Source organism: Coregonus clupeaformis, chromosome 24 (assembly GCF_020615455.1).
Source record: "Coregonus clupeaformis isolate EN_2021a chromosome 24, ASM2061545v1, whole genome shotgun sequence".
Taxonomy (NCBI): Eukaryota; Metazoa; Chordata; class Actinopteri; order Salmoniformes; family Salmonidae; genus Coregonus; species Coregonus clupeaformis.
Genome location: NC_059215.1, coordinates 53,124,775 through 53,182,336, shown reverse-complemented (window position 1 = coordinate 53,182,336; position 57,562 = coordinate 53,124,775). Strand labels below are relative to the sequence as shown.

General features: G+C 43.9%; 3 protein-coding genes, 1 non-coding gene and 1 pseudogene across 6 annotated transcripts in view; 4 read left to right on the top strand and 1 right to left on the bottom strand.

The window, feature by feature from the left end:
- Positions 1 to 3,588: 3,588 nt before the first annotated feature.
- On the bottom strand, positions 3,589 to 20,011 carry LOC121537834 (zinc finger protein 853-like; the record flags this gene model as incomplete). Its single annotated transcript, XM_041845437.2, has 4 exons — positions 3,589 to 4,393; positions 4,778 to 5,496; positions 6,992 to 7,031; positions 19,973 to 20,011. Coding segments are annotated over 4 exons (903 nt in total), but the record flags the coding sequence as incomplete, so codon positions are not given.
- Positions 20,012 to 20,621: 610 nt separating this feature from the next.
- On the top strand, positions 20,622 to 21,751 carry LOC121537835 (annotated as a pseudogene).
- Positions 21,752 to 22,606: 855 nt separating this feature from the next.
- On the top strand, positions 22,607 to 23,009 carry LOC121538683. The gene has a single exon (XR_005995232.1). It is a non-coding gene; the product is annotated as a small Cajal body-specific RNA 2 (non-coding RNA).
- LOC121537384 (endosome/lysosome-associated apoptosis and autophagy regulator 1-like) lies at positions 22,654 to 41,190 on the top strand. 2 transcript variants are annotated; one of them, XM_041845025.1, is made up of 4 exons: positions 22,654 to 24,110; positions 24,267 to 24,375; positions 39,784 to 39,946; positions 41,058 to 41,190. In XM_041845025.1, the coding sequence occupies exons 2-4, from the start codon at positions 24,314 to 24,316 to the stop codon at positions 41,166 to 41,168; spliced, it is 336 nt and encodes a 111-aa protein (XP_041700959.1). In that variant the 5' UTR covers positions 22,654 to 24,110; positions 24,267 to 24,313; the 3' UTR covers positions 41,169 to 41,190. The 2 variants fall into 2 exon arrangements, with proteins under 2 accessions (XP_041700959.1, XP_041700960.1); XM_041845026.1 differs by having other exon boundaries at positions 22,654 to 24,394.
- A 7,767-nt stretch (positions 41,191 to 48,957) lies between these two features.
- LOC121537833 (mitogen-activated protein kinase 14A) overlaps positions 48,958 to 57,562 on the top strand; it is an 18,234-nt gene continuing 9,629 nt past the window's right edge. For both annotated transcript variants that reach the window (XM_041845436.1, XM_041845435.1), the window contains exons 1-3: positions 48,958 to 49,341; positions 52,734 to 52,863; positions 53,997 to 54,055. In XM_041845436.1, coding sequence (XP_041701370.1) covers positions 49,223 to 49,341; positions 52,734 to 52,863; positions 53,997 to 54,055 — 308 coding nt within the window. In that variant the 5' untranslated portion in view covers positions 48,958 to 49,222. The remainder of the gene's footprint in view (positions 49,342 to 52,733; positions 52,864 to 53,996; positions 54,056 to 57,562) is intronic.

Genomic DNA, 57,562 nt, shown 5'->3' with positions numbered 1-57,562 from the left:
TATGATTGTTGAAAACAGAGGAAGGGACTGAGGAAAAAATCAACAAATCACTTCATTGGGTCAAGAACACACCTTCCTCTTGGAGTGTGCCATCCCCGCAGCCTCTGCAATGGATTAGTTCACTGAGATGGGCGCGAATAAGACAGGTGTCTCGTTTGACATAATATACAGTCGTTGTCCTGTTTTTGCTTTGTCATTATGGGGTATTGTGTGTAGATTGATGAGGACATAAAAAAAAAAAAAGTAGAATAAGGCTGTAACGTAACAAAATGTGGAAAAAGTCAAGGGGTCTAAACACTTTCTGAAATCACTGTGTATATATATATATATTCCTGTAGTATTACTGTTACCTTACGCTCCACCCTACAGTACAGACCCTGGCTTCATTGCTGTTGTCATAACAAGCTAATTACTCCAAAGATCTGTGATGATCAGTGATTACAGCAAACAGCGACAGATATCTAAGGATGGCTTCTCATGATCACTGCTTTCTGTTACACCCATCCTAACTAAACATCTACCAGGAAATGGTTTGTTTATAGGAGGAGATGATGATGCGGATTCACTGTCTGTCTCCCAGACTTCCCCTGTTACCCACCACCTAGTCCCGTGAGCCTTTGAGAGTGTGTGTGCGCTTTTGGGAATTGTGATCTTTTGGAATGTAGCCCACCACCACCACCACCACCACCACAACACCACCACCACCACCACCACAACAACACCACCACCACCACAACAACACCACCACCACCACCACCACAACAACACCACCACAACAACACCACCACCACAACAACACCACCACAACAACAACAACACCACCACCACCACCACAACAACACCACCACCACAACACCACCACCACCACAACACCACCACCACCACCCCACCACCACCACAACACCACCACCACAACAACACCACCACCACCACCACAACACCACCACCACCACCACCACCATCGTCATTACCACTGAGGTCAGGTCTAGGGTGCTGGAATTACCAACGGGGCTAGCTACCCTAGGAAACAGTGAGGTGTGTGTGTGTGCATGTGTGTGTTCAGCGTTCTGTGTGTGTGTGTGTGTGAGTTCAACTGAAACCAAACCAAGGCCTATGTGAAGCCTGTAATTAAGATTCTCTAGTGAATGCTGATACTATGGAAGAACACTAAATGACTTTACAGCATGCCTGATTTCAGAGACTGGTCAATAGCTAAATGGATTCATTCTGTTCTGTCTGTATAGATACAACATGGTCTGCTGGAGTGGAGGAGAGGGAAAGGGATTCAATGTGGGGGACTAGTGAGTGAGTAAGTCAGTGAGTGAGTGAGTGAGTGAGTGAGTGAGTGAGTGAGTGAGTGAGTGAGTGAGTGAGTGAGTGAGTGAGTGAGTGAGTGAGTGAGTGAGTGAGTGAGTGAGTGAGTGAGTGAGTGAGTGAGTGAGTGAGTGAGTGGGTGAGTGAGTGAGTGAAAGAGTGAATGAGAGAATGAGTGATTTCGGAGCAGTTTTATACACACACTCTCTTTCTTTGATCATCTTCTAGACCAACAGTACTGTAAAGTCAAAACATGTATCCATCAACATAGTGGTAAAACAATGGGCAGAGATGGGAGAGAAGAACATCTGAAATTCCACAACCACAACCATAGAATTAGAATGAATAGAATGGGCATTCTAAAGTCATTCATTCTAATTCTATGACCACACCAGCATGTAAAGAATGAATTAACACAGTGATGAGTGATCATCATTCATTTAAATGAAACTCCAATGCCAAGCCAAATCCCATCTATATTAGCAAGATGGTTCCTATGTCAACTTCCATTATCAGAGGCTTCGTTTTCCAATGGACACAGGAATAATCTAGCAGTAATGAGCAATTTGCAGACCATTAGGTCCTTTTGACTCGTCTTCCTGTGTTAAAGAGCCTTCAACATGTGACAGGATATACTGATGATTGTATCACTAAGATGACTAGCGTGTTGTATAAACTCAACACTCTCACTGAGTTATATGTTAGGACTAATGCAGGTTTAATTCTGGGTCTAAGAGGTCAACTTTTAGCAACGCTCATATGACTCACCGTTTATCAGACAAATAATAGCCATGTAAAATAACAGGACTTCTGAGAGTTGCTCATCTAATGTCTGTAAAATATTTGATGTCTGAATAAAATAATACTTTTCAGATAAATCTGAGTTGAAAAGTCATACTCATCAATTGAAACTTTGTATCAGTTGTCCTGTTGGAACGTCTATATACATTCATCTGATTATGATACGGTAACTTTCCATAGTTTTCAACTGTCTACATTGTTACACTGTAACAATCTGACTGTACACTCAGTTACTATAACTGTATTCTCACTGTGCCATATAACAATACGTTTATAAAATTGGATTTTTTTTTTTACCTTTTAAAAGCGTTGGTCCAGCAATCCTGAGAACTTCACCACAGCATCTCGTTGAAGAAATGTGGTGAGTCTATCTCGAGTCAGATGTGTGATGGATATTGGGGGCGTTCCGTTCTATGGTGGGACGTCTGTCCTCGGATCAAACCATTCTCTGGAAAGAGAGAGAAGCGTGCTGCGGAAGTTAGTTAGAATTGTCACATGTTTTTATTTGACGGGGTATAGTTTCTGGACGAGTTTTTGAAAGAATAGCAAAGTAAATGTAACTTCATGTTGGATAATTATTCCTAACGTTTTCACTCGAGAGCATTTTTCTTTTCTGCAGACACGCTATGCCCCATTGACACAGACATGATATGTTATATGTCAGAAAGGGGTGATCGAGAAGAATAGCTGGAGAAAATAAAAGTTAGTGGGAGAGGCAGAGACGAGTGCCGGTGGACAGCTGGCTGGTAGGAGAGTGATGGAGGTAGCCTCTTGAATAATAAAATGGCATGCATCCACAATTACACCTAACTTGTTTCATGCTGTTTTGACAGATTATATTTAACGGTATAAAAAGGTATTTAAAGTCACTGAAGAAGGATGATAGATTGTAGAATACATTAAAATCAATTTAAAAAACCCAACCCCCAGAGTCACAAATGACCCCCGGAGCATCTTGACCAGATCCGCCGTCATCCCTTTACTTGGCCGGTCGGGGCAGAGAGGGGAGAGGTAGAGCAAGCATGTCGCTTTAGCTACCATTCCCTCCCCCGGCCTCATACCTCCTCCGGCCAACCCCCTCCCCGGCCTCATCCCTTCCCCGGCCTCATCCCTCTCCCGGCCTCACCCCCCCCCCGGCCTCATCCCTCTCCCGGCATCATCCCTCTCCCGGCCTCACCCCCCCCCCGGCCTCATCCCTCTCCCGGCATCATCCCTCCCCCGGCCTCATCCCTCCCCCGGCCTCATCCCTCCAGATGGCCAGCTTTTTTCTCTCATCCCGTGATGGAATGAAAAGATCGGCTAATTAAACAAAGTCCCATATCCATGTGAAAGACGGAAGAGCCCTTGGGGAACAGTTGAGCGCAGGAGAGCTGGCCAGGCCAAGTATTGATTGTCACAGTTGTTGTCCCCTAGATTCTACAACACTAGGGTTATTTAAACGGGAATGTTTGTAATCTTTATTGTCTTCTTGGTAAACACATTGCTAAGAAAAGAAAAGGAGCAACAACAACAGACTAATCCACATAACATCTGTCATGATGGGGGGTTAGCTATATGAGTGACAACTGAAAATAGAAAATAACTGCATTACATAAAGAGAATTCAGAGTTCCAGTCACTACCCTGTGTCCAATAGTGGAGTAACATATACTTAATGTATGGCCTTTGAACTAAATGAACCAACCAAAATGACATGGAACACACCACATTATGACACCATGCTGCTGTAAACCAATTGCTAGTGTTGAATACAGACTTCAAAACTAAAAGTGAATCATTATAAAAAAAAACATTTATTCATAAATCAAATAAAATATTTGTCCTTAACATACACATTGTTTTCAGTAGACCTATGCACTTTCACATTCTCTATATGAAACCTATGACCGGTTTTCCTACAACAGTCCAGCGAGAAATGCATATCAGTCCTAGGAGTAGTCTTTTCAGTAACTTGCTGCAGTGAAGTTGACCCTCATCATATAGCTGTAGGATATGGGGTGCAGTGGAGGGAGAAACAGGAGGATGGGTTCATTGCAATGGCAGAACCATTGTGGTGAGGGAGGTGAACAAGTGCACTCTTTGGATCCTTGGGTGAAGAAATGGGCCGCAGCCACGGCTTCCGTGGTGAGAGGCTGCGGGGGGGTGATGAGACGGGACGGAATGTCAAGTAGCCGTCACTGCCCAGACATCTGTGTGCGCCTCAGGTTGTCCTTCACACGTACAAACTCAGGGACTCCTCTCTCCTGCTCCTCCCGGCGCCTGATCTCCTCCTGCTCATACTGAAACATGACAGTAGATTCATTTCAAACATGGTCATAGCCTTCTGCTGTTTTTGTAAATAGTAAATACACTTTGTTTTTCTCCCAATGTTATTGGTGTTTTATTACATAGTGTGTGTGTGTGTGTGTGTGTATTTGGTGTGTGTGTCTGGTGTGTGTGTTTGGCGTGTGTGTGTGTGTGGTGTGTGTGTGTCTGGTGTATGTGTGTGTGGTGTGTGGTGTGTGTGTGTATCTGGTGAGTGTATGTGTGTGTGTGTGTGTGTGTGTTTGGCGTGTGTGTGTGTGTTTGGCGTGTGTGTGTGTGTGTGTGTGTGTGTGTGTTTGGCGTGTGTGTGTGTGTGTGTGGTGTGGTGTGGTGTGGTGTGGTGTGTGTGTGTGTGTTACCTCCAGCAGTATCTGCTGTCTCTTGCGTAGTTCAGTCTCCAGTTCCAGAGGAGGCTGTAGAGCCAGTTCCTGCTCTCTATGCTGCTCCAGTTCCAGAGGAGGCTGTAGAGCCAGTTCCTGCTCTCTATGCTGCTCCAGTTCCAGAGGAGGCTGTAGAGCCAGTTCCTGCTCTCTATGCTGCTCCAGTTCCAGAGGAGGCTGTAGAGCCAGTTCCTGCTCTCTATGCTGCTCCAGTTCCAGAGGAGGCTGTAGAGCCAGTTCCTGCTCTCTATGCTGCTCCAGTTCCAGAGGAGGCTGTAGAGCCAGTTCCTGCTCTCTATGCTGCTCCAGTTCCAGAGGAGGCTGTAGAGCCAGTTCCTGCTCTCTCTGCTGCTCCAGTTCCAGAGGAGGCTGTAGAGCCAGTTCCTGCTCTCTTTGCTGCTCCAGTTCCAGAGGAGGCTGTAGAGCCAGTTCCTGCTCTCTATGCTGCTCCAGTTCCAGAGGAGGCTGTAGAGCCAGTTCCTGCTCTCTCTGCTGCTCCAGTTCCAGAGGAGGCTGTAGAGCCAGTTCCTGCTCTCTATGCTGCTCCAGTTCCAGAGGAGGCTGTAGAGCCAGTTCCTGCTCTCTCTGCTGCTCCAGTTCCAGAGGAGGCTGTAGAGCCAGTTCCTGCTCTCTATGCTGCTCCAGCCTCCTCTGTTCCAGGACTCGCTTCAGCTCAGGCTTCTCTCCTGGCAACAGGCCTGTAAATGGGCACAACAGACAACATGTCCAGACATATTTACACTACTGCGCCAAGCAGAGCTGAGCTGGCCTGGTTTGCATCCACCATAGTTGCTAGATAGGACAATGTGAAAATAAATATCTAAGTCAGAAGAGAACGGTTCAGGTTGGCATGATTGTGTGAAAAGGGTATTACACATAGGGGGCTCAGACACACACACACACACACACTACTCGGTCTCTCCTTGTGGTGCTGGGAATAAATGCAGCATAGTTTAGTTAATAATACTGTACCTAAACTATTATCTCTGCACTTTTCATTTTGTCTATGCTTCAGCAGATGTGATCTTTCTTAAAACTTCAGAGACATATAACAGAGCCTTTTGTCGATTTCTGTGCATATTGTAAGTATATGTGAGTGTTTATTTCAACCACCGTTTGGTGCTGACCAGCAGTTCACGGTGCAGGTCGTGGTGACTGGGTGTCTCCACCGTGGAGCCGTTCAGTTTCACCCTGGGCTGCTGCAGCTGGGACTGCGTATGGCTCACCTCCTGGACCTCACTACACTCTGTAGACTGCCGGGACAGGGCGTCGCGGCACACATAGTTCTCTACAGGAGAGAAAAGGGTTCACACAAGTCTGGCACAAGTCTAGCCTTTTTCCAGATCTGTTTGTGTGCTGTGTGCAGACTCCATTGCTGTCATTGTCAGACAATTCCATAAGTTGGCAAAAACAGACAAAACAAATCAAATTGTATTTGTCACATGCGCCGAATACAACAGTGAAATGCTTACTTACAACTCAGGCTACCACAAGTCAACTTGTGTCGTAGTAAATATATTTGTTATAGTGAATATGGAATATGATATGTTGAGTAAAATGTTGTGCTAAGATCTATTTAGGTCAGGAGCTGGTTATAAGTTCTGTTCCTATCCAATAACAATGGACAAAAGGGTCCTATCTTGTCAGCCTTGTCAGCAGGTGGCCAAGGACAACACCCACGCCATAGGTCTCTCAGTTCTTCCAACTCACGAGTTCTGCCTTGACACAAACACACACACACACACACACACACATCATTACTGTTAACACACACACACACAAAATCCCCTCTTTTAGGCTGAACATTTGAAGACAGAGAACCCGACTCAGAGCCAATGCAACAGTGACACTAGCCTGGAGGGGACCTCGCCCAACTCATCAGGACCAATCAGAAGATCAGAACTACTAGATTCAACCTACTTCATTTATTGCATAAAATGTCTGCACACAATGTTTTCGGGGCTCTCTTCAGATAGCTCCCTACGAGTTTGACGAACGAGTCCGTGCACGCTATTCCAGATATCTTTACCTCTGAATAAACTGCCTTATATTATACCATTATCCACCCTGTCCAAAAGTCTCTACTTGGTCTCAGTTCTCCAGTAAACTTGTGATCATCAACACTTGTACCATCAAATCTGAGATCACATCATTTATTAATTGAATCAGTCTTAGCTTTTACTATAGATATACCTTTTCTATGGTGCCAAAATCCTGGCCGCTGAGGAAGCACCTGAAATGTGAGAGAAGATCGGCCATTAATTAACTCCAGCAGAGTATAACAAAACATTGTACTGCAAATGTTCAGTAATATGATACAGTAGGGAACCACACATCCGCAACACACAGTAGCAAGGGCATGGTGTAAAACATTAGAGAGCTAACTAGCTAGCTAGTTTGGGCAGGGTGTGAATATTCTACATTTGTATTTATATGTTGGCCGGTGTGGTTCCCAATCAGAGGCAGCTGTCGCTCGTTGTCTCTGATTGGGAATCATACTTAGGCAGCCTTTTGGCACTGTCTAGTTGTGGGTTCTTGTTCCGTGTAAGGTGTGTTGTACCTTTGGACTTCACGTTTCGTTTCCTTTGTTGTTTTGTCGTGTGTTTATCGTTAAATAAACATGTACGCATATCACGCTGCGCCTTGGTCCGACCCGTCTTTAAACGAACGTGACACAATGACATTCTTGGACCAATCCATATCTATAGAAATTAATGTCATTTTGATCATTCACAACAACTAGGGCACTTTTTTTGTTGCTTTCTTGGGGGAAAACATATTGGATTGAATTTGTATCATTATACCGTAGGTTTATGGTCAAATCAGTTCAATAGTAAGCTCTTCCCTTATTGTAACATTCAGATGACCCGTTTTACAACCCACTTGGCCACCTTGTGGCCACCAGTGGTAACATCAGTGGTCGGACCTGAAGCAAAACAACTGATCGAGTTGAATAAAACATTTTTGGTCATGGTCTGTAGACTATGCAATAATTAATTCAAAGCCCAATGCATGGTTACGATAGAAGGATAGACAACACACAATTGATATAACATAGGTACATCCAAAGTAAAATTGGACTAAACAATTTGTAAAATTCTCCTAACTGAAAATGAAACGTTATATAAACTTGAGTGATTATCGCTGATCCTTTCCCAAAAAACACCAACATACACCTCCAGACTATTGCAAAGAAATCCACAAATGTCTGTCTGAAATCTTTTAGATTGCACTAATCTTTTGATTGTTCTGGATCAATCCACACACTGTCTGTAATGCTGTACTACTGATTAAGTATAGGCACAGTAGAGTTGTTGCTCTGCCTTCAATATAACCCCATAACATTTTGACTATGCAGAAAGCAACAGCATCCATATGTAACAGGTCAAAGAATTACAGATTTTTGCAACCGTTCATTTTCTATTTTTTATTTTATTTTGTGAGTTGATTTCACCAAAATATTGTATTGTTCAGCATTTTGTGTAGTTTACAGATATTGGGAGAGTTTAATTGTGTAAGTGCGCCCTCTAGAGTTGGTTTGGTTATATGCGGAGGGAGGTCATGCTTTTCTCAGTCTGCATTGTATTCGGCTGGGAGAGGTACGTGTTCACTTCGGCGTGACATAAACTTGATATACCTGTTAAAACTAAAACGTTTCAGTGCACATAGTAACTTGTATGTATATTATATGATGAGTGTACGTACATTTAATCAAGTTGTGTCGTGAATTTAGCCATTTTTGAGAGTTGAGAAATTGCTAACTTAGCTAACCTCGTGTTCTGTTTAGCTGTAAGTTAGCAATCATCATTCTATCCTCTTGTATGAAGCTCACGTTGTTCTTTTTATGTTAGGCGGATTCTGGTCGAGGGTAGAGTTTTGAACATTTTCTCTCTTTGATGTTGAACAGGTATGTATTCCCTATATCAGGTTAAAAATGTGTTCATTTAAAATGTTTTCATGTATTGATTAGTGTTTAATGGCACTGAAAAGCTCAAATGTGAAGGATTACATGTTGCTTCGTGCATATTACTGTATGTATTACCCATTTGAAAGATGGTTTATGTCATGTTGCACAGTATTAATGTAAAGGCTAAAAGCTCAGAGTTTTTGGCAGAGATAACATGAATATGACACATACATAAGATATACACCAGATGCAATGTTTATTTTCCAATGATGTTGTATTTTATTCCTTGTATTTTTGAATGTGATTATACTGAGTCTGCATTGTATTCGGCTGGGAGAGGCGGATTCTGGTCGAGGGTAGAGTTTTGAACATTTTCTCTCTTTGATGTTGAACAGATTGAGAGAGTTGTACACAATAAAGTGCCTTCAAGTACGCCAGTGTGTTGTCTTCAGTGCACCGGAACACAACGCAGTAGTCGGCAACGAGCAGACCGCGCCGGCTACATTGGTGCCGTGACCCGGATTATCTTCGCTTCAGATCATCGCCAGGGTGATCGCCGGTGGTTGCTGTGACGAGTAGGAACCTCTTCGGAATGTTACAAGTATAAGGGCAAACATTAATGTGTAAATTGTAGCTCTTAATTGCTTACCTCAGCTACTTCTATCATTGTACAATTTTTTTTCTTCATATTCACATGTTCTGGTGATTCACATATCATTACCATAGTCTATTACAACTTTCTATTTAAAAAAAAAAAAAAAAAAATGGCTGATGGCAAGGATGCGCAGACACCATTTAGTGTTGGAGATGCTGCAGACATTGCAAGCAGCGTTAGTTCAGTGGGCTGTCCTGCATTTTCATACACTCACACCCAAACAGATGAACATTCTCCACGTCAGCCAGTGTCTAGTTCACATGTGAGTTCTGCAGACCTAGGGAGTCTCATCACACAGTTAGCTCATGAAATAGGAGAGAACATTGCTAGCCAATTACAGAGATCTGTTGGTAGTGCAGATAACCAAACCACTCCTACGCCTAGCCTGAACTTAGGATATGGACAGTCTGATTTGAACATGACAGGAGTAAAGTTAGTCATGAAGACAGATGTCAAAGAGCCGCCGTACTTCAGGGGTGATGGAACAGACAAACACACAGTGCATGAGTGGGAAGAGATTATGAGCGTTTACCTGAATAAGAGGGGTGTACACCCGCAAGAGCACTCCCAGGAGATAATGTCAAGACTAATGGGAAAGGCTAGAGACATTGTTAAAGTTACCCTGCGCAGTATGCCATCGCTGCAGCCAGCTGAGAACTCCAAGCTCGTCTTTGATATTCTGAAACAACATTTCAGTGAGTTAACCTACTCCTCTATGCCTTTAGCAGATTTCTATAACACACTTCCTCTGGCTGGAGAAAGTCCCATGGACTATTGGATACGCTTGAACAAGGCTGTGGATGTCGCAGATGAGTGTCTGAGAAGGCAGGGGCGAAACATTGAGGACCCCTCTCACGAAGTCACAATGATGCTGGTGAAACACTGTCCCGACCCCGCTCTTGCAAGTGTCCTAAAGTGCAAAACAGCTGAAAAGTGGACAGCAAATGAGATTCATGAACACCTCGTTGAACAACAGAGAGAGGCTAGAACAATGTGTCAAGCCAAATCTTATCGGCCAAAGAACATTGGTGCACATGCTCAGGCATTAACCACAGAGACAGTCGCTGCTGAAAACCCAACAGACCTTACGGGTTACCCAAAGGCAATGGGGCTTCCATCCTCTCCTCAGACAGAGAGCATCTGCATGCAGTCTCTCATTGGCTTGCTGGACCGTGTGCTAGAGCAGACGGCACACACAACAGCAGTCGTGCCACCAAGCAGGGGGCCAGCAGCCATTGTTCAGAGTAGATGTAAAGTCTGTCAGTCTGCCGAACATTCAACTACTGCACACTGTAGACAGGCGAACCTCTGTATGGGCTGTTACAAGCCCGGCCACTGGAAGAGAGAATGCCAACAACGCCGGCCAAGAATTAACGCTCAGCCACAGTTAACGCACACATCACCTAACTCTGAGCAAGGTGGAGCCAGTTTAAACTAGATAGCTCACATACGGAAAGGGGGATGTGTGAGCGTTGAAGATTCAACCCTTGAAGAAAGTGAAGAATTGAAGGAGATGTATGTCAATGTCTGTAAAGCAATGTCTGATAATTGCACGGTAATTGTTCAGAATATTCACAGAGTTGAGACGTTCAGTGAGTTATTTCACGCACCGGTGACAGTTAATGGCTGTGCTCAGTTGCAAGGGCTCCTCGATACAGGCTCAATGGCTTGCACGATAAGTGAAGAGGCAGAGCAGAGACTACTATCGGATAGCGTCTTGACCCCACATCAAGAACTCTCACAGCATATCATCCTTGTTGGCTGTGGAGGAGTACAAGTGCGCCCCAAGTGCATGTATGACATGGAACTAAGTCTGTATGGGGTAAAGTGCATGGTCCCAGTTCTGGTGATCACTGGTCAGAAAGACGACATAATAGTAGGCACCAACATGTTGAAACGTGTACTGCATCAGCTGAAAAACGAGAACAGTTATTGGACACTTATCTCGAGCAACACAAAAGGGTCTCCAGATGGCGAACAGTTTCTAGAAATGATGACCAGTCTCACAAGATGGAGGGGGTGAAGATGTCCCAGGAAAAGTAGGGACAGTGAAGCTAACTCAGGCGGTGACTCTCCTTCCCAAACAAGAGTACCTGCTGTGGGGAAGACTGCCAAGTAATATACCCAAGTCACCTGGGAGTACAGTTATGGTGGAGCCTACAACCTCCAGGTGTGTGCCTCGGGGCATTATGGTGGGGAGAGTGGTAACACCGCTATGGGGAGATGGCTGGACTCCCATGAAAGTCACTAATATCTCAGACAAACCACTCACACTGAAAAGGAACAGCAAGCTTGCGGACGTCTCTACTTGTGTTGCAGCTGAAGATCTCACACTGTTCCAGGGTTCCTGTCAGAGTGATGCTGGCTCTGTTGGAGTGACTCATGTGAAACAGGACGACAACGGTGACCTGAAAGACAGACTGCAGAAGTCTGGTCTAGGAAATGTCGATATTGATCATTGTGAAGCGAGCCCCTCCACCAAGCTCCAACTTGTGACATTGCTGGAGAAATATCAGGATATATTTTCAAAGCATAATCTTGACTGTGGAGAAGCCAAGGGCTTTGCCCATAGGATCCGCCTCACTGACGACCGTCCCTTCCGTCTTCCATATCGCAGAGTGCCGCCAGCCCATTATCAAAAGCTGCGCCAAGTTCTCACCGAGATGGAGGAACAGGAAATCATACGGAAATCAATGAGTGAATATGCTTCTCCACTCGTGATGGTTTGGAAGAAAAATGGCGACCTCCGGATATGCACAGACTTTCGATGGCTGAATGCAAGAACTATCAAGGACGCTCATCCTTTGCCCCATCAATCGGACTGCTTGGCTGCCCTTGGCGGTAATGCTGTCTTCAGCACCATGGACCTCACGTCTGGATTTTATAACTTGCCCATGCATGAGGAGGACAAAAAGTATACCGCCTTCACAACACCATTAGGCCTGCACGAGTATAACAGAATGCCACAGGGGCTTTGCAACAGTCCAGCGTCCTTCATGAGGATGATGATGAGTATCTTTGGCGATCTTAACTTCAGCAGTCTCTTGTGCTACCTAGATGATCTCTTGATATTTGCCCCCAATGAACAGCAGGCCCTCAGCAGATTAGAGGTTGTTTTCCAGAGGCTACGGGAGCACAATCTAAAGTTGAGTCCAAAGAAATGCCATCTGTTGCGGAGATCTGTGAAGTTTCTCGGACACATCGTTGACAGTGACGGTGTTGCTGTTGACCCAGAGAAGGTCGAGGTCATCACCAAAATGTCAAAGAGGGACTTGATGGAAGATGATGGCTGCACTCCTTCAGTTCGCAGAGTGAAGTCGTTCCTGGGGATGGTATTTTATTACCAACACTACATACCAAATTGCTCCTCCATCGCAAAACCCCTGTTTGCTCTCACAGCTGGCCAGAAACGGAGAGGAAAGGCCGGGAAGTACAGTCAGAATGCGGGAGTCTACAGAAAGCTCAAACCTGCGGATTGGACCCTTGACTGCGATTCCGCTTTCGCCAGCCTTAAGGAGAAGCTCCTGAATTGTGTGGTCCTTAGCCATCCAGACTTTACTAAGCCCTTGGTTTTGTCCATTGATGCGTCTCTTGATGGCCTTGGGGCAGTTCTGTCCCAGATACCAGAAGGAGAAACAAAGGCACGCCCGATCGCCTTTGCCAGCAAGACCCTCACTGGCTCACAAAAGAGGTATCCTGCTCACCGACTGGAGTTCTTGGCGCTCAAATGGAGTGTTTGTGAAAAATTCAGCCACTGGTTGAAAGGCCACACTTTTACAGTGTGGACCGACAATAATCCTTTGACCTATATAATGACCAAACCAAAACTTGACGCTTGCGAACAGAGGTGGGTGGCAAAGCTTTCCCCCTACACCTTCAGTATCAAACACATTCCTGGGGTAAAGAACATTGTGGCAGATGCCCTGAGTAGAGATCCGTTTGCTAAATCAGTGAGCCAAAGGTTGATCAGTGAGCCCTATGGAAGTCTTTTGGCCGAGGCGGAGGGAACCAAAGAGGAGAAAGTCCAAGATCTCTTCCGGAGTAAGACCCAGTGTCTCCAGGCACTTGATGCAGGGTGCTGTGTAACTATGGACCCCACTCAAGACAGGCTGGCCAGCAGTCAAGAACCCTCTCATGTGAAATCTGCTTGTGAAGCTCATGTAGAGTGGGAAAGGGGAGCAGAGATAAGAGCAACACAGTTTCTCAATGTTCTTCCCCAGGCGGTGCCCTCAGAACAAGACACACTTCCAGCCCTCTCCATCGGCGAGCTGAGGCACAGCCAGGAAATAGATCCAGTTATCAGGGAAGTCCTGCCACTCATTCAGAGGGGTGAGCCACCACCTAGGCGAGGGAGGAGGAGGTTATCTCTTACGACCCAGACACTGTGCAAGCAGTGGCATCATCTAAAAGTCCAGGACGGAGTCCTATATAGGGTAACCAAAGACCCATTAAGCAGAGAGAAGAGGTATCAGTTTGTGCTGCCTGCTAGCTTGAAGGCCAAAGCTCTCGCTGGTGTGCATGATTTCGCTGGGCATCAAGGGCAGGCTAGAACAGCACACCTCGCCCGACAGCGTTTCTTCTGGCCGCAAATGGGAAGAGACATCAAGGAATATGTGAAATGCTGCCAACGCTGTATCCTTGCAAAGACCCCTGAACCAGCTGCCCGAGCTCCCTTGGAGAGCATTCGCACTTCGGCACCCATGGAGCTGGTGTGCATTGATTTTTGGAGTGCTGAGGACTGTAAGCAAAGATCTGTCGATGTGTTAGTCATAACAGACCACTTTACAAAATTGGCTCATGCCTTTCCCTGCGTAAACCAAACTGCAAAGCAAATAGCAAAGAAGTTATGGGATAACGTATTCTGCATCTACGGTTTCCCAGAGCGAATACATTCTGATCAAGGGGCCAATTTTGAAAGCAAACTCATAGCTGAACTCCTCAGCCTCACAGGGATTAAGAAAACACACACAACAGCATATCATCCCATGGGAAATGGGCAAACCGAAAGGTTCAATAGGACACTTGGCAGTATGTTGCGTGCCCTACCCCTGACAGCTAAGCAACACTGGGCCCAACAGATACAGACTTTGACTTTTGCGTATAATGCCACCACTCATGAAACAACTGGATATCCTCCATTCTATTTGATGTATGGTCGAGTCCCCAGACTCCCAGTAGACATGGTCTTCAAACAAGTCTTGAGGGATCCAGTCGTGGTGAATTATAAGACCTATGCAGAGAAACTGATGGCGAACCTCCATGTGGCTGCCGACATAGCTCAGCAGCATGCGAGGAAAGGACAGCAACATCAAGCTGATGGCTACAACAAGAGAGTTCGTGGAACCCACTTGAACGTTGGCGACCGAGTTTTGTTAGCTAATAAAGCAGAGAGAGGGAAGAGGAAGTTAGCGGATAAGTGGGAAGCCACTATGTATACCATCATAGACCGGAACCCTCAGACTCACGTTTACAAAGTCAGAGACGAAAGTGGGAAAACAAAAGTTGTTCATCGGAATTTGATGTTGGACGTGAGCTTCTTGCCCATGCCAGAACTAAGCGATGAAGAGACGAATGGAGCTGCCTCGGATGTGGCCAGTGAGTTTCAGCCTCCTTCTGTTGATGCTTTGAGTGGCCTAGCAGTAGATGCTTCTGAGGACCGTACATGTTCGTGGTTAAACGCATCCTCTGACTCTGAGTCTATTGGAGAAGCTGATGAGTCTGAGATGGAGAATGAGACGCCCCACTCTCTGTCCAGGAAGTCTGTTCAACTGACACCCACGAGAGCCCAGTCTAAAGAGGTCAGAGGCCAAGGGGAAAATGAATACTCACCTGTGAGAGACTTGTCGGATTCCAGTGACCCCCCTGATTTGCACATGACTGACACTGACTCTGTTGCCCCAATTGATGTTCCTGACTTAGATGAGACAGGGTCTTCGGACGTCAATTCACCTGTTACACTGATTGATAGTCAGATACCCCCTCAAGTACAAGGGTTTGAAAGTCAGGTTGTCAGAACACGTACTGGCAGGGTTGTTAAGGCAGTCGATCGCTTGATAGAGAACATGGTGCAAAAACCACTCACCAAGGGTTTTGTTACAGGAGTCAGAAGGTCACTGTCTTTCCGTTCTTTATTTTAGATACATTTTTGAGATTGAGATATTTTTCTTTATTACCAGTAGTATGACCTGGGTCATGAGATGTTCATAATGGAGGGAAAGTGTTCCAAGATTTCATATGATGTATAAGGCATCATATTCACTAGAAGGGGCAGTAGCCTGATCAACTGCTGTTTTCTTTTAACTTACTTTGTAAGTAGCTTTATACGCTGTATATGGGAAATGGAGTCCCAGGGCTATCTTGGACCAAGTGGACAAGAGTTTTATTCTATATGTTTTTGGTTATTTTCCACCCTCGAAGTGTGAAGGATTTTGGTGAAATTAAAGAGGGGTGAATGTAACAGGTCAAAGAATTACAGATTTTTGCAACCGTTCATTTTCTATTTTTTATTTTATTTTGTGAGTTGATTTCACCAAAATATTGTATTGTTCAGCATTTTGTGTAGTTTACAGATATTGGGAGAGTTTAATTGTGTAAGTGCGCCCTCTAGAGTTGGTTTGGTTATATGCGGAGGGAGGTCATGCTTTTCTCAGTCTGCATTGTATTCGGCTGGGAGAGGTACGTGTTCACTTCGGCGTGACATAAACTTGATATACCTGTTAAAACTAAAACGTTTCAGTGCACATAGTAACTTGTATGTATATTATATGATGAGTGTACGTACATTTAATCAAGTTGTGTCGTGAATTTAGCCATTTTTGAGAGTTGAGAAATTGCTAACTTAGCTAACCTCGTGTTCTGTTTAGCTGTAAGTTAGCAATCATCATTCTATCCTCTTGTATGAAGCTCACGTTGTTCTTTTTATGTTAGGCGGATTCTGGTCGAGGGTAGAGTTTTGAACATTTTCTCTCTTTGATGTTGAACAGGTATGTATTCCCTATATCAGGTTAAAAATGTGTTCATTTAAAATGTTTTCATGTATTGATTAGTGTTTAATGGCACTGAAAAGCTCAAATGTGAAGGATTACATGTTGCTTCGTGCATATTACTGTATGTATTACCCATTTGAAAGATGGTTTATGTCATGTTGCACAGTATTAATGTAAAGGCTAAAAGCTCAGAGTTTTTGGCAGAGATAACATGAATATGACACATACATAAGATATACACCAGATGCAATGTTTATTTTCCAATGATGTTGTATTTTATTCCTTGTATTTTTGAATGTGATTATACTGAGTCTGCATTGTATTCGGCTGGGAGAGGCGGATTCTGGTCGAGGGTAGAGTTTTGAACATTTTCTCTCTTTGATGTTGAACAGATTGAGAGAGTTGTACACAATAAAGTGCCTTCAAGTACGCCAGTGTGTTGTCTTCAGTGCACCGGAACACAACGCAGTAGTCGGCAACGAGCAGACCGCGCCGGCTACACATAGCATCAATGCATAGTCAGCTTTGGTATCCATTCCTAGAAGGTCACAGATCAGCTTCTTTACTGTGTTGATCAGAATCACCTGTCACTGTCAGTCACCACCATAAATTGAATATAACACTAATTTAATGTATCTCTATGGCCACCACCCACCACCTATGACAGGTGGCCAAAAGACAACCAGGCGTGACAGTTGAGCCACCAATTCAGAAAGGAGTTCAGACGATAATAAACAGACTCACTTTCTTTGCATTGTATGACCCTTCCATGGCACGGTCGCTACAGTCCTCCGTTTCTATCAAGCCACAAGATCTCTCTCCCCCTCTCTTATTCAATAGCACCTCTACACATACAGGCGTCTGCTTCTTTACAGCTCCCAAATCCAACATAGTAGTGATGTCTCTGAGAAGAAGAGTGTCTGTAGGTTACAGTTCAATGATTTAACCTACCAGTTGTAGACACACAGTGGTGGTAGTCAACCCCTATAATCCCATTACGCCATTCAAGATTAAGGGTGCATCCCAAATGGCAGCCTCTTCATTATATAGTACACTACTTTTAACCAGAACTCTGGTCATAGAGAATAGGGTGCCATTTGAAACTCAGACTAAACCACAACCCACAACCCCCCGGGATTAGGAGGTGAGATTAGCTAATTGCCTTGGACATCAATGCTGCTTTTATTACAAATTACAAATGTAACATAATGCAGAATGAACAAGCAAAGTTGCTATGTTGCTTTTAAACCAATATAACATGGCAGTGATGGCAGAGTCCCCTCTGTATTTTTGGTATTTGGTATTTTATTAGGATCCCCATTAGCTGTTGCGAAAGCAGCAGCTACACTTCCTGGGGTCCACACAAAACATGAAACTTGACATAATACAGAACATTAATAGACAAGAACAGCTCAAGGACAGAACTACATAAAAATGTTTTAAAGGTACATGTAGCCTACATATCAATACATACACACAAACTATCTAGGTCAAATAGGGGAGAGGCATTGTGCCGTGAGGTGTTGCTTCATCTGTTTTTTGAAAACAAGTTTGCTGTTTATTTGAGCAATATGAGATGGAACGGAGTTCCATGCAATAATGGCTCTATATAATACTGTACGCTTTCTTGAATTTGTTCTGGATTTGGGGACTGTGAGAAGACCCCTGGTGGCATATCTGGTGGGGTAAGTGTGTGTGTCAGAGCTGTGTGTAAGTTGACTATGCAAACAATTTGGGATTTTCAACACATTAATGTTTCTTATAAAAAGAAGAAGTGATGCAGTCAGTCTCTCCTCAACTCTTAGCCAAGAGAGACTGGCATGCATAGTATTTATATCAGCCCTCTGATTACAATAAAGAGCAAGACGTGCTGCTCTGTTTTGGGCCAGCTGCAGCTTAACTTGGTATTTCCTTGCAGCACTGGACCACATGACTGGACAATAATCAAGATTAGACAAAACTAGAGCCTGCAGAACTTGCTTTTTGGAGTGTGGTGTCAAAAAAGCAGAGCATCTCTTTATTACGGACAGACCTCTCCTCATCTTTACAACCATTGAATCTATATGTTTTGACCATGATAGTTTACAATCTAAGGTAACACCAAGTAATTTAGTCTCCTCAACTTGTTCAACAGCCACACCATTCATTACCAGATTCAGCTGAGGTCTAGAATTTAGGGAATGATTTGTACCAAATACAATGCTCTTAGTTTTAGAGATGTGTAGGTCCAGTTTATTAGTGGCCACCCATTCCAAAACAGACTGCAACTCTTTGTTAAGGGTTTCAGTGACTTCATTAGCTGTGGTTGCTGATGCGTATATGGTTGAATCATCAGCATACATGGACACACATGCTTTGTTTAATGTCAGTGGCAGGTCATTGGTAAAAATAGAAAATAGTAGAGGGCCTAGAGAGCTGCCCTGTGGTACACCACACTTTACATGTTTGACATTAGAGAAGCTTCCATTAAAGAAAACCCTTTGAGTTATATTAGATAGATAGCTCTGAATCCACGATATGGCAGAGGTTGAAAAGCCATAACACGTTATGGTCAATAATATCAAAGGCTGCACTGAAATCTAACAGTACAGCTCCCACAATCTTCTTATTATCAATTTCTTTCAACCAATCATCAGTCATTTGTGTCAGTGCAGTACATGTTGAGTGCCCTTCCCTATAAGTATTTGGGAGTCTACCCCTCGACGGCTGAGCCCTTTAATGCTGTCTAGTAAATAAGACAACATGGTCTAAGGACAAAGGCCTATATCAGCGGAGGCTGCTGAGGGGAGGACGGCTCATAATAATGGCTGGACGGAGTGAATGGAATGGCATCAAACACCTGGAAACCATGTGTTTGATGTATTTGATACCATTCCACTAAATCCGCTCCAGCCATTACCACGAGACCGTCCTCCCCAATTAAGGTGACACCAACCTCCTGTGGCCTATATGCTTTCAAGTAAATTAATACATAGTGGGGTTACTGGAAGGTCTTTCCAATAGCTCCAATAATGGAATGCTACAGGAACCAACTGGCCTGGGGGAATCAAAGGAGTGATAGAGTATGCTTGCTTGCTACTTTAGATTATAGATAGGGTTATTCATTATACATTAAGGGTCAGTTTCCCTGACACAGATTTAGCTTAGTCCTGGACTAAAAAACATTACAAATTGAGATTCTCCATCGAAATAGCTTTTTAGTCCAGCACTAGGATTAATCAGTGTCTGGGAAACTTTTCCTACATGTGAATGGAGAAAGGTTGTCTGGGAAACCAACCCTACATGTGAATGGAAAGAGGTGAATTGTCCCACACATGGGGTGCATTTCAACAGTCTAAAGTGGCTTTGTCTCATTGTCTCCTTTCCACACAGATCTGTTAACATCATCTAGGACCAGTTTAGCTCTTCACATCAGTGCAGAACGCAAATGAAGGGATTAAGGGAAATTGAAAATAAAAAATATTTAACTAAGAGATGCACCCTCATTGTACCAGATATGGAAAAGAAGTGGTCTTGCAACTGGCTTTCATTGTGTCTCAAAAGCCCTTAGATTGCCCTTCTACTCAGATAGATTCACCATGTACATGTTTATCCAGTCAAACAAATGTAAATATAGTAGCAGTTACCTTTGCTTTGAGAATGCCTTCTGTTCCTGTGATGCTTCTTGATCGTCAATCCATTGGTCTTCCCTTTCCAGCAGCACTTCAATCGACGTTTTCCTGTTTCACTGATCAGCCTGTTTACACAGATGTTGCTACAAAGACAATTTATCCAACATAAAACGACCAAAAGTAGACAGATAAACTACTTGGCAGTGACCACAACCTGTGACAGTGGCAAACGGTATTATACGACGCTTATTTCTGTATCATTATAAAAAATGGTTTAAGTACAATTGCTTATTAGCTAGCAAGCTAACTTTAGCCACCAGGAAGTTTAAGGTGCTGCTCGCCATCTAACTAGCAGGTAGCTAGCTAATGCATAATAAAGCCCTAAATGAATGCCACACTTGCTTGAAATGCACAATTCGTTCAACTTCAGCAAGTTAGTAAACAAATGGTCTACAAACAAATCTATGAAATTATTACATCAGTTTGCTAATGTGTATGTCCCTGAGCAGTGTATTCATTCAATGGTTGTAGCTCAGTTGGTAGAGCATGGCGTTTGCAACACCAGGGTTGTGGGTTCGATTCCCACGGGGGGCCAGTATGAAAAAAATAAAATAATGTATGCACTCACTAACTGTAAGTCGCTCTGGATAAGAGCGTCTGCTAAATGACTAAAAATGTAAATGGTTTACTGGTGTTCGGCTTTCTGCACGTGTGCCTACCTGAAGAAAGTTCCTCGCATGAAGGGCTGGCTGAGAAGAGAGGGGTCTGGGGAGTGTTCTACAAAGGTATTAAATGGGAATAAGATGGTGCCTCCTAATTAACATGCCAGAGATTGATAATTAGTCAACAGGATTACATCAGGCATCCCTAAAACATAGTAAAGGGTCTGCTTATTAATGTGCTATTTTAAAGGGAAAGTTAAACATGATTTCAATAAAAGTTCATGCATATCACTTGTGCATTTGTACACACACCTCCCACTTGCTTTTCTAATGAGTTTGAAATGTGATGTTGTTTAAAACTTGATATCACCAGGGATTGTCTTTGTTCTTGTCTCAACAGCATATGTGATTGGGACCAGACTTCACCTGACAGTGGCTCTATCCTGTGTGACCATGGCGTTCTATGTCCTCTTTCTGAAGTGACCAACTAGGGGACTGGACTGTCTAGTCGGCTGCTCATGGACACTAGCCTGGTCTCAGGTTTTCTTTGACAATGACATCAATGGAGTTGGCAAGACAGCACAAACAGATCTGTGGCCAGGCTACATGGACACTGGCTATGAGCTTGGAAACAATGAACAATGTGGCGAAGGGAAGAGGATGGGGCTACACACTTTCCAAAAGGGATCTTCTCTCCGTCAACATGCCACACACCCTGCACTTTCTGAACTGAGATGTTATTTGAGTTAGTGGTGATGAAAAAAGGTCAAGACACTGACTGACACAGAGATCAACAACATGAGAGAGTACCCCTCTGTGTGCAGTCAGTGGTCAAAACAGGGTGGTTGATGTATCTCTTTCTGTACATTCAAATGGGGGACTTTGGGGATTTTACTGTGAATCTAGTGCTTTTGGAGTTCAGGAGTTTGGAAAAGTGTACCTCCACAGGACCAATGTATAACACAGCCATTAATTGGACATTCATGCTTCATTTAGAGAAGTTTGATACTAATGATCTGTCAAAAATGACCAACATCTTTCAGCAGTTGCCAGTACTTTATCCGCCCGCAACCGCAGGGCTCTCCAGAGGGTGGTGCGGTCTGCCGAACACATTACCGGGGGCAAACTACCCGCCCTCCAAGACACCTACAGCACCCGATGTCACAGGAAGGCCAAAAAGATCATCAAGGACAACAACCACCCGAGCCACTGCCTGTTCACCCCGCTATCATCCAGAAGGCGAGGTCAGTACAGGTGCATCAAAGCAGGGACCGAGAGAATGAAAAACAGCTTCTATCTCAAGGCCATCAGACTGTTAAATAGCCATCACTAGCACATTAGAGGCTGCTGCTGCCTATTGAAATCACTGGCCACTTTATAAAATGGAACACTAGTCACTTTAAGATTGTTTACATATCTTGCACTACTCATCATGTATATACTGTATTCTATTCTAAAATATTCTACTGTATCTTAGTCCATGCCGCTCTGTCATTGCTTGTCCATTAATGTATATATTCTTAAATTCCATTCCTTACTAGATTTGTGTGTGTTGGGTATATGTTGTGAAATTGTTAGATATTACTTGTTAGATATTACTGCACTGTCGGAGCTAGAAGCACAAGCATTTCGCTACACCCGCAATAACATCTGCTAAACAGGTGTATGTGACAAATAAAATGTGATTTGATTTGAGATCCCTTGATGCAGTTTGTTTTTATAAGTGTGATTTTCTATTATGTAGATGAAGGTGGAATAGAGGGTGGAAATGGAAAATAAAGTAAAATATATTGCAGTCAATTAATAAAGTTTAACCATTTATAAGTTAAGCATATTGTGTGATTCATTATAAACAAGCACATGTAAACTGCCTACTCAATACAAGGCAAGCGCAGGTTACCATTTATGGCCACATGAGGGCACGCTATTATTTTACTCCAACCTTTCCCCCCACGAAATGTCCCATGATTCCCTGCGCTCTATAAATTCGCCAACGCGGAAACGTAGCCATTCTTGTTTTGTTTGAATGGTTGTATGCGTGTTTGTTTGTGCGCTTGTTTGTTTGTGCGAGTGACCGTTGTGAGCGTGAGAATGCAAGAGAGAGTGTGAGTGATCGTTTTATGTTTGTAAGTCTAGCCACCAAAAAAAAAACTACACAGTGATCTTATTTGATCTGGTCGGGGTTTGGCCTTGTTCCGATTCGGAAATGATAATACCCGATATGCGAGCCTCTGAGGCCATGAGCATGAAGCTTCGACTAACTTAAGGGCCTCCACAAGAAATTGTGGTCAGAAGTGATGACTCGATCAGATATACTAGTGCCGAGGAGATTTGTGGTTTTACCGCATTCTCCACACCGGCCAATGAGTATAACAGCGATTCTGATCTGCCATAAATTCGAAAATTGTGCCCTGGTCTAAGAAGTTGGCTGTAGTTGGCTGGCTAGCTACTAAGCTAATGTGGGGTAGTTTGCTGGAAGTTGAGTGGGATGTCCACTGAGTGAGTTGGTATTATTAAAGAGAGTAGAATCCACAATAGTGCTTCCTGGCATATCTCCTGTTGGTAGAGGTAATGAGATTATGTGGAGACAAAAGAAAGGTAGGTTCTTTTCTTTGATAACTGGTGTCCCTCATACTTTGCCAGGCCCGGGACCCTTACCATTAGGTCAGAACTAGGGACCCTTACTGTTAGGTCAGAACTAGGGGCCCTTACCGTTAGGTCAGAACTAGGGGCCCTTACCATTAGTTCAGAACTAGGGGCCCTTACCGTTAGGTCAGAACTAGGGACCCTTACCATTAGGTCAGAACTAGGGACCCTTACTGTTAGGTCAGAACTAGGGACCCTTACCATTAGGTCAGAACTAGGGACCCTTACCGTTAGGTCAGAACTAGGGACCCTTACCATTAGGTCAGAACTAGGGGCCCTTACCATTAGGTCAGAACTAGGGACCCTTACCGTTAGGTCAGAACTAGGGACCCTTACCATTAGGTCAGAACTAGGGACCCTTACCGTTAGGTCAGAACTATGACGACACTGTTTGTTAGAAGTCCCAGTAGTTATGGACATGGTCAAAAAGCTCTTTATATACCAGTCAAAGTAAATGACCATAGATATTCCTTTCAGACTACTTGATTATAGCTTTGATTTCACTAATGCTCATCATCCCCTTGCCTGCCCATCAAAGTATTTGCTAATACACCCCATTAGTTATTATTTATTGAACAAGTCATCAGGACCGAGTTTGGGAAACCCTGCTCTAGACTACCGCAGCACCACAGTTGAGAGCGTTTCCCCTAGTTTTAGGCCCATGTTTAGTGAATTCTGACCCCTAGCCTCCTGGTTTCGTCACACTCACCCATGGTTGTCAGTAACAGTCTCCCTCTGGTATAAGGTCAAGTTCTTACTACCGAAGAACTCTTGGTGGTGTTCATTTGTTGATTTCAGATGGAAGTCTAGGTTGTCTTTAGGTGCCTTGGATGGGATAGATGATTGTAAGTTCATTTATATGTAATTTTATGATGTAAATTCTGCATGTCTTCAGTTTCTGTAGAATGTGCGTATGAATCAATCAAGTTAAAGTTTATATTGTGCTAGATACATTTGGCTAGTAGGCTTACTTGTTTTTTCATGTTGCCATTTGTGTCAAGCTGATAATAGGACTTCAAGAGCTCGAATATTAGCCTACCTGCCAGTAATGATACAGGACATTCCTTCTGATGCAAGCCAGAGTTGCCATGTCAATCAGATGACTCCACGGTTCGTCATTTTAAATTATGTGAGTTGGTTTATCAAACGGCTCTTTCTGGGCAGTTGGAAAGAATGCATAAGCTAAGTGATAAAATAATGGAAATAATTTAACGTTAGACCTACTTCATAAGGTTTTAAAATATTTGACCCCCAAAAGTATAATCAGTGCTATGGCAGCAATGTAGGTCTACCTGACACTGCCTTGCCCCAGTCAATGAGAAGGCATTCTCATGTAAAGGAAAGGGATCTCTCCTTCGTGGCATTATAACAGCTAGAAATGTTACAACGTTGCTGATGAAGAGAAATAAATGTTTTTGCTGCCAAATTGTATCCCTTTGTGTTTGTTGCGCTCAGTGGTGACCTGTCACCTGTTTCGAGCCCCACATTTTTAGCAAAAAATAATAAACAAGTAAAATAATGTTTTTTGGGGGGGGTCTTGCCTGTTTTGCATGTTATTTTGGCATTAATACGTGTCACATATCAGTTTGCAAACAATGTAAAAAAAACAATTGGGTTAATGAAGCCGCATACAAACATTGTCTCTTTTTTGCTTTCTTAAGGCAGCTCCAAAATGCAGGTGTTTCAGCCTAGCTCAGTGCTTTCTGTGGTGGTGGGGCAGCCTGCGGAAAATACGGAGCGTAGGTGTTGGTAATGTTCTCTAGTTGTGCCGTGATTAGCTCAGTGTTCTGTCACTCACTGGGACACTATGTCACCTCCAAGTATAATGGTAGAGCTCTAAAATTCAAGCCCCTTGGGTGCTGCCTTAGAGTTACATTAGACGTGCCCATCCAAGAAGGCTCAAGGTCATTGGCCACAGATAAAATGTCAAATCATGTTTTATCTACAGTAGCTTTGATTGGACTGATCATGTCAACATCATACCTTCAAAATCTTAGCTAGCAGTCATCATCATGAATCAAGTCGACATTCTACTGGCAAATCCTTTTTAATCCTTGTCATATGAAGAGAAATTATGAAGAGAAATTATAGATGAAACGTATCGGTGCTCATCGGCCATTGGACATAAACATTACACAACAAGTTGGAAATCGCAAATTCAACAATGAGTGGTTTGGAAGGAATCAGTGGCTAACTGCAAGCATTGCAAAGCAATCACTAGCCTGCTATTCAGTGGAGTGGCTGTGTGGTCCCAAGTCTGGGATTAAGGGTCTCTTTTCCAAGTTTAAAATGATAAACATTCAACATTAGCCATGCTGCCAATGAAGCATGATTTGTGCTGCACTCAAAACAACTGTTAACTTGGAACTGCGAAAACTTGACTTCAGTGAGTTCAAGCCAACTTGGGAACTCAGGAAAAAACGAGCTCCGACTGGGCAAAAACTTTTTGAACGGTCATCCAACTCGGAATTATAAATCCAGAACTTGGGCCTCTTTCTAGAGCTACGAACTGAAGATCAATTACGTCATCATGAATCGACCCTGTTTTTTTCTGAGTTCCCAGTTGTCTTGAAAGCACCATAAATCCAGAGCATGCCAGACTTTGATGACAAAATTTGCCCATGAAGGACCGCGGCGCCACCTTCCTGTTCAAGTGAGTACAGCACAACAAGGTGAGTCCAAAAATTTATTGTATGCTGCTGCATAAATGATGTAATATGCCAGGGAGATATGTATACTGTAGCTAAGAAAGTAATACTAAGTGTATGTTGTGTAGTAAGCTGTTAGTAGCCCATGTGCCTCACCCTAATAATTTGGTCTATTTTCCCCTCTTAATTTCGCCTACTGTTCTGACTTGGTGGTGCACATGTAGCCTATAACCTGTTTTAGAGAAATGTAATCATCAAATATTATAAGAGCTTTCATTGTCTGCTGATATGCCCCCTTTATTTATCATACGGTTCTGACTTGGTGTACAGGGAGAACACTGTAAGAATGGCCCATGTTCTGAATTCTGTAGCTGTACATTTCAAAAGTGCTAAACAAATAGTTATATTGACTACGTCAGTCCTAGCTCGCTCATTAATGTCTTAATCGAAGTTACGGATTGCCTCTTATCTGCTTGTCGTCCCCTTATGCCATAGTTTGTACATCTCAATTGTCATTAGAAACCACGTTTGTTTAAGCAAGTGAGCCATATCAGCTATGTTTTTTTTAAAGGCAGTAAATGAGGCAGAATGAACTGTTTCGCTGCCAGACAAGGGCTCCACTGATAGGCAGGTGTGGCAGTGGTAAATTGTTGGGACAGCTTTATGTAGGCCCTAACAGTTTGTGAGCACCGTTTGAATGCAATTAATTTACATTTTAGTCATTTAGCAGATGCTCTTATCCAGAGCGACTTACAGTTAGTGAGTGATACATTTTCATACTGGGCCCCCGTGGGAAAAGAACCCACAACCCTGGCGTTGCAAGCGCCATGTTCTACCAACTGAGCTACAGGGGACCTAATGTATTGTTTAGTGTTGTGTTGTGTTGTGGCTTTGCTGGCATGCATCCCACTTTTTTTGTTTGTTTGCCCCACCCAGATTTACATGCTAAAATCGCCACAGGACCATACAGTGCAATACAACGTGACTGTGACTGCACTAATTTGAGATCAACCGTGTCCTACAATGCATAGCACCATCATCTTCAGTACAGGGCTACAACTGAACAATGAACTTGAATACCTCTAAACAGTGAAATACAATGTAATACCCATGTAATGTCGTACCATACACATATACAATTACAGGGCATGTAAACAACGCACTGGGGGACATTATCCTTTACAAATACAAGGTTTATATGTACTTGCATATCGACAAGGACGCACACTGGCCTTGGCTAACACAATGAAAGCTAACTGGTGTGAAAACACAAGGATGGCTGGAACTTGACTTGTATCGAGCTGATCTTCTTCTCTGAGCTGGAGATCGCCCAGCATGCTCTGGTCCACTTCACCGGTGGGCAGAGCTACAGCTCTGATATGAGGAATTAACATTACTAACATGATTTAACTACAGATACTTCACAGCCTTTTGTACACTTAGTGTACAAGAGAAAGTAGTGCACTTTATTTTCTGTCAATATACCTGGTAATAAACAACTCCAAAGGGGGCACTATAAAATCTGCTTTTTTATATATTTTCCCAAATTATGTTCTCAGTTTTAGTTTTCACTCTTAAAATTGCAATTGTACACCAAGAAACAACGAAATTGGATGTTCTGAGTCCATGTCAATGCTTAAATCACATCAGAAGACAAAAAAATGTAGGTCTGGAAGAACAAAAATGTTTAGATTATTTTAGTGTAATTCCCCTTTAATTGCGCATCTGGCCCTTTAATTGCACATCTAGCAAGTGAGGAATGTGCCATCTAGCAATGGTTCTGTACTGCTGCTGCTCATTTAATGGCAAAGTTGGCAAATCACAAATAATAGATACAAATTATATACTTCTGCCAGGTAAGCCTACTTTGCAGTTAACATTTAATTGAGAAGGTTTTTGGGAAAGTATTTCTGTCAACCCACAAGATGGTTATCACATCAACTGGCTACACATGGAGTAATAAACAAACGCCAGGTGTAGTTGGGACTGCTGTTGGGACAGCTTTATGTAGGCCCTAATAGTTTGTGGGCACCGTTTGCCACCGTTATAGTGCAATGAATGTATTGTTTAGTGTTGTGTTGTGGCGTTGCTGGCATGCATCCCACAATATTTGTTTTGTTGCCCCACCAAGATGTACATGGTAAAATCGCCACTGCTTGCGAGTCCTCTTACAGAAGTAGCAGCTGATGCTGATTAGCAGTTTGGCAGCGATCGTCCCCGTGGACTCTCCGACCTTCAGCCAGAAGTCCAGGGTCACACAGGCACTGACCGTCTGGGCAGGCAGGGACACACCACCAGTACACTGCAGGGCCTGCTGCCACACGTAGATGGTTCTCTGAGGGAGGGAGAGAGAGAAGAGAGAGACACATACAAACACAGACACACATTGGTATAATTTTGCTGTTTTGATAGTGTTATTGTAAGTCTACATTAGACAATGTGCCTAGTTGAGAATCTGAGAAAGCTGCAAAGGACTGTCTGGTGATGTAGCTAGTAGGCTTGTTGTAGCCTTATGCTTCAAAGCAAGCAAAGACTCTTAACTAAGTACAGTGCATTCGGAAAGTATTCAGACCCCTTGATTTTTACCACATTATTGTAAAATTGATTAAATAGTTTTCCCCCCCTCATCAATCTACACACAATACCCCATAATGACAAAGCAAAAACAGGTTTATATACATTTTTGCACATTTATAAAACTTTTTTTTATTTTTTATATTAAATATCACCTTTACTCAGTACTTTGTTCAAGCACCTTTGGCAGCGATTACAGCCTCGAGTCTTCTTGGGTATGACGCTACAAGCTTGGCACACCTGTATTTGGGGAATTTCTCCCATTCTTCTCTGCAGATCTACTTTCAGGTCTCCAGAGATGTTAGATCGGGTTCAAATCCGGGCTCTGGCTGGGCCACTTAAGGACATTCAGAGACTTGTCCCGAAGCCACTCCTGCGTTGTCTTGGCTGTGTGCGTAGGTTCGTTGTCCTGTTGGAAGGTGAACCTTGGCCCCAGTCTGAGGTCATGAGCGCTCTGGTGCAGGTTTTCATGAAGGATCTCTCTGTACTTTGCTCCGTTCATCTTTCTCTCGATCCTGACTAGTCTCCCAGTCCCTGCCGCTGAAAAACATCCCCACAGCATGATGCTGCCACCACCATGCTTCACCATAGGGATGATGCCAGGTTTCCTCCAGACGTGATCCTTGGCATTCAGGCCAAAGAGTTCAATCTTGTTTCTCATGGTCTGAGAGTCCTATAGGTGCCTTTTGGCAAACTCCAAGCGGGCTGTCATGTGCCTTTTACTGAGGAGTGGCTTCCGTCTGGCCACTCCACTGATTGGTGGAGTGCTGCAGAGATGGTTGTCCTTCTGGGAGGTTCTCCCATCTCCACAGAGGAACTCTGGAGATCTGTCAGACTGACCATCGAGTTCTTGGTCACCTCCTTGACCAAGGCCCTTCTCCCCCATTTGCTCAGTTTGGCCGGGCGGCCAGCTCTAGGAAGAGTCTTGGTGGTCCCAAAGTTATTCCATTTAAGAATGATGGAGGCCACTGTGTTCTTGGGGACCTTAAATGCTGCAGAAATGTTTTGGTACCCTTCCCCAGATCTGTGCCTTGACACAATCCTGTCTCTGAGCTCTACGGACAATTCCTTCAACCTCTTGGCTTGGTTTTTGCTCTGACATGCACTGTCAACTATATAGACAGGTGTGTGCCTTTCCAAATCATGTCCAATCAATTGAATTTAACACAGGTGGACTCCAATCAAGTTGTAGAAACATCTCAAGGATGATCAATGGAAACAGGATGCACCTGAGCTAAATTTCGAGTCTCAGAGCAAAGGGTCTGAATACTTATGTAAATAAGGTATTTCTGTTTTTATGTTTAATAGATTTGCAAAAATGTCTGAACCTGTTTTCACTGTCATTATGGAGAATTGTGTGTAGATTGATGAGGATTTGTATTTATTTAATCCAATTTAGAATAAGGCTGTAACGTAACAAAATGTGGAAAAAGTCAAGTGGTCTGAATACTTTCCGAATGCACTGTAAGTAATGTAGTAATGTTTTTATTTTATTTTACCTTTATTTAACTAGGCAAGTCAGTTAAGAACAAATTCTTATTTACAATGACGGCCTACACCGGCCAAACCCGGACGATGCTGGGCCAATTGTGCGCCGCCCTATGGGACTCCCAATCACGGCCAGTTGTGATACAGCCTGGAATCGAACCAGAGGGTCTGTAGTGACGCCTCAAGCACTGAGATGCAGTACCTTAGACCGCTGCGGCACTCGGGAGCCCGAGTAATGTAATGTCTTACCTGTATTCCCTGTCTGCAGGCACTGACTATCTCTCTGTAGTGGCTCTCTGTGCAGAGTGGACAGGCATACTGAGACCGCCATAGGAAGTGGAAGGAGCAGCCATCGCACGTACCCTCTGCAGTTACTGGACAGGAAAACAAAGACAGAGTCAATTGTTAAGATTCATGCTAGCACCTCTTGGTGCTTTGCTCTTATTCAGGTTGGAAGAGTTAACACGCTGTAGAGGTCTCACTGCCAGAAATCACCCAGCAGAACAGCTTTGGTAGATAAAGAGAGTTTATATAGTATTAAGTTAGGATAGTACTGGTAGATAAAGACAGGATATATAAACTCAGCAAAAAAAGAAACGTCCTCTCTCTGTCAACTGCGTTTATTTTCAGCAAACTTAACGTGTAAATATTTGTATGAACATAACAAGATTCAACAACTAAGACATAAACTGAACAAGTTCCACAGACATGTGACTAACAGAAATGGAATAATGTGTCCCTGAACAAAGGGGGGGTCAAAATCAAAAGTAACAGTCAGTATCTGGTGTGGCCACCAGCTGCATTAAGTACTGCAGTGCATCTCCTCATGGACTGCACCAGATTTGCCAGTTCTTGCTGTGAGATGTTACCCAACTCTTCCACTAAGGCACCTGCAAGTTCCCAGACATTTCTGGGGGGAATGGCCCTACTCCTCACCCTCCGATCCAACAGGTCCCAGACGTGCTCAATGGGATTGAGATCCGGGCTCTTCGTTGGCCATGGCAGAACACTGACATTCCTGTCTTGCAGGAAATCACGCACAGAATGAGCAGTATGGCTGGTGGCATTGTCATGCTGGAGGGTCATGTCAGGATGAGCCTGCAGGAAGGGTACCACATGAGGGAGGAGGATGTCTTCCCTGTAACGCACAGTGTTGAGATTGCCTGCAATAACAACAAGCTCAGTCCGATGATGCTGTGACACACCGCCCCAGACCATGACGGACCCTCCACCTCCAAATCGATCCCGCTCCAGAGTACAGGCCTCAGTGTAACGCTCATTTCTTCGACGATAAACGCGAATCCGACCATCACCCCTGGTGAGACAAAACCGCGACTCGTCAGTGAAGAGCACTTTTTGCCAGTCCTGTCTGGTCCAGCGATGGTGGGTTTGTGCCCATAGGCGACATTGTTACCAGTTATGTCTGGTGAGGACCTGCCTTACAACAGGCCTACAAGCCCTCAGTCCAGCCTCTCTCAGCCTATTGCGGACAGTCTGAGCACTGATGGAGGGATTGTGCATTCCTGGTGTAACTCGAGCAGTTGTTGTTGCCATCCTGTACCTGTCCCGCAGGTGTGATGTTCAGATGTACCGATCCTGTGCAGGTGTTGTTACACGTGGTCTGCCACTGCGAGGATGATCAGCTGTCTGTCCTGTCTCCCTGTAGCGCTGTCTTAGGCGTCTCACAGTACGGACATTGCAATTTATTGCCCTGGCCACATCTGCAGTCCTCATGCCTCCTTGCAGCATGCCTAAGGCACGTTCACGCAGATGAGCAGGGACCCTGGGCATCTTTCTTTTGGTGTTTTTCAGAGTCAGTAGAAAGGCCTCTTTAGGGTCCTAAGTTTTCATAACTGTGACCTTAATTGCCTACCGTCTGTAAGCTGTTAGTGTCTTAACGACCGTTCCACAGGTGCATGTTCATTAATTGTTTATGGTTAATTGAACCAGCATGGGAAACAGTGTTTAAACCCTTTACAATGAAGATCTGTGAAGTTATTTGGATTTTTACTAATTATCTTTGAAAGACAGGGTCCTGAAAAAGGGATGTTTCTTTTTTTGCTGAGTTTAGTACCGAGTTGGGATAGTACTGGTACTCAGTACAACAATAACCACCACTAGTACATCTGGTTATATCTCTGCCTTTAAGATTCAAAACTAACATAAATGCATCTTTAACACTAACATATGTATTTTATTTGAAAATGCAGATTGATGATGATGACGATGATGATGATACACTATACATTATATATCGAAAGGTATGTTCACACCCCTTCAAAAATTAGTGGATTTGGCTATTTCAGCCTCACCCGTTGCTGACAAGCAAATCGAGCACACAGCCATTCAATCTCCATAGGAAAACATTGGCAGTAGAATGGCTATACTGAAGAGCTTTCAACGTGGCACCGTCATAGGATGCCACCTTTCCAACAAATCAGTTTGTCAAATTTCTGCCCTGCTAGAGCTGCCCCGGTCAACTGTAAGTGCTGTTATTGTGAAGTGGAAATGTCTAGGAGCAACAACGGCTCAGCCGCGAAGTGGTAGGCCACACAAGCTCACAGAATGGGACTGCCGAGTGCTGAAGCGCGTAGCGTGTAAAAATCGTCTGTCCTCGGTTGCAACACTCACTACCGAGTTCTAAACTGATCTGGAAGCAACGTCAGCACAATAACTATTCGTCAGGAGCTTAATGTTTTTCATGGTTCCGGCTAGGCCCCTTAGTTCCAGTGAAGGGAAATCTTAATGCTACAGCATACAATGACATTCTAGATGATTCTGTGCTTCCAACTTTGTGGCAACAGTTTGGGGAAGGCCCTTTCCTGTTTCAGCATGACAATGCCCCCGTGCACAAAGCGAGGTCCATACAGAAATGGTTTGTCGAGATCGGTGTGGAAGAACTTGACTGGCCTGCACAGAGCCCTGACCTCAACTCCATCGAACACCTTTGGAATGAATTGGAACACCGACTGCGAGCCAGGCCTAATCACCCAACATCAGTGCCCGACCTCACTAATGCTTGTGGCTAAATGGAAGCAAGTCCCCGCAGCAATGTTCCACCATCTAGTGGAAAGCCTTCCCAGAAGAGTGGAGGCTGTTATTGCAGCAAAGTGGGGACCAACTCCATGTTAATGGAGTTCGACGAGCAGGTGTCCACATATTTTTGTTAATGTATTGTATTTCCATGTACAATAGCAAAGTACCACTACTCATAAAATATGTCCACTTGTTGTGTGAAGGATATGTCTTCATATATGATCAGGTTTCTAGATAATCTTAAATTATGGTGGCTTGTAATTTACAGTGCACTCTTAGAAATAAAGGGTTCCAAAAGGGTTCTTTGGCTGTCCCCATAGGAGAACCCGTTTGGGTTCCAGGTAGAACTCTTTTGGGTTCCATGTAGAACCCTCTGTGTAAAGGGTTCTACATGGAACTCAAAAGGGTTCTACCAAAAGGGTTCTACCTGGAACCAAAAAGGGTTATTCAAAGAGTTATCCAATGGGGACAGCCGAAGAACCCTTTTAGGTTTTTGGCTGTCCCCATAGGAGAACCCTTTTGGGTTCCAGGTAGAACTCGTTTGGGTTCCATGTAGAACCCTCTGTGTAAAGGGTTCTACATGGAACTCAAAAGGGTTCTACCAAAAGGGTTCTACCTGGAACCTAAAAGGGTTATTCAAAGAGTTATCCAATGGGGACAGCCGAAGAACCCTTTTAGGTTCTAGATATCACCTTTATATTTAAGAGTGTATTGTGCACTTATGGAGGTCAAATTCAGAGGATACCAGCTGAGACATACAGACAAATGTTTCTTTCTGTCAATATAAATGAGTTATGCTCCAACTGGTCAGTCACTATGCTTTTTTATTTTTTTGCTTTTCATAATGGATCATAAAAGAATGGATCATGGATTTTCTGTTTTAAGATTTTACATTGAAAATCACAGAAATTGTAGCAAATTCTATTGTAGGAAATTACAGTTACCAGAAACTTTACAGTTCAATTCAATGTATCTGAAGTCTGAGTTTTTATTCAAAATAAATGTAAAACATTCAGTGAAGCATCACTATACAGTAGGTTTTCTTTAGGTTACCTAATGCACTTATTGAGCAGTTTGTTACAGTTATGCCATACGGGTGAAATACAGTCAGTTACAGTCACAATCATGTTTAAAAGCAGTTTATCATTACATGCTTCCTTCCTCGTTACGTACAGTGGGGAAAAAAAGTATTTAATCAGCCACCAATTGTGCAAGTTCTCCCACTTAAAAAGATGAGAGAGGCCTGTAATTTTCATCATAGGTACACGTCAACTATGACAGAAAATTTTAGATTTATTTTCTCCAGAAAATCACATTGTAGGATTTTTTATGAATTTATTTGCAAATTATGGTGGAAAATAAGTATTTGGTCACGTACAAACAAGCAACATTTCTGGCTCTCACACACCTGTAACTTCTTCTTTAAGAGGCTCCTCTGTCCTCCACTCGTTACCTGTATTAATGGCACCTGTTTGAACTTGTTATCAGTATAAAAGACACCTGTCCACAACCTCAAACAGTCACACTCCAAACTCCACTATGGCCAAGACCAAAGAGCTGTCAAAGGACACCAGAAACAAAATTGTAGACCTGCACCAGGCTGGGAAGACTGAATCTGCAATAGGTAAGCAGCTTGGTTTGAAGAAATCAACTGTGGGAGCAATTATTAGGAAATGGAAGACATACAAGACCACTGATAATCTCCCTCGATCTGGGGCTCCACGCAAGATCTCACCCCGTGGGGTCAAAATGATCACAAGAACGGTGAGCAAAAATCCCAGAACCACACGGGGGGCCTAGTGAATGACCTGCAGAGAGCTGGGACCAAAGTAACAAAGCCTACCATCAGTAACACACTACGCCGCCAGGGACTCAAATCCTGCAGTGCCAGACGTGTCCCCCTGCTTAAGCCAGTACATGTCCAGGCCCGTCTGAAGTTTGCTAGAGTGCATTTGGATGATCCAGAAGAGGATTGGGAGAATGTCATATGGTCAGATGAAACCAAAATATAACTTTTTGGTAAAAACTCAACTCGTCATGTTTGGAGGACAAAGAATGCTGAGTTGCATCCAAAGAACACCATACCTACTGTGAAGCATGGGGGTGGAAACATCATGCTTTGGGGCTGTTTTTCTGCAAAGGGACCAGGACGACTGATCCGTGTAAAGGAAAGAATGAATGGGGCCATGTATCGTGAGATTTTGAGTGAAAACCTCCTTCCATCAGCAAGGGCATTGAAGATGAAACGTGGCTGGGTCTTTCAGCATGACAATGATCCCAAACACACCGCCCGGGCAACGAAGGAGTGGCTTCGTAAGAAGCATTTCAAGGTCCTGGAGTGGCCTAGCCAGTCTCCAGATCTCAACCCCATAGAACATCTTTGGAGGGAGTTGAAAGTCCGTGTTGCCCAGCGACAGCCCCAAAACATCACTGCTCTAGAGGAGATCTTCATGGAGGAATGGGCCAAAATACCAGCAACAGTGTGTGAAAACCTTGTGAAGACTTACAGAAAACGTTTGACCTGTGTCATTGCCAACAAAGGGTATATAACAAAGTATTGAGAAACTTTTGTTATTGACCAAATACTTATTTTCCACCATAATTTGCAAATAAATTCATAAAAAATCCTACAATGTGATTTTCTGGATTTTTTTTACTCATTTTGTCTGTCATAGTTGACGTGTACCTATGATGAAAATTACAGGCCTCTCTCATATTTTTAAGTGGGAAACTTGCACAATTGGTGGCTGACTAAATACTTTTTTTCCCCACTGTATGGGCAAATCACTGGATGCATCAATTTGGACAAAAAAAGGGCCACAGAAGGTGAAGAAAACGGTGTGCGCATCATCATTGTTAAGCTGAAGGTAGACTACAAAAAACAGCTTGCAGGACCGCTCCACACTGGAGATGATACTCATTTGGGGTGGAGGGTTGAATTTATGCCACGACCGCTGATACAGCATCCTCTAGCCTACCTATGAGGCACAGGCTTCCGTTCTCTAGAGCTCCGAAAATAATTAAATAAAATGATAGGGTTTTAATTAAATGAATGGACAGCAACATTGTCTATTTTACTCAGTCTTTTATTTTTCGCATTAGAGAATGCCGTTTTAGCAGACATTGCCGCACTTGACAGGTGCACGATCTCATCAGCTGTATGAATGAAATGAGACTGTGTGCATTTTTATACGGCCCAATTTGTTGGTGAACAGAGATTCAACAACCACAATTTCAGATTAGAAGTCACATGTACATGGTTGCAGGTGTAATTACGGGGAAAATCTTAAACTCTAAACTCCCAACAATGCAGGTCAAAGTGAAATAAAAACGATACATGTAATAAAGAATATAAATAAAATATAAATAACATATATACATATTAACATGCATAAACAATTCAAATTTAGGCCAAAGTAATTTGGTAGTCTGGCAAGGCTGCGGCAATTATGGTAGGAAAAAGATCAGTAGCCTGATCGTACCATGGTATTTGGCTACAGCATGGATTTCCTACTGGTCGATCACGAGCTACCAGTAGCTACCAGCCCAAACTATTCTGAAAGTACATGCAATTTTCACATGTTCCACCACAAACTGTCAAACAAATCTAACAAGTATCAGACACCACAAGCTCCCAGCTTCTATCAACCCAACTTTGACATTATCCCTCCCCTGGTTATCCACTATTGGCTTAAAAAGCCAAACCTAATACAACATCTGCAAATTCATTTCCAGCAATATTGGCCTTCTGTCTGTGGTGCTCGTTAGTTTATTACTCCATGTTTAGCCAGTTGATGTGATATCATTTGTATCTATTATTTGTGATTTGCCAACTTTGCCATTAAATGAGCAGCAGCAGTACAGAACCATTGCTAGATGGCACATTCCTCACTTGCTAGATGTACAATTAAAGGGCCAGATGCGGAATTAAAGGGGAATTACACAAAAATAATCTAAACATTTTAGTTCTTACAGACCTACATTTTTTTTGTCTTCTGATGTGATTTAAGCATTGACATGGCCTCAGAACATCCAATTTCGTTGTTTCTGGATGAACAATTGCAATTTTAAGAGTGAAAACTAAAACTGAGAACATAATTTGGGAAAATATATAAAAAAGCAGATTTTATAGTGCCCCCTTTGGAGTTGTTTATTACCAGGTATATTGACAGAAAATAAAGTGCACTACTTTCTCTTGTACACTAAGTGTACAAAAGGCTGTGAAGTATCTGTAGTTAAATCATGTTAGTAATGTTAATTCCTCATATCAGAGCTGTAGCTCTGCCCACCGGTGAAGTGGACCAGAGCATGCTGGGTGATCTCCAGCTCAGAGAAGAAGATCAGCTCGATACAAGTCAAGTTCCAGCCATCCTTGTGTTTTCACACCAGTTAGCTTTCATTGTGTTAGCCAAGGCCAGTGTGCGTCCTTGTCGATATGCAAGTACATATTAACCTTGTATTTGTAAAGGATAATGTCCCCCAGTGCGTTGTTTACATGCCCTGTAATTGTATACGTGTATGGTAAGACATTATATGGGTATTACATTGTATTTCACTGTTTAGAGGTATTCAAGTTCATTGTTCAGTTGTAGCCCTGTTCTGAAGATGATGGTGCTATGCATTGTAGGACACGGTTGATCTCAAATTAGTGCAGTCACAGTCACGTTGTATTGCGCTGTACGGTCCTGTATACAGTGGCGCATTTAGCATGTCAATCTTGGTGGGGCAAACAAACAAAAAAAGTGGGATGCATGCCAGCAAAGCCACAACCCTAAACAATACATTAATTGCACTCAAACGGTGCTCACAAACTGTTAGGGCCTACATAAAGCTGTCCCAACAATTTACCACTGCCACACCTGGCTATCAGTGGAGCCCTTGTCTGGCAGCGAAACAGTTCATTCAGCCTCATTTACTTTCTTTAAAAAAAAAACATAGCTGATATGGCTCACTTGCTTTAAAAAATGTGGTTTCTAATGACAATTGAGATTTACAAACAATGGCATAAGGGGACGATAAGAGGCAATCCGTAATTTCAATTAAGACATTAATGAGCAAGCTAGGACTGACATAGTCAATATAACTAACTTATTTGTTTAGCACTTTTGAAATGTACAGCGACAGAATTCAGAACATGGGCCGTTCTTACAGTGTACACCAAGTCAGAACCGTATGATAAATAAAGGGGGCATATAAGCAGACAATGAAAGCTCTTACAATATTTGATGATTACATTTCTCTAAAACAGGTTATAGGCTGCATGTGCACCACCAAGTCAGAACAGTAGGCGAAATTAAGAGGGGAAAATAGACCAAATTATTAGGGTGAGGCACATGAGCTACTAACAAGTTACTACACAACATACACTTAGTATTACTTTCTTAGCTACAGTATACATATCTCCCTGGCATATTACATCATTTATGCAGCAGCATACAATACATTTTTGGACTCACCTTGTTGTGCTGTGCTCACTTGAACAGGAAGGTGGCGCGGCGGTCCTTCGTGGGCAAATTTTGTCATCAAAGTCTGGCATGCTCTGGATTTATGGTGCTTTCAAGACAACTGGGAACTCAGAAAAAAACAAGGTTGAATCATGATGACGTCAGTGATCTTCAGGTCGAAGCTCTAGAAAGAGGCCCGAGTTCCCGATTTACAATTCCGGGTTGGATGACCGTTCAAAATTCATTTTCCCAGTCGGAGCTCGTTTTTTCCCAAGTTCCCAGTTGTCTTGAACTCACTGAAGTCAGATTTCCGAGTTAACAGTTTTGAGCGCGGCACAAATCATGCTTCATTGACAGCATGGCCAATGTTGAATGTTTATCATTTTAAGCTTGAAAAATAGACCCTTAATCCCAGACTTGGGACCACACAGCCACTCCACTCAATAGCAGGCTAGTGATTGCTTTGCAATGCTTGCAGTTAGCCACTGACTCCTTCCAAACCACTCATTGTTGAATTTGCGATTTCCAACTTGTTGCGTAATGTTTATGTCCAATGGCCGATGAACACCGATACGTTTTATCTATAATTTCTCTTCATTATTTATCTTCATATGGCAAGGATTAAAAAGGATTTGCCAGTAGATTGTCGACATTATTCATGATGATGACTGCTAGCTAACATTTTGAAAGTATGATGTTGACATGATCAGTCCAATCAAAGCTACTGTAGATATAACGTGATTTGACGTCATTTTATCTGTGGTCAATGACCTTGAGCCTTCTTGGATGGGCACTTCTAATGTATCTCTATGGCAGCACCCAAAGGGCTTGAATTTTCGAGCTCTACGCTTCGACTTGGCGGTGACTAGTCTCCCCATGAGTGACAGAACACTGAGCCAATCCCGGTGTAACTAGAGAACATTACCAACCCCTACACTCCGTATTTTCCGCTGGCTGCCCCACCACCACAGAGCTAGGCTGAAACACCTGTATTTTGGAGCTGCCTTACTCAAGAAAGCATAAACGAGACCATGTTTGTATGCGGCTTTATTAACTCAATTATTTTATATATATTTTTACATTGTTTGCAAACTGATATGTGACATGTATTCATGCCAAAATAACATGCAAAACAGGCAAGCCCAAAAAATATATATATTGGTGGGGCTCTGCCCTGAATGACGGGTCGCCACTTCTCACAATTAAGGTATAGTCTGTGTGTCTATGCAGATAACTGTAGCCATTTTAAGGATTGGTGGTGTGTGTGTGTGTTCGTGCATGCATGCACACCAGTGACAGTGTGCGTTTTCTCTCCCCTCTCAATGCAGGCTGGAGTATAAATACTCCAAGCTGATGATGACTGCTGGAGATAAGGAGTGTGAGCTGCCTGCTGCAGACAGCTGTGCCATCATGGAGGGAGAAGATGCAGAGGATGACCTCATCTACCTCATCATGAAGTCCTTCACCAAGATCAAGTCCTTCTCCAGAGAGGTGAGGCCAAAAAAGTTATCATTTTACAGTCAACTGGGCACAGGATCTGTATCCCTGTATGAAGTATTTACAGTATAAATATTTTGCATTGCAAAGATCGTTTTGGTATAAAATTTCTGAACTGTGTCTGTCATACTCTAACTCATACTCCCAGATACATGGTGTCTTTCATACTGTACCTCAGATACATGGTGTCTTTCATACTGTACCTCAGATACATGGTGTCTTTCATACTGTAACCCAGATACATGGTGTCTTTCATACTGTACCTCAGATACATGGTGTCTTTCATACTGTAACCCAGATACATGGTGTCTTTCTTACTGTACCTCAGATACATGGTGTCTTTCATACTGTAACTCAGATACATGGTGTCTTTCATACTGTAACCCAGATACATGGTGTCTTTCATACTGTACCTCAGATACATGGTGTCTTTCATACTGTAACTCAGATACATGGTGTCTTTCATACTGTAACCCAGATACATGGTGTCTTTCTTACTGTACCTCAGATACATGGTGTCTTTCATACTGTAACCCAGATACATGGTGTCTTTCATACTGTAACCCAGATACATTGTGTCTTTCATACTGTAACCCAGATACATGGTGTCTTTCATACTGTAACTCAGATACATGGTGTCTTTCATACTGTAACCCAGATACATGGTGTCTTTCATACTGTACCTCAGATACATGGTGTCTTTCATACTGTAACCCAGATACATGGTGTCTTTCATACTGTACCTCAGATACATGGTGTCTTTCATACTGTAACCCAGATACATTGTGTCTTTCATACTGTAACCCAGATACATGGTGTCTTTCATACTGTACCTCAGATACATGGTGTCTTTCATACTGTAACCCAGATACATGGTGTCTTTCATACTGTACCTCAGATACATGGTGTCTTTCATACTGTAACCCAGATACATGGTGTCTTTCATACTGTAACCCAGATACATTGTGTCTTTCATACTGTAACCCAGATACATGGTCCATTGGGTTTGCAATGGAAAGTAGTACATAGTACAAGTAGTTTCTATCTCGATGAATGTTTTGATCACTCTACAATGACAACATCTGTGTTTGATGTGTTTTCACAGAGCTCGTCAGATGGGTTTGACTCTGAGCTAGAAGAGCACCTGAAACCTCCTTCAACCTCTGGATGGAGGAACACATACAGTGAGGGAAAAAAGTATTTGATCCCCTGCTGATTTTGTACGTTTGCCCACTGACAAAGAAATGATCAGTCTATAATTTTAATGGTAGGTTTATTTGAACAGTGAGAGACAGAATAACAACAACAAAATCCAGAAAAACGCATGTCAAAAAATGTTATAAATTGATTTGCATTTTAATGAGGGAAATAAGCATTTGACCCCTCTGCAAAACATGACTTAGTACTTGGTGGCAAAACCCTTGTTGGCAATCACAGAGGTCAGACGTTTCTTGTAGTTGGCCACCAAGTTTGCACACATCTCTGGAGGGATTTTGTCCCACTCCTCTTTGCAGATCTTCTCCAAGTCATTAAGGTTTCGAGGCTGACGTTTGGCAACTTGAACCTTCAGCTCCCTCCACAGATTTTCTATGGGATTAAGGTCTGGAGACTGGCTAGGCCACTCCAGGACCTTAATGTGCTTCTTCTTGAGCCACTCCTTTGTTGCCTTGGCCGTGTGTTTTGGGTCATTGTAATGCTGGAATACCCATCCACGACACATTTTCAATGCCCTGGCTGAGGGAAGGAGGTTCTCACCCAAGATTTGACGGTACATAGCCCCGTCCATCGTCCTTTTGATGCGGTGAAGTTGTCCTGTCCCCTTAGCAGAAAAACACCCCCAAAGCATAATGTTTCCACCTCCATGTTTGACGGTGGGGATGGTGTTCTTGGGGTCATAGGCATCATTCCTCCTCCTCCAAACACGGCGAGTTGAGTTGATGCCAAAGAGCTCGATTTTGGTCTCATCTGACCACAACTTTCACCCAGTTCTCCTCTGAATCATTCAGATGTTCATAGGCAAACTTCAGACAGGCATGTACAGTGGGGAGAACAAGTATTTGATACACTGCTGATTTTGCAGGTTTTCCTACTTACAAAGCATGTAGAGGTCTGTAATTTTTTATCATAGGTACACTTCAACTGTGAGAGACGGAATCTAAAACAAAAATCCAGAAAATCACATTGTATGATTTTTAAGTAATTAATTTGCATTTTATTGCATTACATAAGTATTTGATCACCTACCAACCAGTAAGAATTGTCACGATCGTCTGAAGAAGCGGACCAATACGCAGCGCGTGGAGTGAACATGATGACTTTATTTTATAAAGCAACCACGAAAAACAACAAATGACGATAGTGAAGTCCTCTGTAACACTGACAGAAACATGGAACAAAAACCCACAACCACAAAGTGAAACCCCACAGTATAAATATGGCTCCCAATCAGAGATAACGAGCCGACAGCTGACACTCGTTACCTCCGATTGGGAGTCATTGACAAAACCTAGAAATAAACCCGACAGAAAAGCAAACATAGAAATACACCCAACAGAAAATGAACAACCCTGGCTCAATAATCAAAGTCCCGGAGCCAGAGTGTCACAGTACCCCCCCCTAAAGGTGCGAACTCCGGGCGCACCAGCATACAGTCTAGGAGAGGGTCTGGGTGGGCGTCTGTCCACGGTGGCGGCTCTGGCACTGGTCGTGGTCCCCACCCCACCATAGTCACTACCCGCTTTAGTAACCTCCTCCACATGACCACCCCCCAACTAAACCCCACAGGATTAAGGGGCAGCACTGGACTAAGAGGCAGCACCGGACTCAGGGGCAGCACCGGACTAAGGGGCAGCACCGGACTAAGGGGCAGTACCGGGCTAAGGGGCAGCACCGGGCTAAGGGGCAGCACCGGGCTAAGGAGCAGCACCGGGCTAAGGGGCAGCACCGGGCTAAGGGGCAGCACCGGACTAAGGGGCAGCACCGGGCTAAGGGGCAGTACCGGACTAAGGGGCAGCTCCGGACTAAGGGGCAGCACCGGGCTAAGGGGCAGTACCGGACTAAGGGGCAGCTCCGGACTGAATGGCGGATCCTGGCTGGCTGGCTCTGGCGGATCCTGGCTGGCTGGCGGATCCGGGCTGGACGGCTCTGGCGGATCCTGGCTGGACGGCTCTGGCGGATCCTGGCTGGACGGCTCTGGCGGATCCTGGCTGGACGGCTCTGGCGGATCCTGGCAGGACGGCTCCGGCGGATCCTGGCTGGACGGCTCCGGCGGATCCTGGCTGGACGGCTCCGGCGGATCCTGGCTGGACGGCTCCGGCGGAGCCTTGCTGGACGGCTCTGGCGGATCCTGGCTGGACGGCTCTGGCGGATCCTGGCAGGACGGCTCCGGCGGATCCTGGCTGGACGGCTCTGGCGGATCCTGGCTGGACGGCTCTGGCGGATCCTGGCTGGACGGCTCTGGCGGATCCTGGCTGGACGACTCATGGCTGGCCGACGGGTCTGGCTGCTCATGGCTGGCCGACGGATCTGGCTGCTCATGGCTGGCCGACGGATCTGGCTGCTCATGGCTGGCCGACGGATCTGGCTGCTCATGGCTGGCCGACGGATCTGGCTGCTCATGGCTGGCCGACGGATCTGGCTGCTCATGGCTGGCCGACGGATCTGGCTGCTCATGGCTGGCTGACGGATCTGGCTGCTCATGGCTGGCTGACGGATCTGGCTGCTCGCGGCTGGCTGACGGATCTGGCTGCTCATGGCTGGCTGACGGTGCTGGCTGCTCATGGCTGGCTGACGGATCTGGCTGCTCATGGCTGGCTGACGGATCTGGCTGCTCATGGCTGGCTGACGGATCTGGCTGCTCATGGCTGGCTGACGGATCTGGCTGCTCATGGCTGGCTGACGGATCTGGCTGCTCATGGCTGGCTGACGGATCTGGCTGCTCATGGCTGGCTGACGGATCTGGCTGCTCATGGCTGGCTGACGGATCTGGCTGCTCATGGCTGGCTGACGGTGCTGGCTGGGCGGCTGGCGGTGGAGGCGGACCCCAGCCTCGAGAGTGGTCATCACCTCCAGCAGGGCGGTTCCCATCTGCAGGAGCTGCTCTTGCTGGTCCCGAACCTGGGCTTCCAGTCTTGTACGGGCTGCGTCGGCTCCTGCTGATTCCATAGCTGGTGTATGCTTCTGTCTGGCGGAAGGCTCTAGCGGCTCCTGTCTGGCGGAAGGCTCTAGCGGCTCCGGTCTGGCGGACGGCTCTGAAGGCTCATGGCAGACGGGCGGCTTTGCAGGCTCAGTACAGACGGGCGGCTTATGCAGCGCTTGGCAGACGGGCAGTTCAGGCGCCATAGGGCAGACGGGCAGTACAGGCGCCGTTGAGCAGACGGGCAGTTCAGGCGCCCAAGCCATGTGCCCCCCAAAAAACTTTTTGGGGTTGCCTCTCGTCCTTCCAACGATGATGGCCCTGCTGACGCCGTTGCTCCTCTCTCGCCAGGGCCTTGATCTTCCCCCAAGGTCCCTTGCCCCCGAGCATGTCCTCCCAGGACCACGATTTGCCCACCTGGGCCATCGCCAGCCTCTCGAGCTCCTTACCAGGCGCTTCCTCCCATGTCCAGCTGTCTTGCTCCTGGACACGCTGCTTGGTCCTTCTATGGTGGGTTTTTCTGTCACGATCGTCTGAAGAAGCGGACCAATACGCAGCGCGTGGAGTGAACATGATGACTTTATTTTATAAAGCAACCACGAAAAACAACAAATGACGATAGTGAAGTCCTCTGTAACACTGACAGAAACATGGAACAAAAACCCACAACCACAAAGTGAAACCCCACAGTATAAATATGGCTCCCAATCAGAGATAACGAGCCGACAGCTGACACTCGTTACCTCCGATTGGGAGTCATTGACAAAACCTAGAAATAAACCCGACAGAAAAGCAAACATAGAAATACACCCAACAGAAAATGAACAACCCTGGCTCAATAATCAAAGTCCCGGAGCCAGAGTGTCACAAGAATTCCGGCTCTCACAGACCTGTTAGTTTTTCTTTAAGAAGCCCTCCTGTTCTCCACTCATTACCTGTATTAACTGCACCTGTTTGAACTCGTTACCTGTATAAAAGACACCTGTCCACACACTCAATCAAACAGACTCCAACCTCTCCACAATGGCCAAGACCAGAGAGCTGTGTAAGGACATCAGGGATACAATTGTAGACCTGCACAAGGCTGGGATGGGCTACAGGACAATTGGCAAGCAGCTTGGTGAGAAGGCAACAACTGTTGGCGCAATTATTAGAAAATGGAAGAAGTTCAAGATGACGGTCAATCACCCTCGGTCTGGGGCTCCATGCAAGATCTCACCTCGTGGGGCATCAATGATCATGAGGAAGGTGAGTGATCAGCCCAGAACTACACGGCAGGACCTGGTCAATGACCTGAAGAGAGCTGGGACCACAGTCTCAAAGAAAACCATTAGTAACACACTATGCCGTCATGGATTAAAATCCTGCAGCGCACGCAAGGTCCCCCTGCTCAAGCCAGCGCATGTCCAGGCCCGTCTGAAGTTTGCCAATGACCATCTGGATGATCCAGAGGAGGAATGGGAGAAGGTCATGTGGTCTGATGAGACAAAAATAGAGCTTTTTGGTCTAAACTCCACTCGCCGTGTTTGGAGGAAGAAGAAGGATGAGTATAACCCCAAGAACACCATCCCAACCATGAAGCATGGAGGTGGAAACATCATTCTTTGGGATGCTTTTCTGCAAAGGGGACAGGACGACTGCACCATATTGAGGGGAGGATGGATGGGGCCATGTATCGCGAGATCTTGGCCAACAACCTCCTTCCCTCAGTAAGAGCATTGAAGATGGGTCGTGGCTGGGTCTTCCAGCATGACAACGATCCGAAACACACAGCCAGGGCAACTAAGGAGTGGCTCCGTAAGAAGCATCTCAAGGTCCTGGAGTGGCCTAGCCAGTCTCCAGACCTGAACCCAATAGAAAATCTTTGGAGGGAGCTGAAAGTCCGTATTGCCCAGCGACAGCCCCGAAACCTGAAGGATCTGGAGAAATACCTGCTGCAGTGTGTGCAAACCTGGTCAAGACCTACAGGAAACGTATGATCTCTGTAATTGCAAACAAAGGTTTCTGTACCAAATATTAAGTTCTGCTTTTCTGATGTATCAAATACTTATGTCATGCAATAAAATGCAAATTAATTACTTAAAAATCATACAATGTGATTTTCTGGATTTTTGTTTTAGATTCCGTCTCTCACAGTTGAAGTGTACCTATGATAAAAATGACAGACCTCTACATGCTTTGTAAGTAGGAAAACCTGCAAAATCGGCAGTGTATCAAATACTTGTTCTCCCCACTGTATATGTGCTTTCTTGAGCAGGGGGACCTTGCGGGCGCTGCAGGATTTCAGTCATTCACGGCGTAGTGTGTTACCAAAATGTTTTCTTGGTGACTATGGTCCCAGCTGCCTTGAGATCATTGACAAGATCCTCCTGTGTAGTTCTGGGCTGATTCCTCACCATTCTCATGATCATTGCAACTCCACGAGGTGAGATCTTGCATGGCGCCCCAGGCAGAGGGAGATTGATAGTTCTTTTGTGTTTCTTCCATTTGCGAATAATCGCACCAACTGTTGTCACCTTCTCACCAAGCTGCTTGGCGATGGTCTTGTAGCCCATTCCAGCCTTGTGTAGGTCTACAATCTTGTCCCTGACATCCTTGGAGAGCTCTTTGGTCTTGTTCATGGTGGAGAGTTTGGAATCTGATTGATTGATTGCTTCTGTAGACAGGTGTCTTTTATACAGGTAACAAGCTGAGATTAGGAGCACTCCCTTTAGGAGTGTGCTCCTAATCTCAGCTCGTTACCTGAATAAAAGACACCTGGGAGCCAGAAATCTTTCTGATTGAGAGGGGGTCAAATACTTATTTCCCTAATTAAAATGCAAATCAATTTATAACATTTTTGACATGCGTTTTTCTGGATTTTTTTGTTGTTATTCTGTCTCTCACTGTTCAAATAAACCTACTATTAAAATAGACTGATCATTTCTTTGTCAGTGGGCAAACGTAAAAAATCAGCAGGGGATCAAATACTTTTTTCCCTCACTGTATGGGATGTATTTATCATTCGGTGTGTTGAAATGTTCAGAGCGTTGTAGATAGAAATGTATTAAATAGAGTTCACACGATTCCTGGACTCTATTCTACCTGACAGACAGTCATATCTGTTCTACACAATACAAATCTATGGGAACGTTCTGTAATGTTGCACCTCCTGAACAGTATGAATGTTGCTCCCTTCACTGCATAGCACCAGACAAGAAGCATCTATTCTAAACCAAACAGAATGGAATGGCTGGAACATGATGGATGTCTTTATAAGTTCACAGAGAGGTGAACAGAGCAAACATTTTGTTCAGAAAACCTCTACGTTTAAACCCTCAACATCTCTGGGTTGTTGCAAGAATTATGTTAGAGATCAGTGGTGGAAAAAGTACTCAATTGTCATACTTGAGTAAAAGTAAAAAGTAAAGTAAATACTATACATCAAATTCCTTATATTACGCAATCCAGATAGCATGATTTGAATGTATTTATTGACATCCAGGGGCATACTCCAACACTCAGACATCACAAACGCAGTATTAGTGTTTAGTTAGTGGTCAGAGGCAGTAGGAATGACAACACGCTTTGCCTGAGCATTTGAAATGTAACGAGTACTTTTGGGTGTCGGGACATTTTGGGAGTAATAAGTACAGATTTTCTTTAGGACTATACATTTTAAATGTAAGTAATTTAGCAGATGCTGTTATCCAGAGCGACAGTAGTTTACATTTTAGCAGATGCTCTTATCCAGAGCGACTTACAGTTAGTGAGTGCATACATTTTCCATACTGGCCCCCCGTGGGAATCGAACCCACAACCCTGGCGTTGCAAGCGCCATGCTCTACCAACTGAGCTACAGGAGTAGCGAGTGCATACATTTTCGTACTGGTCCCCCGTGGGAATCAAACCCCCAACCATGCTCTACCAACTGAGCCACACGGGACCAATGTAATGTAGTGTAATAAAAGTTTTCCAAAATATAAATAGTAAAGTACAGATACCCAGTAGTACTTCAAAGTAGTTTTACTTAGTTAGTTAGTTTTACTTAGTTACACCCCTGTTAGAGATAATGGGAATATGTTTTTTTACCTCAAGTTTTTATTTATTTGATCATATCAAAACAAATTCATGTTTCCAGGCATTAGGAGAATGCTTTTCTCACCAAATTGTGTTGGTGTTTTGAAGCTAACATGGACTGATTTGATGCTCTCCCAGTAGTAATATAGTTTGCAGCCATGTAAAAATCTCAATGGGTGCCTTATAGTTTATGGTGAGATTGATTTCCCACAATATTTTAGATATATTTTCACGAAACATGTGAACCTGTGCTTTTGGTGTATTAATTAGTAATGTGTGTATTTTCGTTTTTTAAATTATCAGCCATTATGGGTCTGCCTTTTATTAAAACATTTCCAACTGATGTCTGTTGGCAAAAATCTTTTGTGAAAAAGCATTACTTTGTTCTTATTTCTACTCATACTGCGGTATAGTCCCGTGTAGCTTAGTTGATAGAGCATGGCGCTTGCAACGCCAGGGTTGTGGGTTCGATTCCCACGGGGGACTAGTATGAAACAATTAATTTAAAAAATGTATGCGCTCACTAACTGTTAATCGCTCTGGATAAGAGCGTCTACGTAAATGAATAGTTTTATTTAATTTGGAAATGGGGCCATTTACTAAATGTTTGATACATGTTTTTATTGACTCTTGAAAGTAATTTTATTTGCATTAAAATCACTGTTTGTCTATACTTTTAAATAAACTTATTGAAAAGGTTCTGTGAAAAAAAGACTTTCTTCCCACATCTGCAATATCTGGTTTGTCCAATATTTTTTTTGTCCTTTGAGTTACTTGAGATTTGGAGCTCATCTCGCGACATTTTGTTGTTGGCGCACACTAAAATGGGCGCGCCGGGAGCCTGAACGCAAATGGAGTAGCTTGGAACGCTTTCTCAACAAACTCGTTCCGTCCCAAAACGTGCATCATTTCAAGATTTATGCATCTCGCTCACAACGAACTGGCTAGATAGAGGTTACAGCATTTTCTTCAACTAGTTAGCGAACTTACTTTAGTTGCACGAATCTAGCTGCTGCCACCTTTGGCCAAGAAAAAGGAGAAGTCACAACTTGCAGTTTGAGGGTTGTTCTGCGGGAATGTCGCAGAAAGAAAGACCTAAGTTTTATCGGCAGGAGGTGACCAAGACGATTTGGGAGGTACCAGAACGCTACCAGACCTTGTCTCCAGTCGGGTTCGGGGCCTACGGATCAGTTTGGTAAATCACGCTTTTGTCCTATTATGTCTCCGCAGAGAGCTAGCCAATGTAGCCATTAATTTAAGGACTTCATATATGCTAAAGTTAGCTTTCCGGCTAGTGTATTCAGAATAGAACGCTGCCCCGCCGTAAGGCCCATTCTCGAACTGTGCCAGTGAGAGCGAGCGAACATGCGAACCCTTGCCCTAACCAGTCTGTCCTCGCACAATCGAATAACATTAGCTGGACTCACCATTCGCTAAAATGTTGCCATATGAAATGCTGCAATGTCCCAGCTACAAAGTTTGCGAGTTACGTGCACGATTGAAATGTAGCCAGGTACTTTTATAGCTTATCCGAATAGCAAAATTCAATTTAAACGTATTAAAGCTATTAAAATATTATGCAAATTGATAGCCACAAAGAGAGTTGGGAAGTAGTCCGTGTGGTCGTAAGGGTTATTGGTTTCGTGTACTTTCTGTTAGGTTATTTTATGCTTTATCTAGTGGGTTGGGTAACGGATGCATTTCGGACCCACAGTTTACAGTTCTTTAATGGAACTGTCGCAGCCGAAGTAGCAAGTTACATTTGTTGTTAAACCTCCTCAGAGTGATGACATGATGATGTTATGATGACTCATCGGCCCAGAATAGGACAAATTACTCTAACCAGGATACATGGCTCACTGGTTTACTGTCTGGACTTGTTCCTTAGATGTTGAAGAAAGGGGATAGGGTCTGTCTTGACTTGCTCCGTAGTTGAGGAAACAAGAGAGAGGGTGTGTGTGTGTCTATTTGAAGGACATTAACTTCAAGTTATTAACCTCTTGCCCTTCTATGTTTTACCATTTGAATCCACTTTTATTGAAGTACTTGCCTGGTCCCAGATCGGTTTGAGCTTTTGCCTACTCCATTGTCATGTTAGCCTAGTTTTTTTTCTTCTCTTCACCAATACAGGCTCCTGTAATACTTCTGCTGCTAGGAAACAACAGGACAGGATAATCCTTCTAGGATCATATATTCAGAGGTTTCCTTTACCTTTAGTTAATGAAAATGGTCCTAGTAGTACCCTGTATTACCCTAGTTGTACCCTGTATTACCTATTACCTACTATGTTATTAGTATCATCTGCTGGGTTGGTGTGTGAGTAAACATCTAGTTGTTGTTGTGTTCCCCATAACTGGCAGCAACTGCTGTGCTGCTGCCAGGCAGAAGGATTATTTGTTGATGGTGGGATTACTGTTGGGTTAAAAAAGGGAACTGGAAATCAGACATTTTTATACTACATAAAACATTTGCTTTATATTCAGAAGGACTACCTCGTTTGTGTGCACCCCAGCTCACATACGTACAACTTTATCTAAATGTTTATGTTTGGTGTGGCCCGGGGACTCCTGACCTCCTTGGTCTTGCAACTATTTCATCACAAACAATTACTCTGCTCCATACTGTGAGTGTGTACAACAGTTTCTGCTCTCTTGCCAACTCCCTATAGAATTGTCAATGACAGCAATGGAGTTGGCAAGAGGGTCTAAACAGATCCAGGCTGGCAGCTGACTTCTCATGACTGTTATTTTATTTTACTTCTGCTCTTTTTTTTCTCAACACTTTTTTTTGTTGTTGTTTTATTTTTTACTTTTTTTGTTAAAAATAAATGCACTGTTGGTTAAGGGCTGTAAGTAAGCATTTCACTGTGATGTCTGCACCTGTTGTATTCGGCGCATGTGACCAATAAAATTTGATTTGATTTTGATTTGTGGTTAGGAAAGATTCAAAGAGTGAGGAAGTGAGCTGGAGACTTCCCTCCCCTAGTCTCAGTCAGCCAGGGTGAATCTCCAAAGTATTATCCTCAATTCCTCAGGTCCTCCCTCTCCTTGCCATCTTCTCAAGACGTCAGAGGAAGAGAGGAGAGCATTGTTTCAAGTTTCTTAATGTCACATGCACAAGTACAGTGAAATGCCTTTCTTGCAAACTCAAAACCCAACAATGCAGTATTACTAGACAAAAGCACACATGAAATAAGAATAAGAGATATGAAATACATGATTAAGTAAGTATACTATATACAGGAAATATTTACAAAGTCAGTTCCAATACCATATTTACATGTGCAGGGATACTGGAGTGATGGAGGTAGATATGTATAGGGGTCAGGTGACTAGGCAACAGGATATAAGATAAACAGAGTAGCAGCAGCTTGCATGTGAGTGGGTGTGTGCGGGTGTGTAGAGTCAGTATAAATGTATGTGCATATTATGTGTGAGTGAGAAAATGATGGAGTGAGTGTTTGTGTGTGTTGGAGTGACAGTGTGTGTTGGAGTGACAGTGTGTGAGTTTGTAGGGCCCTGTGAGTGTTTGTATTTATTTGTATTTTTTAATTTTACCTTTTTTTAACTAGGCAAGTCAGTTAAGAACAAATTCTTATTTACAATGACGGCCTACACCGTGCATAGAGACAGGTCGATAAAGATACAAGGTAAACTCGGTCCGTGTAGCTATTTTGTTAGCTATTTATCAGTCGTATTGCTTGGGGATAGGAGCTGTTCAAGAGCCTGTTGGTGTCAGACTTGATTCACCGGTACCTCTTGCCGTGCGGCAGCAGAGAAAATAGTCTATGGCTTGGGTGGTTGGGGTCTTTGACGATTTTCCGGGCATTCTTTTCACGCCGCCTGGACGGCAGGGAGCTCGGCCCCAGTGATGTACTGGGCTGTCCTGATATAGAGGTCCTGGATGGCAGGGAGCTCGGCCCCAGTGATGTACTGGGCTGTCCGCACAAGCCTCTGTAGCGCCATGCGATCCAGGGCGGTGCTATTGCCATACCAAGCAGTGATGCAGCCAGTCATTGGTGGAGAAGATCCAAGGTGTTTGTCTCCTCCAATGCTTTCCTCACTTCCCTCTAACGTTTTCAGAAGGCAGCTCCTCTTCCCCTAGCTTGTCAGCCAGACAACACGCCATTGAAAAGTTGTTCAAAAATGAAGTGGACTTTGATAGGGAGTATTGGTTCCATTTGGGACACAGCCTCAGTCTGCTGAGAGATGACATTTACTTTTCCTCCTCACTTCAGCAGCTCTTGCATCACTTCATCTGGTTTCATGAAAATATCAGCCCCTTAGTGGGCCCATTTTAAAATGGGTGTTTTTCCTGTGTCTTCTTGGAAAATGACAGCCTGGCTGCAGCAACCTGCTTCAGGCTGACGCCTATTTGTGAAGCCTACAATTCAGATAGCCTACTGTTTGTAAAAATCGTGTGCGTAACATTTTGTCACAACGCTGATTTCTATTTGATCTGTACTTTTAACTATCCGTAACAGTACTTGTATTGCAGAAAAATGGGTGCAGCTCTGTTAGATAATGTTGACTAATATCCACCTCTTGTAGTTGAAATAAACTAATGAATTTTTGTCTTCTCATCCAGCTCGTCGTACGATCAGAAGACAGGTCTGAAGATCGCTGTGAAGAAGCTCTCCCGGCCTTTCCAGTCCATTATCCACGCCAAGAGAACCTACAGAGAGCTGCGGCTGCTCAAGCACATGAAACATGAGAATGTGAGTTCTGTCTGTCTTAAAAGCTCCACAACTGATAATAGTAACAGGTAGTACTACTGATAATAGTAACAGGTAGTACTACTGATAATAGTAACAGGTACCCCAGATTGGGAGACATGGAAGTACTACTGTCTCTGTCTGTCTCTCTCTTGTCTCTCTCTCTCTTGTCTGTCTCTCTCTTGTCTGTCTGTCTGTCTCTCTCTCTTGTCTGTCTCTCTCTCTCTCGTCTGTCTCTCTTGTCTGTCTCTCTCTCTTGTCTGTCTCTCTCTCTCGTCTGTCTCTCTCTCTCGTCTGTCTCTCTCGTCTGTCTCTCTCGTCTGTCTCTCTCGTCTGTCTCTCTCGTCTGTCTCTCTCGTCTGTCTCTCTCGTCTGTCGCTCTCTCTTGTCTGTCTGTCTCTCTCTCTCTTGTGTGTCTCTCTCTCTCTCTTGTGTGTGTCTCTCTCTCTCTCGTCTGTCTCTCTCTCGTCTGTCTCTCTCTCGTCTGTCTCTCTCTCGTCTGTCTCTCTCTCTCTCTCTCTCTTGTCTGTCTCTCTCTCTCTCTCTTGTCTGTCTCTCTCTCTTGTCTGTCTCTCTCTCTCTCTCTTGTCTGTCTCTCTCTCTCTCTCTTGTCTGTCTCTCTCTCTCTCTCTCTTGTCTGTCTCTCTCTCTCTCTCTCTTGTCTGTCTCTCTCTCTCTCTTGTCTGTCTCTCTCTCTCTCTTGTCTGTCTCTCTCTCTCTCTTGTCTGTCTCTCTCTCTCTCTTGTCTGTCTCTCTCTCTCTCTCTTGTCTGTCTCTCTCTCGTCTGTCTGTCTCTCTCTCTCGTCTCTCTCTCTCGTCTGTCTGTCTCTCTCTCTTGTCTGTCTCTCTCTCTCGTCTGTCTGTCTCTCTCTGTCTGTCGCTCGCTCTATGTCTCTCTTTTAAATGCAGCAGAACTATGTTGGCTACATTAATCATATTACTGAATACAACTGTGCTGCTGACTGAGATATCAACTGTAGAAAAATGTTGGTGGAAGTATTCCACTGTTCTAGTTCCAATGCTCCTCTCTGCTGAAACCAACTTCTTGTGCAGTCATGAAGTCATTGGGAGAGCGGATACAATCTCTCGTTCCCTGTTGCATTATTAACTTGACCATTGGCCTTTCTGTATTTCAGGTGATCGGTCTTCTAGATGTTTTCACACCTGCTACTAGTCTGGAGGAGTTCAATGACGTGTGAGTTGAGTTAACTGTTAGGCCTAACGTTAGCTATTTTATAATAATATAATATGCCATTTAGCAGACGCTTTTATCCAAAGTGACTTACAGTCATGTGTGCATACATTTTTACGTATGGGTGTTCCCGGGGATCGAACCCACTACCCTGGCGTTACAAGCGCCATGCTCTACCAATTGATCTACAGAGGACAACGTATTTTCTTTATATACTGAATGTCTCTTTATTACCCCTTCATATTTTTCCCTCGTCCAATACCTATTGACAGTGGATCATTCACTCAGCCAATGCCTATCGACAGTGGATCTTCAGACACCAACAGTGGATCATTGCCTCACTTCAGACACTAACAGTAGCCTTCAGTGTCTTTCTTTTCCCAGCAGCAGAGATCAAACAAAGCCTGCTCTGCCTGGGAAACTCCTGGGGTACCTGTTACTATTATCAGTAGTAGTACTACCTGTTACTATTATCAGTAGTAGTACTACCTGTTACTATTATCAGTAGTAGTACTACCTGTTACTATTATCAGTAGTACTTCCGTATCTCCCAATCTGGGGAACTGGTTACTATTATCAGTAGTAGTACCCATACGTAAAAATGTATGCACACATGACTGTAAGTCGCTTTGGATAAAAGCGTCCGCTAAATGGCTTATTATTATTATTATTATTATTATTATTATTATTATTATTATGACTTGTTATTATTATCAGTAGGACTACCTGTTACTATTATCAGTAGTACTACCGTATCTCCCAATCTGGGGTACCTGTTACTATTATCAGTAGTAGTACTACCTGTTACTATTATCAGTAGTAGTACTACCTGTTACTATTATCAGTAGTAGTACTACCTGTTACTATTATCAGTAGTAGTACCTGTTACCAATGTTCCCTCTAAGCTGCGTGAGTGCTCGGGCGCCACTATCAACGTTTCCCTTTAGTGTGGCAATTGTGATCGTATCAATGCAATATTAGCCACTTTCAATGCAGCAAACCGAAACAAAACGAACTATGCAATATATTGTTTTGTAGGCAGAACTCCTCGGAGTAGGATTATATTGCACACGACTCAGCCTGTACTCTACACATACCGGTGCGGCATAACCAATCAGAGCCATCAGACCATTGCCATATATGGATCTGTGCCATTTACTTTGAACTGGACTGTGTTTACAGCATGAGTGGTCGTGAGTAGATGCACTTGTTTTGGGATCAAAGCAAGAGCTGCATGTAGCCACGTGTACACATTTTGTTCATATCCTTTGCTATTTTTTTATTTTTATTTTTTATTTATTTTTGTCATTTAGCAGACGCTCTTATCCAGAGCGACTTACAGTTAGTGAGTGCATACATTATTTTTTTATTTTTCATACTGGCCCCCCGTGGGAATCAAACCCACAACCCTGGCGTTCCAAACGCCATGCTCTACCAACTGAGCTACATCCCTGCCGGCCATTCCCTCCCCTACCCTGGACAACGCTTGGCCAATTGTGCGCCGCCCCATGGGTCTCCCGGTCGCGGCCGGCTACGACAGAGCCTGGATTCGAACCAGGATTTCTAGTGGCACAGCTAGCACTGCGATGCAGTGCCTTAGACCACTGCGCCACTCGGGAGGTCAGTTAGTATGTTATTAGCCCAGTTATAGATAATTTGTAGTCAGAAATAGGGGAGTGATTACTTCCTACAAGAGCACAAAACGTGTACATTTCTAGACATTAGTGTGTGACTATTATCAGTAGCAGTACAACCTGTGACTATTATCAGTAGCAGTACAACCTGTGACTATTATCAGTAGCAGTACAACCTGTGACTATTATCAGTAGCAGTACAACCTGTGACTATTATCAGTAGCAGTACAACCTGTGACTAATATCAGTAGCAGTACAACCTGTGACTAATATCAGTAGCAGTACAACCTGTGACTATTATCAGTAGCAGTACAACCTGTGACTATCTCCCTTCCTAACCTTGGTAATAGTTACTCACTGGCTGCCTTGGCTTCAGTCAGTTACGGTTTGTTGATGTTGAAAGTCAGAAAGAAGAGGAAGTGGACAGATTGTTCAGCTAGCTGCCTTCTCCCTCTGGTGTGTGTGGGGGTGCCTGGCTGAGAGAGTGTGTCGACACACAAGCCTGGGCCTGCTGCTGTAGGAGAATGTGCAGAAAAAACCCTGTTCCTACTCTCTAGAAGCCTGAGTGCCTGAGTCTGTTAGTGCTATTTGCCATGTTTGTCTTGACTTTGACAGCAATGAAGAGCACAAACTGACCTGGGACCAGGCTAGCTCTCTGGCAGCTCCACCACCGACAGGCAGGGGTAACTGAAGTGTGCTCTCAGCCTCTCAGATGCCCCCCTGTTCCAGGTAGATGAACACCCTGTACCACAGTGTAGTGGGGGGGTCACATGCCACACAGAGAGCGGGAGGGTAGAGAAGGAGAGAGAGGGGTCTGGAGAGAGGGAAAAAGATATGTGAAACAGCTGCAGTGGAAGAAGCTGCTCTCTCACACAGAATGATCAAAAGGGAATCAAGGCTATTTTCAGCTTATGCAAATCATCTGTGTTCAACATATGCCTGCAGGACAGAGGAGCAAAGGGAGGGGTTTTCAAACTGCTGTACAGGAAAAAGATGGGATATGTTATGCAGAGGTGCTGTATCTGTGGTTCGCCCAAACAGCTCCTAAAATATGTGACTCACAAAACAGTTCATAGCTCCTCTACCCCTGAGAGGGAGGGAGGGAGAGCATGGATCAACAGGGATGGGGGCTCAGTATTTATATACCTCATTTATACCCCTTCCTCTCTCCCTCTCTCTGATTGAAACCTCCATGTGCTCCTCCTGTATGTTTTGGCTCCTCTTTCTCCTCCCCTTCAGAAGTACTTTACCACTGTTTGGGCTTGTTTCATCCACTATGGGATTAGATTTGAATTACAAAGATAAGTGGGTTTAATGGACCTGAATTTTGTTTAATGACATTCTATTCGTGGAGGGCTCGCCTTGCTGTGGCTTCTAGAGAGAAGGAATGTGTGTGTGGGGAGCAGCCGCTCAACCGGTTTCAGCTGGCAAAAACAGACACTGTTGCCTTACAATCAAAGTGTTATTGACAACTTGTAAGCTATATTTCGTCAACAAATATTTGTTGTGAAAACAAATACATTTGCCCAACAAGCACGTGTTGTCTCAAATACATTGTTACAGTCGTTGGTTAGCTAGCTAGCAAATTTGAGACATATTTGTATTGACATCACATCAGTCAAAACAAGAGATTTTACATGACATTTTAGTCATTTAGCAGACGCTCTTATCCAGAGCGACTTACAGTTAGTGAGTGCATACATTTTTCATACTGATGGTATCAAGAACAAGATAGAACTAGCTGAAACAAGCCATCTACGATTCACACCACATCACTTTCTTGTCATTGTTGCCTTCTATCTGACCGTTCAGACAACACACAGCCTTTTACCTCTTTGCACGTGCATTATTGTGGGGATGTTGTCAGCCCACCCGT

Coding starts and splice junctions, on each gene's coding strand:
- LOC121537384 (XM_041845025.1), top strand. CDS start 24,314: ATGATACAGGACATTCCTTCTGATGCAAGCCAGAGTTGCCATGTCAAT. Junction 24,376..39,783: donor GTCAATCAGATGACTCCACG/GTTCGTCATTTT, acceptor CTCTCAATGCAG/GCTGGAGTATAAATACTCCA. Junction 39,947..41,057: donor TCAAGTCCTTCTCCAGAGAG/GTGAGGCCAAAA, acceptor GTGTTTTCACAG/AGCTCGTCAGATGGGTTTGA.